The 72,089-nt window shown below is 36.0% G+C and overlaps 1 protein-coding gene across 20 annotated transcripts; it reads right to left on the reverse strand.

The window, feature by feature from the left end:
* Positions 1-19,185: 19,185 nt before the first annotated feature.
* Positions 19,186-50,984, reverse strand: LOC135156740 (uncharacterized). Of its 20 annotated transcripts, none has more exons than XM_064109868.1 (12): positions 50,743-50,909; positions 44,608-44,668; positions 42,226-42,264; positions 40,019-40,078; positions 33,152-33,256; positions 32,436-32,511; positions 30,861-31,071; positions 30,144-30,208; positions 22,437-22,747; positions 21,832-22,119; positions 21,229-21,517; positions 19,186-20,911 (listed from the first exon to the last, which is right to left on the reverse strand). In XM_064109868.1, exons 5-8 carry the CDS (start codon positions 33,208-33,210, stop codon positions 30,189-30,191), a joined length of 366 nt encoding a protein of 121 aa, XP_063965938.1. In that variant the 5' UTR covers positions 33,211-33,256; positions 40,019-40,078; positions 42,226-42,264; positions 44,608-44,668; positions 50,743-50,909; the 3' UTR covers positions 19,186-20,911; positions 21,229-21,517; positions 21,832-22,119; positions 22,437-22,747; positions 30,144-30,188. The 20 variants fall into 20 exon arrangements, 14 of the variants coding, with proteins under 14 accessions (XP_063965938.1, XP_063965939.1, XP_063965943.1 ...); XM_064109869.1 differs by having other exon boundaries at positions 30,122-30,208; XR_010295760.1 differs by lacking the exon at positions 30,861-31,071 and having other exon boundaries at positions 50,743-50,947.
* Positions 50,985-72,089: the final 21,105 nt, after the last annotated feature.

The following is a 72,089-nucleotide window of genomic DNA, read 5'->3' on the forward strand; positions in this document are numbered from 1 at the left end:
TTACAATGATAGTTCAATATACATATTTACAAAATATAACATTTAAATCATTTTTTTATAATACAATAATACCATGAAATCGAAAGGGAAGGAGACCAACTAAAAAGCAGAGCTTGTAGGGTGAAGGCCCCCTTTTATAAGTAAATTTTATGAATAAAAAATAAGATAAAATAAAGAAATAAACAATATATATATATATATATATATATATATATATATATATATATATATATATATAATGAATAAAAAATAAACAAATAAAAATAAAAATAAATAAATAATGATAAAAATAAAATGATTCAGTATACACTGTATACAGAAATCATAAAACGATTAAACATATATACAAAGAGAAATTAATAAACACATTTACATATTAAGTTCTGAATTACATTACTTTGGGAAAAAACGATAATCTAATATGAATTCAGAAGATATATTTTAAGTTTTCCTTTGAAACTGTGTATTGAATTACATTGTATAATATCCTTTGAAAAAGAATTCCATAATTTTGGACCAGTAAAAACAAATGTCTTCTGTGCAAACGATCTTCTATTCAGGGGTAAATGAAAGCAACTCGCCTGGCGAGTGAAGTGCTTATGAATTGTGTCATTTTTTACAAACATATTATTAAAAGGTAACGGTAATTGTTTATTGATAAACTTGAACATTAACTGTCCGAGTTGAAAAGAATATAAATCTTTAACCTTCAAGACTTTATTTCTCAAAAACAGAATATTTGTATGTGCCCTGAATTCTGCATGACTAATAATACGAATCACTCTTTTTTGTAAAATAAAAAGTCTATTAATTTGAGAATTCGCTGCATTACCCCACGCAACAACTCCGTAATTCAAGTAAGGTAAAATTAACGTTGAATACAATGATAACAAAATATAATGGGGTAAGAAGTAACTTAATTTTCTAATGACACCGATGTTGCGAGCAATGATTTTACAAATATTATCAATATGTGCTTTCCAAGAAAGTTTTTCGTCAATGATCAGTCCCCAAAATTTAGTAGATCGCACTCTTTGAATGACGATATCATTTAAAATTACATCTTTTGGTACACTCGTAATCTTGTTTCTAAATAGCATGTAGCTAGTTTTTTCTAGGTTAAGAGAGAGTTTGTTAGCTGTTATCCAATTAGACACATTTTTTAGTTCGTCATTGAATATTTGCGTCAATTGCTCTGGGTCGGGGTGCGACAGAAATATATTAGAGTCATCAGCGAAAAGTATAAATTGAAGCAATCTAGATGACATATCAATATCATTTATATAAGTAATGAACAAAAGTGGGCCAAGAATGCTGCCCTGTGGAACTCCACAAAGGACAGGTTTACGTTCAGAAATATTACAATCGAGTGAAACGAACTGTGAACGCCCGGTTAGATAATTCTTGAACCACTTTAGTGGTTCCCCTCTTATTCCATAATGAGAAAGTTTATACGCAAACATCTTCCAAAATGTGAAATGAAAATTTATTTAAAAAAAGATAAAATCTCTACTTAAGTCAGAGAGGATCCCGCCGATTTTTTTTAATAGACCAGGCCTATATGAATTTACATAATTTCTTTTCCTGTTTTTGACCTTCAACTAATATATAACGATTACCCTTTGAGAAAAGGGCTTTTAAATCTTCACAATATTCATATATATATATATACTTCGCTAGATTAATTCTGGTGAACTATAAGCAAGCTAAGGAATAATATCTTTAAATTTTCATAATATTAATTATGTAATACCCTAGATTAATTCCAGTATTCAAAGGAATAATGTCTTCCAATCTTCAAAATACTCATATTTGTAATAATTGATAAGCAAGATCAGTCCTCAAAATGTTTTACATATAACAAGAAAATAACTCCTTCTCAAAAAGCATTTCTTTTAGAAAATCCTTTCCAATTTCTGAGATTCAAAAGTTAATAAATCTGTGTCCTGGAACGACTCCACTCCTTCATATTAATCAACCATATCAAAAAGTAGTCTTGGACACATCATGGCATGACCTTGGTTGAATTAGTGATTTTAGGTAATTCTGTTCACTTTACTATAAAATGCAGTGGTCTGCTAGACTTCTGAGCAGAGAGTGAATTGAAGCCTAAGTGATTGGTAATACCTCGGTCACATTTGTTCTACGGCGGCCGTACGGCGAGTCGAAAACAGCCGTTTTATTCATTTTTATTCAAACCACCTATATGTAGCTGGTACAAAAAAGTGTTAAAAGGACTGTTTTCGACTCGCCGTAGAAAAAATGTGACCGAGGTATAAGGCAACCCACCCAATGCAAAAATGTTCTACTTGTTCAACCAGGGAGAGTGCAATGGTTTATTCAGTCCCAGGCCTTATTGTGCATAACAATAGAGGACAGCATAGGGGAAAATTGATTCCTTAACAGAATATAAGAAATTTAACAAGCTTTAATAAGTATAATTAAAAAGCATTCAAATATCACTAACAAACATTCTTTTGCTCGAATAGTAAAGACGAATATTAGCCTGCATCTATTCGCCGAAATATCACCTATTCTATTACTTTATCTTTTGAAATAAGGTGTAAGGTTTCACTTTCCCTAAATAATTATTTTGCACGTAAATCAATGGATGTTATACCTCTTTAGCAGCTCTGTCTCTATGCTGATCTTATATAGAAACCTCTTTGGTGATTTTCTCAAGATGTGAAATGATATACCTTTTCAATATTCGATTTGCAAGGTCTTATTTTGAAAGCTCGTATTTCCGCATGTTAATTTTTCTTTCCCGAAAGGTCTTAATTCTGATTCTGCTGTTAACAACAATAATTATAATTATACTTAATTAGAGCCTAACATTTACTTTATCAGAAGTATTCAAGGGCGGGAATCTCTCCCCAAAGGTGGGGGGTGGGACCAGCGTCTGGAAAATTTTACGAGCAGCAAAAAAAAAAAAAAAAAGGTTATCACCCCAGAAAGGAAGGTCATCTCGTCAAAAATGCATGTTTATTACGATTTTGAATGATGTATTTCTTTCCATCATAAAAGACCAAAAATAAAAAGGTAAGGGGACATTTGATATTGTGTCCCCCTACTATTTTGGGTAGGGGGGACGCATGCGACTCTATTAATTTAGCTTTTAACAGCTACTTTACTGACAATCTGTACATGACAATAGGCGAAGCTTTCAATTTCTACAAATTAATGTCTAAACCGATTCGCCCAAGTATCGTTAAATGATCCTAAATACTAATGTTTCCAAGAGCTGCTTTTTATGCAAACTTTTTTTTTTCACGTGACACAAAAGTGTATCAAAAATAACGAAATACTTCAAAAGAATAATTTCGATCATGAACATTCTTAGTACCGGATTCCTTGCAATATTTCGGACCAAAACAAGCTTAGAAAATAGAGGGAGAAAGAAGGCGAGATAAAAGAGAGTGATGAACCTTCAGGGCAAACCACTATCTTTAACTATAAACGAGATGTGTAATTTCATTAGTTCAAAGGGAAAAGGGTAGTCAACAGATAGACATTTGCGTGACAGTCCTCATTGTTGAGCCTAATGAACAAATATTCCTAAATGGGTAGATTTCACAATTCGTTGGCGAACCAATGAATGTTAAAATGCAGACTCGTGTCACTCTTCGTGCAAGAAGCAAATGAAGATATTCTCACTTTCAGTGACTGCTTTAGATACGCATGTACTTACCTTCTGAAATGGCCGTCAATGAAAGCGTGGACTTGGCAACAAATAAAACGGATTTTCATGATATTAGTATCATATATATTGTAATTTGTTTTCTCGCTGTGGTTATGAATTCTGTCGTTCTGTTTGTAATCAACAATCAAAAGGAACTTCAGGAAAGCATGAGATTTCTTTACCAAGTTCTGGCTACATCAGATTTGATTCTGGGTATAACCTGGGGCTTGTGGGACTATTTCTGGTTCTCACGAGATAGCTCTTATTGCTTTGTCATCAGCCTCATATTCCCGTATCCCTATCAGGTTTCTATATGGTGTATAATGATCTGTCTTTCTGGGATCAGTTTTAATCTTTATCTACTTGTCACAAGACCATTACGATATCACACGATTGTCAGCAGAACACGAATTTCAATCGCTCTTGTGACGGCCCTTTTGGTAACCATACTGGTATGTGGTATCTACATCCCGATTCCACGTTCACCATTTGTTCAACTTTTAACATATCGCTGTCAAGCTAGAGACCTAACAGCAGAAAAACAGTGGGCATCTATTGTTCATACCTTGTACCTAGTGTTTCCAATCTGTGCAACTCTGACTTTCACGACTACCATCTACATTCGACTTCTTGTCATTGCACGTAATAAAGTTAATGTTGTAGGAACTGTCGAGGTTCAGCCTGCAGTTGATGAACCTGATGCAAATTACGACAGTCTCGATAATCGTGGCCAACCCTCAACATATCCCCAAGTGATAGCTGAGCGCCATCCCGTTCGACTTCAAGTCCGACTGCAAAAAAGGCGATGTCAGACGTTTAAAGGCTTCTGGACCATCCTTCTCTTGACTGGCTCGTTCAGTATGGTCTGGATACCTTATGTCATCAACCTCGTGGCTCCTACAGATGTTTACACCTCAGCTATACTTGATATGGTGTCTATCTGCAGCACGTGGGTTCAACCTATAGTTTACTTGATCACAAATTCAGAAGCCAGGAGACACTCTTTGAAGTATATGTCCATTTTGTTCAGGCAAATCCGTGATTGCGTTGGTATGGTTACGATTCCAAGGATGCTGGGCCCAGCAAGTCATATATCCCATCCAAATTGATCACTACAGAATGAATCCTTTTTCAGTAAATGATATGTGGTCACAATGGAAACAAGACTCTGTTCATTTTACATGATTGTGCCTGTACACTTCGGTGTGAGACAGTTGAAAATTTTTGTCAGTTTTGAAAAGGAAAAATTATTATTGTGCCCTCCCAGTTTGGTACAAATCAACTGATTGTTTTAAAGAATAAAGCACTATCGTTTTCATGGTTTTGAGTGTAGATTATGACGCGAAAAAAAAGACATACGCTTATGCTTTTGTCATATTGATTTTTTTCAATATTCAGTGATATCGCGGTGACTGGTGTAAATCTGGTCTGATAGCAATATGTTGAGCAGAAAATTTAAAATTTTGGGGACACCCCCACATCATGGGCAACACTATGTATAGTGAGCTACTATTGAAAGGGTTGCCTCGGTCGTTTAAAATGATGCGTGACATGCATTATTCTAAACGACTGAAGCAACCGTTTTCAGGACGTGCATAATACTCTTCATGCATGTCATGTACCCATCACACATCTAAAAAGGATTTGGAGACCGTGCCTTTCATCTATTGCCTCACGCCTCTTGAACTAACTCTGTCATATGGACAACATTGAATTCTTACAATCGTCTCTCAAAACTCACTCATTTCAGCAGATGTGTATAATAATGAGCTTAATTGGATGAGTCTGCGCCTATGAATGTTTTTAACAGACATATGGCGCAAAATGCAGTGGATCATCATCATCATGTACATGTATATAAGGGTAAATTATCAATGATGCAAATTTCAAAAGAAAAGGGAAATGGAAATAATAAAGATGTTATACCAATTATGAGCAAATAAGGATTACTGAAAGCTTATTTGCTCACTGTTTAGAGTTGAATTGAGAATGAAAAAAAAATGGGATCGAGTACTATCAGGAATAAGGGTGCCTTATGAACTGATTATAAGCCATCACAGGTCATAATATAAACTTCTAAAAACGTGATGATTAGCACAATGATGCAAATGGAAAAGAAAAAAATACAGAAAGAAAAGAATTTGAGTAATCTTTATACTAATATTCGTAGATGATGCCACATTAAAAATGTTATAAATGTATATCCCCAATGCCATGGGATTTACGCCCTTTGGTGTGAGAATCGAATAGCTTGATAAAATTAATGGTTCAACATTTTATCTGTGGTAAAATATGTTTGAATTTTCTGCTTCTCCGCAGTTTTATCCCAAGTTTGATCAATAGCCGATCTAACAATACATTTTTATTCACAACATATATTTTGTTTTATTTATTTTATACTGCAGGGTAGGCCTGTTCAGTTCTTAAACTGCTTTACAAAGGCGCCCTGCAGTTTAAAATACATGTCAAGATAACTATGAACAACAACAACAACAACAAACAACATCAAAAATACAAAATACAAAATATCTAACATAAGAAACAATTAACACCAAAATATAGAGTGGGAAGTGACAATTCAAACATACATAGCATTGTAAATCAATGGAATATCATTTCGCTCTTTATCAATTGGTATGAAAGGCTTTACATAATTTTGTAAAAACTAACAAGGAGGTACAAACTTGTAAATTTGAAGGAAGTGCATTAAATAATTTGGGTCCGACATATGCGAAAGATTTTCTTTTATGTTCAATTCTAGCTTTGGGAAGCTGAAGGGGGCATCGTAAAGAATACCGTGTCCTGTATTTCACGGGCCGTTTACATACTAAAGGTTTTAAATAATTTGGAACTAAATCATTCATTATTTTATATACAAGAACACAATACTGATATTTTATACGCTGATCTACTGATTGCCACATCAGTGACTGCAACAAAGAAATTTGTGATGTATTATAATCTTTTTTCAAAAGCATTCTGGCATATTTATTTTGAAGTTTTTGTATCTTATCTAAATGTATTTTTGCACTGCTTCCCCAAGATGTAATACAGTAATCAATGTAAGGTAAAATCATAGAAAAGTACAGCTTCTTCATGATATCAAAGGACAGTAAGTGCTTAATCCGCCTTACACAACCTATTGCCCGAGATATTTTACAAACGATATTAGTAATATGTTCGCACCAAGTCAAGCCCGGATCGAGCATGACACCTAAGTATTTAATCTTTTTTACATTTTCTAATTGTATGTTCCTGAATTTCACTGACAAATGAGCACCCCTCAACTTTTTTCTTTTGACCAAATACCATGGCTTTTGTTTTTTGCGGGTGTAAATGCATATTATTTAAGTCTAGCCATTTACTTATTGAATCAAAATCATCTTGCAAATACTTTAACATGAAGCATGGGTAGCAATTTATTTAACAATGAGTATGTTTTGAAACACTCCAGGATAATTTATAAATGTTTTGAAAGTATTAATTATTTTTAAAAGGCTTCTCGAATCGACTCTTTTCTAACTGTAAGTCGTGGGAGTCTATATAATGTATCGTGTGTTCAATGCACAGACCTTCATTTTACCTTTTCCACATATTACATCCCACCTATGTTTAAGTCCGCGCTGACCTTCTTTATCAATTAACCCTTATTATTCTTAACGAAAACAGAAAGCAACTCTTCCAAAAAGGACATCATAGCTTGTAATTGAGCATAATCAAATATTTTTCCGCTACCCTAAATAGTTATTTATTTGTATTTTTATTTACACAGAGTAGCATTGTCAGATATAGAACTGAAAATGGCGGTGCCTATCAAAATAATCCTTCTCAATAATCATGTTTCACTTAAACCATAAATGTTTGCAGAAAGAGAGTATGCGTATGTGTATGACTTTTAAAGGCGTACTTCTGAGGACATTTGCCTATATTATCCCCATCAACCGGGGACGTCTTACAACCGGAAAAGTACCCGTCCAGAAAACCATGCCAATCAATTCCTCATCCCGTTGCAAACCGTTTCTTGTAAACGCATATGACTTGTAAAGTGCCCATTTTGTTGGCCAATAAAACTCAATTTCTGTGTTTACCACGGCCATTTTCACGTCTGCCTTTATTACCTCTGCTATTTTTACCTTTTCCACTTTTACATCTATATAGCTTTTTTTTTATAGCTCTGCCATTACTTCTGCCATTTTTACAGCGGTCCGATGTAAATCTTAAAATGTGAATATAGACCTATACTATTCATAAAGTACATCAAGAGTTGCATTGATAATTCGATGGTCGCTTTGACTCAGTTTAATATCTCTTTCCAAATCTCCCGCAATCTCCGTCAACCCTTTCTAACCCTCATCTCTTTTCATTTTCCCTCTCTCTCTCCTCCTTCCCCGTTATTTTCTCTCTCGCTCTTACTCTTGCTCTCTCTCCAACTCGGTTCTTCTTGGCCCACTCTAACTACACTCTTTAAATAGTTGGTCAAAAAATGTCCAACTTTTAATCAACCCTGGGCAACATACTGTCCAGACAAATATTGGTTATAATCTACCCAAATTTGGTAATAACTAATAATTGGGTAATGAATTCGCTTAATTTGATAATAATTTCCCAGAATATATGAATACATGTGTTCGGTAAAGAATTATTAAGTATCTCATTGATTTTTTCATTAGCATTTAATTGTCTATCAGTTTGAATTCAATTACTTATCAAATTAGACAGTTTAGCAATCAATATATCGTATCTTCAATATTAGAAGAGATATCAGGTAAAGTAATGATGATTACAAAGACAGATAATGTTGTCGTGTACGTTGTTCTATTTGATACCGATCCTTTTAATATTGGCACAATTGGGTGGCCCAATCTCAGAAGCATATTCCTTTCATGGGCATCCATTTTTCCTTTTATAATAATCGTGATATATTTAATTTGTATTATGGATCATTTGTATCCTTTGCTTTTTTGTTTGTATATCTTAAATATGTATATTCTACATGGAAATTGATAAATGAATTCAATTAAATTCAATTCAATAGAAAAATATCTTTACAATAAGGTCAGAAGAAATGTCAAAAGTCATTGTAGGTCACTATATGCGTCCCAGAAAAAAAAACTCCAACGAAACCGAGAAGTATCTCTACGAGTTTTAATAACTAAATTATAAAAGCAATAGACAAGTGGCATCTCATTGTAAAGTTTACAGTCTCCCTTTTCATCAAGTATAACTTAATGGATTCGTAATTCACGCATGAGTGAACAAAAACAAGTTCAAGAAATGATACCAATAAGTTACTTGGCGGGTGGTATCTGAGTTTCAAAAGGAAAATCACATATTTAAAAAGTTCAATATCTGCTCTTTACTTTGATACTTTAATCACAGAAAATGGTCGAGAAATATTTTTTTTTAAATAAGGCTTGAATTCCAATAATTTTTTAAAATGAAGAGATTTTAAAGGCTACGGCTGTCAGACTCCTGCTGTCGACGCTCTGTTTTATTGACGATTAGCAATGCATCAGATCTGTTGTTAACCGTTCGATTGCTAGGGTGTGAAACCGGTGAAAACACCTTTGTAATTATGGAAATACAAGGCTCGTGTTTCCGCATGTTAATTTTTCTTTCCCGAAAGATTTTAATTCATATAATGCTTTTAACAATACTTAGCGCATAACACTTACATTACAAGAAGTCTTTAAGCGCTCTTCATTAAATGCAACACAATTATTCTTGCTTTTAATTGCATTTCATGTTTTTTTTTGTACATGTAATAAAAATGAAACAGAATGAAAAAATTCAAAAGAATCATTTTAGAAAAGAATTCATAATATCGGATGCATTGCAATAATAACTCAAACCAAAATGCTTCGAAAAGAAAGAGAGAAAGAGAGAGACATGGAGCGCGAGAGGGGGGGGGCAGTACTTCGATAAGGCAACCCGGCAACCCACGTTAACTTATAAGCTAGATGTAAAGTGCTGTTAGTTCAACGAGGAAATGCAGTCAAAAGATAAAGGTATGAGTGACAGTTCGCTTTAATTTGTTGACTCGGTAACTATCATGACTAATGGACACTTTTTTTTTCATTTCTGATCCGTCGGCGCACTAATGAGTGCAGATATCAAATGAAAATATTCTCACTTTCTGTGACGGCTTTATATAGGATTAATAAATGGCGTACTAATAAATGTTTAAATGTTGCTTCCACTTACTGTTCGTACAGCTAGGAAATAAAAAGACTAACTTTTCTCCAACGGATTTGATACCTCCTCAAATGGCGGTCAATGAAAGTGTGGACTGGGCACCAAATAAAACAGAATCGCATGATGTCAATCTCAATATATGTATTATAATTTGTTTTCTCGCGGTGGTTATGAATTCTATCGTTCTGCTTGTAATCAACAATCAAAAGGAACTTCAAGACAACATGAGACTTCTCTACCAAGTTCTAGCTACATCAGATTTAATTCTGGGTATAACCTGGAGCTTGTGGGACTATTTCTGGTTCTCACGAGATAACTCTTATTGCTTTGTCATCAGCCTCGTATTTCCGTATCCCTTTCAGGTTTCTTTATGGTTTATGATGATCTGTCTTTCTGGGATCAGTTTAAATCTCTATCTTCTTGTGACAAGACCACTGCGTTATCACACAATTGCTAGCAGAAAACGATTTGTAATCGTTCTTGTGACTTCCCTTATGGTAACCACACTGGCATGTGGTATCTACATACCGATTCCAGGATCACCTATTGTACAACTTTTAAAACACCGCTGTCAAGCTAGAAACCTCACCGCAGAAGGACATTGGACATCTATCCTACATACCTTCTTCCTCGTAGGTCCCATTTGTGCAACTCTGATTTTCACGACTACCATCTACATTCGACTACTCGCGATTGCACGTAAGAAAGTTAATGTTGTAGGAACTGTCGATGTTCGGCCTGTAGCTGATCAACCTGATGCATATGACGACAGTCTTAAGAATCGCTATCACCCTTCAACGCATCCCCAAATTATGGATGAGCGCCATCAACATGATCAAGTCAGACTGCGCAAGAAGCGATGTCGGACGTTAAAGGGCTTCTGGACCATCCTTCTCTTGACTGGTTCGTTCAGTATGGTCTGGATACCTTATACCATCAACCTCGTAGCTCCTACAGATGTTTACACCTCAGCTGCTCTAGATATGATGTCTATCTGCAGCACGTGGGTACAACCTATAGTTTACTTGATCACAAATTCAGAAGCAAGGGGACACTCCTTGAAGTATATGTCCATTTTGTTCAGGCGAATCCGTAGATGCGTTGGTATGGTTACGATTCCAAGGATGTTAGGCCCAGCAAGTCATATATCCCATCCAAATTGATCATTGCAGAATGAATCATTATTCTGTAAGAGAAATGTGCTCAGAATGCAAGAAAGAACCTATTCCGTTTACATGCTTGTATAAAGTATGATGAAAGGCAGTTCACCCTTCTCGAGCTTCACTGGCTGCCAGTACAATGCAGAATGCAGTAAAAGATCCTGCTACTTTTTTTTAAAGCGTTCCATAAATTGTCCCAGAGCAATGTAACTTGTCTGATCACTGTACGTCAGCTGCGACCAGTACTTCGTTCTGGTCGACTACTTCTTCAAGTGCCCGGTACCCGTCTGGAAACTTACGGGAATAGAGCCTTTTTGTCATTTGCTTCTCGTCGTTGAAATTCTCTATCAATCCAACTTCTAAATTGTAACAACACTGAGACCTCCAAACTTATGTGAATTGAAGACCAATCTTTTCAGCAACTTTGTGAATAATAAGCATATTGGGGAGCCGGAGCCTGTGGATGATTATTTACAGTTAAATGGCGCCATAAAAATGCTGTTCATCATCATCAGTAAAAAAAAATCGTCAGTTTGGGATACAATAAATCTGAGTGCGCCTTACCCGTTTGGCAGGGGCGTCGATCCATTTTTCAGATTGTGGGGGTAAAATCATGAATCAACGTTCCAAATGCGCTCGCGGTCGCACAAAACAAACAAATTCACCCACACACACACATAAGCATATATATATATATATATATATATATATATATATATATATATATATATATATATATATATATATATATGAGATAGAGACATATATGACATATATCTCACCAATAAATTAATGCGAGCGCGAAGCGCGAGCTGATTTTTTTTAGTATACTTACCTGAAAATAGGAAAAAGGTACCTGTTTAGGACTGTTTGTAGTAACTCAAGAGGAGAATACATCTCACTACACAGATAATGCGAGTGCCGAGAGCGAGCTGAAATTTCTTTATATCCTGACCTGAAAGCTTGATATTCTAAGCATTTTTTGTACCCATGATTAAAATGGGTACATAAAAGAACATCGGATGCGAGCGCAAGCTGAAAATTTTGATATTTTGATCTGAAAAAATTGACAGCTAGTTTAATGGACGTTTTTGATAAAGAACAAGATATATGTCCAATAAAAGATTATTGCAAATCGAAGCGGGAGTTCTTTTGAGGTTTAGAACAGAAAACGGGACATTCTATTCACCTATTTAATCATGAAAAGTATGGGTGAAAACATGATGCGAGCGCGAAGCGCGAGCTGATAATTTTCATATTCCAATCTGAAAAGCGGACATTTTGAGCACGATTTTAAATAAAGAACGAGTTGTGGATATCAATCTCGCTTGCTGATTTCTATGTAACATTACAATCTTATTTTATTTTTGCACATCCGGAATTATTGGGGGGGGGGGCAAAACGATATGTTTGCCCCCCCCCCCAATCGCCCCCCCTGCCCCCCCCCCCCCCCAGGATCGACGCCTTTGCCGTTTGGTAAAACGCAACTGATTATTTTAAAGAATAAAACTCTATTGTTGGGAGTTTATATCATTGCGCACAACATTGTGTATAAATTGTCATTCCACTGTAAATTGGTAAAATGAAAATGTTAATTTGGCATATCATTCGTTTAATATTTAATCACTCCCGAATCATATTCAGTGATATAAGAATCAGGTACTTTTTATTCATGAAAAAAAATATGTATTTTGTGTTCTACGCAATTTTATTCCCGTTGTATGATCAATAGCCAAACCAGCTATACTCTCTTTATTCCTTGCATGAAGCATAGTTAGCTATTTTTTGAAAAACGACTATGTTTTGAAAAACTATAGCCTAAGTCATAGATGTTTCAAGAGTGTCCAATAGTTTTAAACATGCTAAAAGGCTCCTCGAACCGACTCTTTGTCTTATTTTTTTTCTAACTGAAATTGGTGGTGGGGTTCTATTATGTGTGCTATCAATGTACAAACCTCGTTTCTACTACTTACATTACAGCAGTGTTGTAGTCAAGGCTCAAACCTCCAAGGCCAAGGCCAAAGCTTTAATACCCAAGGCCAAGGCTTCAATACCCAAGGCCGAGGCCAAGGCATGGAAACCCAAGGCCAAGGCCAAGGTCTGAAAACCTCAAGGCCAAGGCCAAGGCATTTCAATCTTTCAATATATGGAACAATGAGACAACAATGCTTAGGCGGCAGACATGACACACCGGACAAAATGTATAAAAGGTGTGAGCGAGCAAAAAATTTGACCCTTGTACATGTAAAACAAAAAATATTTCATAATAGATATAATATTAAAATAATAACATAGTTACCTTTATACCTTTGTACCTTCGTACATTAAATACATTATTTTTCCAGGCGATGCACATTGCAATAATTATTATTACCAAGGTGATCTGATCTTGGCATGCCCATTCTCAACGTATGTCTTTCTCCACTCCCTGGGACAGGGGAGGCAGAATGTATTTTTGTGGGGGGGAGGGGGGTCAAAGCCAAAAATGCACTTATAAGTCAAAATGAGCATTTTGGTGCAAAATGAGATTATCAACTGCGTGAAGAAGTTGTGTGTTTTGTAGAAATTAAGTTCAGCAAAGCCTTTTTTAAGTGATTTCTAATTGATAAGACAGATATTTTGATTTAGGCTTTACTTTTCCGCTAGAAAGCTTAGGGAGCAAGCGGTTTTGAAAGAAAAAAATTAATTCTGAAGTTGTAAAACTCGATTTTTGGTCAATTATGGTGCTAATCACTGTTAAAAGGGCATCCTTGCGAGATATTGCCAGCACGAATCACGAGGTAAAACTTCTGGACATTTTGTGTAATAAGAAATGAAATTCAAATATTCCGGGCTGTTTTTGTACTCTTGAAAAAGATATCCATCTTACTAAAGAATTAACGCGAGCGGGAGCTGAAATTTTACTGACCAGAAAAAGAAGCAGTTCTGGGCCGCATTTCATAAAAAGTTGTCATGATAACAAGTCGAGCTGGAACGTCAACTACCATGACAACAGTGAAAATTCTGCTTCCTGATTGGTTCTTCCAATGAAAGGTGACATTCCAGCAAGATATCACTAAGCAACTTTTTTTAATGAAATAGGGCCCTGGACTGTATTTGGTGACTCATAAATAGGATACATAACTCACCAATCAAATGATGCGAGCGCAAAGCGCGAGCTCAAAAATTTGTGATATTCCAACCTGAAAACTGGACATTCTAAGCATTTTTTTGTGTAAATGGAATGAGAACCTTAACAATAGTTTATGCGAGTGTGATCCAAAATTTGGTGATTTTGGAACCTAAAATGTATTGTTTTTAATACTATCAAAAAGGTATTTCTTTTTGAAAAGGGCATATTTAATTTGGAAAAAAGGGCATTTTTCAAATTTTTGAAAACAGGCATTTTTTCCTACAGAGAATTGTTTGGGGGGGGGGGGGCAAGAGAGCACAAAGTGCAAGTTGAAATTTTCAAATGCTGACCTGAAAATAAGTCATTTTTAGGACTCTTGTCAGTTTTCATGGTTTTCATGGTTCAACCACTTTTAAATTTCAATTCTCATTTCTTGTATCTTCTCCATTTATATTACCTCAAAAAACGGAATAAAGAATACTAACAAAATAATTCAAGATTCAAGAAGTTTATTTCATTTCCATGACAAATATAAATCAAATACAGATACAAATCAAAGTACGAGTACAAAATCAATTTTACCTTAGCATAATTATATAACAAAAGCTTGTATAAACAGTAAAAAAACGTGTATGGAAATGAGGGATCCACTAAAAAGCATTGCTTGGAGAGCGTGGATCCCCTATAGCAAGTGGAATAAATAATTTATATTAAGCAATTGAGAAAAGGCACAGTATAGATATATGGACTGCTTTGAGAGGCATGGTTGTTTCTAGAGGCTCAAGGGGACCGCAACGCGACTATGCCCGAGGGCTTTGCCCGAGGGCATGGTCTGGCCGATGTGGTACCCGCGAGCCGAATTGAAACAACCATGTCTCGAATATAAAAGCAGTCCATATATATTTTATGAACCGAATTATTAGGTGGTCTGTCAACGACAGATCACCTATTGATTTCGCCAGAATTTTCTTTCTTTATTATTCTTTATTCTTTATTAGGTGGTCTGTCTATGACAGATCACCTCTTGATTTCGCCAGAATTTTCTTTCTTTATTCTTTATTTATTTATTCTTTATTTCTTTATTAGGTGGTCTGTCAACGACAGATCACCTATTGATTTCGCCAGAATTTTCTTTCTTTATTTATTTATTTATTAGGTGGTCTGTCTATGACAGATCACCTCTTGATTTCGTCAGAATTTTCTTTCTTTATTCTTTATTCTTTATTTCTTTATTTATTTTTATTTCTTCCGTACACTTTTTTGTACACACGTTCACTCGAAATCGACATGGTCAATTTCCTTCAAATTTCTGTCAGTCATCAAGCCCTATGATTTCAAGTTAAATCAACTTTTTCAAGGTCATCAGGTCATCGTGACGTCATCCAGGCGCCATTTTGTAAAAATCAGGTCATTATCATATCTCGATAACGAGTCATCAAAAATCAACTATATTTGGTATACATCAACTTCAGGTCAACGGTCAACTAAAAATGTCATCAAATTCCGCGCGCGCACCTCGACGCGCACGTACGCGCGCATCAAAATTTTAAAATGCTCAAATTCGTTCCAAATTAATTTTCCATACGTTTTAGGCCATTTCAAGCATTTTGCAAAAAAACGCGCGCACGCACATGCGCGCGCGTTTTCGCGCGTAATTGCATCTTCCAACATAGAATCGCCAAATTTTTTTATATCAATGCACCGATAATATAATTCTGAACAATTTGATACCTTGATCAACCTTCTACGACAAGTAATAACGAAATTATCACCCGTTAAACTTTGCAGCACGTGTGCGCGCGAGCTCTCACTACAGGCCATATATGGGCAAAAACATGTCTATTGAAAATTCACTGTAGCTCTTTAAATAGTCCGCTGACCCCAATTTTTTTTTTCATATCTCGATAGAGTATGAGTTGTAGATTTGATTTCATGTCACCATTGTCCCTCAATTTGATCATGACGTCATCAAAATTGCGCCTAAACTGAAAATTTCATTTTTTCAAAAATGACGTCATCAAATTTATGCAAATTGGATCATAACTCCATGAATATTGATCATTTTTCGCCCAAATTTCGATATATTGTAGTTTAGAATGTACTCTTTCTCGTCAGTTAGCATAAATTTTCATTTTGAAAACTGCATTATGGTGTAAAATTGCGATGAAAAGAGGCATGTCATTTTTCCTCATTTTACGTGTAATCTCTATGGGACATGACTTTTTCTCAAAACTAGATTCTACATTCCTCTATTTCGTGAGCTATATCTCCATTTTTTCTTGTTAGTTATCCCTGAGCTTTTGGTATGATGTAGCTGAGATTCTAAGCTTTCGGAAATGTGCCCTCCATTTTTCGATCAGATGCCAGGATCATGCCCGTTTTTCGATTGCAAAATTGGATTTGTAATTCTCAAATTTGCTTACGTGTAATCTCTATGGGAACGTGTAATCTCTATGGGGAATATCGTGGCTCAATGGATAACGCACTTCACTTGAGTTCTTGGGGGCGCAGGTTCGAGTCCTGCGGGTGAACAGGATGATTTTTTTTTCATTAGGTGGTCTGTCGATGACAGATCACCTATTGATTTCGTTAGAATTTTCTTTCTTTATTTATTTTTATTTCTTCCGTACACTTTTTTGTACATGCACATGCACGTTCACTCGAAATCGTCGTGGTCAATTTCCTTCAAATTTCTGTCAGTCATCAAGCCCTATGATTTCAAGTTAAATCAACTTTTTCAAGGTCATTAGGTCATCGTGACGTCATCCAGGCGCCATTTTGTAAAAATCAGGTCATTATCATATCTCGATAACGAGTCATCAAAAATCAACTATATTTGGTATACATCAACTTCAGGTCAACGGTCAACTAAAAATTTCATCAAATTCCGCGCGCGCACCTCGACGCGCACGTACGCGTGCATTAAAATTTTAAAATGCTCAAATTCGTTCCAAATTAATTTTCCATACGTTTAAGGCCATTTTAAGCATTTTGCAAAAAAACGCGCGCACGCACATGCGCGTGCGTTTTCGCGCGTAATTGCATCTTCCAACATAGAATCGCCAAATTTTTTCTGTCATCATATTTGGCACATTTTTTCAAGCATTTTGATACCTTGTTCAACTTTTTCTGCCCATTAATAACGGAATGAGCGTCCGTTTAAGATAATTACCGTGCGCGCGAGCTTTTGTAATACATAGCATACACGGGCAAAAACATGCCTGTACAAAATCCATTGTAGCGCTTTAGGATGCAAGGTGACCCCAATTTTTTTTTTCATATTTTGATAGAGTATGAATCGGAGATATGATTTCATGTTTCATTTGACCCTCAATTAGCTCATGACGTCATCATAATGGCCTCCGAACTCAAAATTTAAATTTTCATATTATGACGTCAGCAGATTTTTTGAAAATTGATTGTATCTCTGCAAATGTTGATCAATTTTCTTTCAAAATTTGATATGTTCTACCTTAGAATATTCTCTACAAATGTCGTCACCACGATATTTCATTTTGACAAAGGCATCATGGCGTATTTTTGCGATTAAAGGAGGCATGTCAATTTTTCACATTTTGCGTGTATTCTCTATGGGACATGACTTTTTCTCAAAACTGGATTCTACATTTTCGTCTTTCGCGAGCAATATCTCCGTCGTTTTATCTTTGTTTACGCTGAGCTTTGAGTATGTTGTAGCTGAGACAATAAGCTATCATAGGTGTGCCCTTTATTTTTCGATCAGATGCCGAGATCATGCTCATATTTCACTTGCAACGTGGGATTTGAGAATTTCATTTCTCGTTTACATTTAATCGCTATGGGAAATGTTTTGGTATATCGGTAACGCACTTGACTTCGGACCTCGAGACCCCTGGTTCGAGTCCGGGCGTCTCCAACAATTTTCTTCTTCACTTTTTTTGTCTATTCGACCTTTCACTGTACAGTACCGTCTCCTTTGAATATTGAATCACGTACAATCGCAAATAATGTAATAAACAACCCTATTTAATTTATTATTACCCTATTATCACTTGATCCATTACTTTTGGCGTGTAATCCCTTAGTCCAGAATCTGGCCTATTTAATTTTGATCTCCACCACACTGACGCTACCTCTCCCTACTTACTTGCTACCAGCCGATGATGGCGTGATCATTAAATTAGGACGCCCGGCGAAAAAGGCTGGGCGGGCTGCGTAGCATTATTATGAGTTTGTTGATAACGCCATCTTCGACGGCTTGAATCAAGTGTGTAGGGAAAATAAGGACCGTGCAGATTCTGGACTAGTAATCCCTATGCGAGATGACTTTTTCCCAAATCTGGATTCTACATTTCTGTCTTTTGCGAGCAATTTCGCCGTTATTTATGCTTGGATTTTGTTGATTTTCGAGTATGTTGTAGCTGAGACTATATGCTATCTAAACCACCCCTCATTTTTTCATTAAGATGTCAGGATCACGCTCATGATCATCATGATCATCATCATCGTGATGGTCTGATGATCATCAACATCATCATTATCATTAACATTATCATTATTATCATCATCTAACATTATCATTACCATCACCTTCATGTTCATCGTCATCATGATCATCATCGTCTATGTCTATATAACTTTTCCCTTTCTCTATATAGTAAATATTCAAATCTATTTATGCTAGTAGAGTGCCTCGATTGCATCTCTTTCTCCTCTCTCTTGCTATGTTCCCCTTCTCCTCTCTTGTTCTGCCCCTCTCTCTTGCTTTGTTTCTGCATCCCTCTCTCTCTCTCTCTACTCTTCACCCTCTCCCTTCACTCCTTCCTTGCCTCCCTCTTTCTCTCTTGCGATGTCTCGATCTATCTCTGCCCTTCTCTTTTGTTAAACTCTCTCACCCTCTCCCTTTTCCGCCTGTGACTCTCGTTCTCCCTCTATTATGTCTTCCAGTGTTCCCCAATCTTCTTTATTTTTTCCTTCTAACCTTTGTATTCTTATTTCACCCCTACCATGTACTATAGAGAGAAACATGAAATGAAGTACATTAGTAAACAGGTCTATTCATTGTTAAAATCATGTTCAAAGCACTAAACAAAGCTTATCAAACCAAAGTCAAAGCTAAATTGCATTGACCTATCTACATGCATGTAAATGACATTCTGCACAAACTTAACATCATGCTATTTCCTTGGCGATCTAAAAAAGAACCGCAATGCAATATGGTAATCACCTATCATCTTCAAACACATTTTAAAAGAAATAGATTTTAAAAACAGCATATCCAATTAAATTTGATATACTAAAATAAAAGCACATACTGAAAAGAGCAGCATTGTAGAAATCTCTGAAAAGGGCATTTTAACATGTATATATATTTAACAGAAATGGAATACATATATAAAACAGGTACATAAACAAGATACCTACTGATTATATGAAAGGCCCCCTACATAGCAATTGAGATATAAGTTCAGGTAAACACAATAACAATAAAACTAAAAAACAATGTACATTATGGATAATCCCTAACAGCCCTATATACCTCTTTGTTACAGAAAGCAAGACACTGCTATGTATAGTGAATGCAGTAGATATTGACAGTTGATCGTAAGGTAACACTATATATGGGGTAAATGTTGCAAACAAACTGACATTATAATCATAATCCAATATTGACTATTCACGAAACATACTGGATATGTGACCTCTAAAGACATAAAATTGTAGTGTACAAACATGTGCCATTGAAAATCATAATCGTGTAATATATGACAATATAACAAATTACAGTGAATTGTCTTTCGCTGTACTACTAAGATCTGTTATCCTGATGTAAAAAAGAAGACAAACAGTAACTGTTATCAATGATATCCATCAGATTCTGTTTCATATATCAGCAACATCAACCAATATAAGAATTATGGTAATGCCAAGATAAGATAAGTGACATGCATGTATAACTTCTTTTCCCCAAGGAGCATGCATAAGATCTATCTTTACAATATATCACTCAAAACACTGTGTGAATACAAGGATTTACAAACTTACAGAAAATAAACGTGTTAAATTCCCAAAATCTTGCAATGTATGTGCAAAGTTAAAACACAAATGTAATAAAATTCATCATGAATGGCGCTTTGTTTCTGCATCCCCCCCCCCCTCTCTCTCTCTCTCTACTATTCACCCTATCTCTTCCTCTGTCTCAAATAAGATACAACTATAAAGGAATGAGAGCGTAAAAGGAATTGAATAATCAGAAACAAAAACTATGGTATAAAAATACATGTAGTTACATGGAAGTGCACACAAAATCCCAAAATATCTTGTGTGGAACAAAAGTATATGTTTACATTGTCATACCAGTAAAAATAAGACTAAAATCACACAGAAACATGGTATCAGAAAATAAATGTAAGTCAGAGGTGGAAAAATGGACATGAACACACGTTAGTATGAATAAAAAAAAAAAGTATGCCGAGCCATACAGAGTGGCATTCAAAATGTCTTGGTCGAGATCGAGGCTACTTCTGCCACAATGCTGTTATGACAGAGCTGTAAACACTCCCCAAGGCCTAGTCTTCGCTGAACGAGGTATCACCGGAGGGCTGAAGTCCTGGGGTGATGTTACCGTTGTGTGTTGGACGATGAGGACAGCCTTCTGACTCGAGGGCGGTAGTTTGTTTGAACTGGTGAGCATAGGGATATGGTGGTGCACTGTCATTGGTGACTAGGGTTGTAGAAGTGAGCTTTGCAACGTTGCGCTTTGCAGTCATCTGAAGAAGTTATCTGAAGAAGTGAAATTTTAAAAAATCATTTGAAGATTAGGAATATGAACACTACTGAATTTTTCTTTCTTAAAAGTGTTAAACTTATTAATGAACGCATTTGACATAAAAAGTGTTCTGTCTATGCAACCCCAATGTAACATTTTCAAAGCAAAAAGATATGTCATAGAATTGCCAATTTACTCCAGGTGTGCCAATTTTGTGGGAATCTAACAGTGTAGTGGCCGAGGTCAACCATCTATCCGGAGGAGCCTGAAATAACTCAGTACAGTAGGGTTAGGCTTTTACAAACATTTTAGTTTGGCAATCTTTCCTTACCCTGTATATGGTGGTGTTCCATTCTTCTGCCACAATGCTGTTATGATGACAGAGCCGTAAAAACCCCCCAAAGGCCTAGTCTTTGCTGAACCAGGTATCACCGGAGGGCTGAAGTCCTTGGGTGATGTTACCGCTGTGTGTTGGATGATGAGGACAGCCTTCTGACTCGAGGGCGGTAGTTTGTTTCAACTGGTGAGCAAAGGGATATGGTGGTGCACTGTCAGTGGTGACTAGGGTTGTAGAAGTGAGCTTTGTAACGTTGCGCTTTGCAGTCATCTGAAGAAGTTAACTGAAGAAGTGAAATTAAAAAAAATCATTTGAAAATTAGGAATATGAACAGTACTGAATTTCTTTCTTAAAAGTGTTTACCTTATTAATGAACGCATTTGACATAAAAAGTGTTCTGTCTATGCAACCCCAATGTAACATTTTCAAAGCAAAAAGATGTGTCATAGAATTGCCAATTTACTCCAGGTGTGCCAATTTTGTGGGAATCAACAGTGTAGTGGCCGAGGTCAACCATCTATCCGGAGGAGCTTGAAATAACTCAGTACAGTAGGGTTAGGCTTTTTCAAACATTTTAGTTTGGCAATCTTTCCTTACCATGTATACGCTGGTGTTCCATACTTCTGCCACAATGCTGTTATGATGACAGAGCCGTAAACACTCCCCAAGGCCTAGTCTTTGCTGAACCAGGTATCACCGGAGGGCTGAAGTCCTGGGGTGATGTTACCGCTGTGTGTTGGACGATGAGGACAGCCTTCTGACTCGAGGGTGGTAGTTTGTTTGAACTGGTGAGCAAAGGGATATGGTGGTGCACTGTCATTGGTGACTAGGGTTCTAGAAGTGAGCTTTGCAACGTTGCGCTTTGCAGTCTATTGAAGAAGTTATCTGAAGAAGTGAAATAAAAAAAAAATCATTTGAAGATTAGGAATATAAACAGTACTAAATGTTTCTTTTTTAAAAGTGTTAACATTATTAATGAAAGCATTTGACCTAAAAAGTATTCTGTCTATGCAACCCCAATGTAACATTTTCAAAGCAAAAAGATATGTCATAGAATTGCCAATTTACTCCAGCTGTGCCAATTTTGTGGGAATCAACAGTGTAGTGGCCGAGGTCAGCCATCTATCAGGAGGAGCTTGAAATAACTCAGTACAGTAGGGTTAGGCTTTTTCAAACATTTTAGTTTGGCAATCTTTCCTTACCCTGTAAAGGTCCCGATACATTACATGTATATGCTGGTGTTCCATACTTCTGCCACAATGCTGTTTTGGTGACAGAGCCGTAAACACTCCCCAAGGCCTAGTCTTCGCTGAACCAGGTATCACCGGAGGGCTGAAGTCCTGGGGTGATGTTACCGCTGTGTGTTGGACGATGAGGACAGCCTTCTGACTCGAGGGCGGTAGTTTGTTTCAACTGGTGAGCAAAGGAATATGGTGGTGCACTGTCATTGGTGACTAGGGTTCTAGAAGTGAGCTTTGCAACGTTGTGCTTTGCAGTCTATTGAAGAAGTTAACTGAAGAAGTGAAATAAAAAAAATCATTTGAAGATTAGGAATATAAACAGTACTAAATGTTTCTTTTTTAAAAGTGTTAACATTATTAATGAACGCATTTGACATAAAAAGTATTCTGTCTATGCAACCCCAATGTAACATTTTCAAAGCAAAAAGATATGTCATAGAATTGCCAAATTACTCCAGGTGTAAAGGGCCTCCTTCCTTTTTTTCGAAAAAACAGGACGCTAAACATGTTTTATTTTTTTATTTGGCCTTTACAATAAATATCAAAAAGCAATCTTAACAGCTTCGTGGTAACTATAATATGTAGGGATGACCTCTGTTTCCAATAAATCTAGTCCTTTGCTGTACACATGATCTATCATTGTTCCCTTCTCAGTAGTAGCATTTACAACATGCTGTTTGTAACCTTTATTACACATCAGCTTGTTTACCTGTGAAGAACCTTTAAACAAATCCTCATTAAAATCTCCCATCACAATACACCTAATGCTTCTTTTGTGTAATGCATTTAGCAAATTGTCTAATGATTCACAGAATGATTTGATACTATATGATGGAGGTCGATAAACAACTGAAATCACAACAGAAACTGGTTTGGTGACAAGAATTGCGATAAACTCTAAGTTGTCGACAGATATGTCTAATCTACTTGAATATGTATTCTTAACATACATTCCAACACCTCCATGCGATTGTTCTTTGAGTACATTTCCAACTCCAGAATTACAGTATGAAAGATGTCGTGGCTGATGATAAAATCGAAAGTTATCTAAAACAACGTCACAGAGATCATTATCATTAATCCATGTTTCGGTCAAGCAAATAAAATCTACATTCACAAATTGGCACTGGGATTTGAAATCGATAAAATGCTGTTTTAATCCTTGTACATTTTGCATTACCAAAGAAAAGTTATAATCGTGAATATCTTCCGAAGTTTCATTCTTGATAAACGGCTTCATAATCTCAATGCGTTCTTTAATTTCTGGATTACAATATATACGTTTAGGATCGAAATGTTCTATCACAAGTCCAGATAACGAAGTAACGCGACTAAGCCCAACATATGCCTGTCCAGATTGAAATACACTTTTTAATGATACAACAGCTTTGTCTAATGTTGAACCTTGTACTTTATGAATTGTGCAAGCATAAGCAAGCTTAAGTGGAAATTGTTTTCTCACATATTTCTTACCAATGGATTCTTGAGACATTTCGATTGAATGAATACCCACATCGGCCTTCTCAAAATTAACTTTGATGCAAACTGGATTCAAATTTGTATGATCCATTATTATTTCTGTTACATTTCCAAAACATCCATTTGTCAGGCCTTTACTAACATCAATGTTCTTGAGCAACATCACTCTAGCATTAACTGCAATCCACAGATAAGAAGGCAACTGGGTTTTCATCTTTGTATAAGGTTTTTCCCGTATTTGATTTCCCTTTTTAACATCTTTGTCAATGTCTTGTGCTTTTACGCATATCACATCTCCACATTTTGTATGCAATAATTTCTTGTTCCAAGCATCTACTTCCTTGTTACATGCATAGATATGCAGAGCATTTTCACATTCTTCACCAGTCTCACAGGACTTGAGCATTGCTAGGTCTTCATCACAGAGAATCTCTTCCCCTCGTTTTACACGTAATCTATTTAAGAGAAGAGCGAATTGGGTATCGTCTTTTTGTCTCATAATGTCTTCAAGTTCTACTTTCTTGAAATTAGCATTCCACAATGCACCACTGAGTGTGTCTTTATATAAAGGAGTTCCTAAGACTGGAGGTAACTGATACATGTCTCCCACAGCAATAACTGAAACACCAGCAAAAGCAGTTTGATCGCGTGATTGTTTTATTTGTCGTAGGCGGCCGTGAATGTAAGACATTAACTTTTGATTTACCATTGATACTTCATCTATGATTAAAATTTGCAATTCAGCCAGCTTATTTCGAAGGACACTTATTTTCTCATCACTCAGCGGTTGATACAGTACTTGTGCATTGATTGGAATAGAAAGAATACTATGTATAGTATGGCCATTGATATTGTATGCAGCTACTCCGGTTGGAGCCATTTTCAATACTGAGACATCATCAGGATGTGGCAACATTCGGGCTAGTATACGTGTTGCTTCATAGTAAAGACATTTGATCAAATGACTCTTTCCAGTGCCAGCACCTCCAGTTAGAAACATATGAAACGGTTCGACCGATTTTCCATTTACTCTATCTAAACACCACTGTCGTATTTTGTAAAAAACACTCTGTTGCTTCTCATTCAAAGACCTCATCAAAAAATGTCCATCTTGTTTGGAAATTTTTACAGAACGTAGTTCGATGCTATAGTCATCTTTTTTCGCTTCATTCTTTAAATCAGGGATATCAAGATCTCCATCACAATCTTCGACATCTACATTTTCTTTGGGATGTTCAAGTCGCTCTACTTCCTTTTCCGGACATAAAAGACCCCATGCATCTTCGTATGGACCAAATTTGTCAAGATGCTCCTGTGCATGATCAATTGCATCGGCATTCATTTCAAACTTCTTTCGGTTAGTACAGACAATTGACGAGACTTTCACCAATTCACGTCCACATATTTTCACAGAACCTGTCTCGTAGAACTCTTGATGTGTTTCAAATGTTGGGGGCTTTAATTGTCCATCTTCAAAATATGGCAGAAAGAGTTGCAAAATGCTCAAATAATATTTTTCTGGTGAGATGATGGGTGAAAATCGGGGATACCTTACAACTGCATCTTCCGTACGAGTACGCTTCTGAATATACCCCAGATCGTTATCTAATTTAAAGACATTTTTACTTCTTGTACTTGGCGTTTGGGATGCAGTTAAGATTCTGTACTGAGAACAAAACTTTGCAAGACACATATCACTGAATTCTGTGTTTCTAGGTCGAGCTTTGTATCTGTCAAGCTTGCTAGGCATCCAAACATTCTCATCATCATCATTATCGTTATCTGGTCTGCTTTTTATAACGCTTAATGGTAAACTCATTCTGACAGGGTTGGGTCCAACAGGAATAAATTCCACTTTCCTAGAACATTCTTTCAATCTGAGACTGCAAACACGATAGACGCTTTCTTGAGCAGACACTTCACGATTTTGCATGTACACCTGGCCAAGTTTTTTCATGCTTTCCTTTGCGTTATCATTTCCCTCTTTCATTTCTGATAGTGTATGACTCAATAGCAATCCGATTTCTCGTTCAGCTTTTGACATGTAGGATACAATATAAGCCACGCATGCAAATACATTTGTTACGAACTGCAAATCCATGTTGGCATTCCAACTTCTTAGTAGACTTGGATTAAACTGATTTACCCATACATCTTGTATTTCTCTTTTGATGATTATACTTTGTTGTGATGCTAATTCATTATGTGCATTCTCAAATTGATTTTGTGTAATGCCAAGCTTTTCAAAGAGATGGTTTACACTGTTGTACTCGATTCCATTGGATAATGCATCTTTAACTGAATTCAACAATTTCTCTGCATCATCTTTAGTCTTTTCAGAAGCTTTAACTTGATCATTGTCATTTTCCTTATTTTGCACTTTCCCACAATCTTTAGCTGGAATCTCTTCAACGGGTGTTACAATGAATGTTTTTCCAGATGGTGGTCTCGGGAAATTAAATCTACACGCCTTCCCTGTTTTTGTGCAAGATTTAGAATGTTTCTTACTGTGTTGTTGGACCTTGCTTACTATTTCATGTAGTTCTTGATCTTCCTTTTCATCTGGTTTCTGGCAACAAATGTATTTATCTACGAATTGTACGACATCATCATCATTATCGATACCCAACTGTGGAGCATTTTGAACCCAGAACAAGGCATGAATATGAGGGGAACCACGAGCTTGATACTCTACTCTCCAAAATGAATCAACTACTTTACCAATCGGTGCAGCGGGAGATAAAATAACTTTCTTCATAAAAGTGTGAAATCTTTTATCAAACATTCTGGCAACTGTTACTGGATTTGATCTTAAAAGATTACATTTTTCTGTATAATCTAATTCACTCGATTCCCTGGTGTCTCCTTTTTGTCTAAGCAATGTATTCATTAATTCTGGCCATCTCATATCGGCAGATGAGAAAGAAGCAAACCATGTGGGCTTTCCAAGCTGTCTTACCATTGCGAGAACATCTTTTTGTGTCTTTTGCCAGAATGGAGGTGTCCCACGAATTTGCTTTAAAAATTTATAGCCCTTGTCTGATTTTAGTATTTTTTTAACTTTCTCTGCATCTTTCAAATCTGAGGCAGTTATTGAAGACGAATCATCTTTTTTGTTTTGACTTTGCCTTAATGCGATAGAAACTTGTGATATAACCTGTTGAATTTCATAAATATATTGTGCATAAAAGATGTAATCTGTATTCTGAGCAAATCTGTTGTCCACGTGCATCAATCGGTTGTGCAGATAACGTCCCAATGTAATTTTTTCATCTCTTCTATCATGGAATGTTGGTTGACCTTTAGGAAATAATACTGGGAAACATTTGGCCTCATTGCTTTCATCTTGTAGAATTGATACAGGGCTTCTTCCTTCACAAGGAGCACAACATATTATGTCTTCAAAATACTGATCTAATATTTCCTGTCCAATATCTACTGGCTGGAGACACGAGTCTAACTGAATACCGCATAATCGTTCTTCCATATCGTCTTCAGTGTCATTGTCATCTATTTTTTTTTGTACTTTACTGTTGTCTTGCATGTTTTCATTAGCATTTTTGTCTTTGGACAAAATGTAATCAATTTGTTCTTCCATTTCCTTCCAATATTTGGCTAAACGAGCTTTACCATCGATATCCACTGCTTCTTCCTTTTCATTATCTTTTTCATTTCGTTCAAGTGAGTTTTCCCATTTATCATTTACTGTAACATCAAAATACCACTTATTATTTGCTTTTAAATACTGCACAGCATTAAGCAAGTTAGATTTATCTACAAATCTGTACTCATAACAACCTTTGTAAGACAATTTTCTTTTCAGCTTAACACGGATCAATTGATCTTCAGTCTGTGGTCTTGGCAACATATCTACTGTTTCAAAAGTGTTTGAAGGGACACAAACAACTGGGCCATGAACACCATTTTGACCACCTTTGGGCAAAGCCATTAACTTCATAAAAGGGATATGTAGTGCAATCAAATGCTGTTCTAGAGTGTTTAAGTTGGCAAGTTCTTCTGGGACTTGATGTAATTGTAAATTATTTATGTTTGCTTCTCCAGGTACTTTTCCAGACCGCAACTTTCTGTGACAAGTGTAGCATATCCACAGTGATGATCTGGCTGACTGGCGTATTTGACATTCTGATCTGCATTCTGAATTGCAAACATGCAAATATTTTTCACTTATACATGTCTGAAGTTTATAATTGGTCTTCATACATTTTATTACTTGGTTCTCAAAGAGAAGTTTAAAGCAAACACAGCAAACAAATTCTGGACCATGAGAAATAATCTTCCTAAACTCCTGTAGTACATTATCATACTCGGACATTTTGAATTTATTAACTAGAGCTCTTTTAAGATTCTGTTTCATTACTTTTTGTCTATATTTTTCTATTTTTTTATATTTAATATTTAACCTCATCAGTATCTTTTCCCTTAGTTTCTTATTTGTGTATCTAGTTTGGGACAGGGATTTCATAGCTGTCTTGTGTTTTTGTTTAAAATGCATATCCTTCTGGTATCTCTTTCTCATGCTTATTTTCATAGCAGCCTTTTGCTTTTGTTTAAAATGCATATCCTTCTGGTATCTCTTTCTCATAGCAGCCTTTTTTTGTTGTTTAAAATGCATATCCTTCAAGTATCTCTTTTTCATGCTTATTTTCATAGCAGCCTTTTGCTTTTGTTTAAAATGCATATCCTTCTGGTATCTCTTTCTCATAGCAGCCTTTTTTTGTTGTTTAAAATGCATATCCTTCAAGTATCTCTTTCTCATGCTTATTTTCATAGCAGCCTTTTGCTTTTGTTTAAAATGCATATCCTTCTGGTATCTCTTTATCATGCTCATTTTCATAGAAGCCTTTTGCTTTTGTTTAAAATGCATATCCTTCAAGTATCTCTTTCTCATGCTTATTTTCATTGTAGATTTTTGCTTTTGTTTAAAATTCTTGTTGTTATGGTACATATGCTTTATTTTATTTCGCATGGTGGTTTTTAAATTTTCTTTGAACTGTTCATTTGTCCTATATTTCTGTTTATTCAAATTAAGAGTTTTTTGTTTATACTGTTTATCAGAGTGATATTTGTCTTTCATAGAAGTGACCTGTTTTTTCCTAAAACTTGGATCTTGTTTGTACTTTCTGTTCTGTCTTTGTTTGTTATAACTTGCCTTCTTTGAATTGCATGATGAATCATTGTCTTTCTCTTCCCAGTATTTTTGTTTTACTTGATTTTTTTTTGTCATTTTCCAGATTACATCATGATCATATTTATCCCTCTCCATAATTGATCTCTTCATTTTACGTATGTTTGCATTGAGAACTTGCTTTTTTTTCTTACTATTTCTGTCTATTGCCTTTGTCACAGCTCGTCTTTCTCTCTGTCGCTCTTTATTGTCATTCCTTTTTTGATTATAAGTTTTTCTTTTACGTTTCTTCCCGGAATTGTCAGCATTTGCAATTTTTTTTGTTTCAGTAGTCTTTCCTTGCTTGATACTATTTGCACATAAATTTCTACTTGTTTTTTTCACATCATCCTCTTTTCTTTTCCCCAATTTAGTTTTTCGAACTTCATTACCAAGGTGAACATCAACTTTTGCATCATTTTCAATGTTACTCAATTTTCGTTTTTTACTTAAAGTTGAGTTGGACTTCTGAACTTTGTCTGCTAGATTCAATTTATTCGAGTCATTTTCACACTTGGTACAATTTTTTGAGTCTCCATTTTGTTCGTTCACATATTCTGTCTTGATAGAGTCATTTCTTTTCAAAAGACAACTATTATTCAGCTGTGGTTCTTTTAGTTTCGTTAAGGTAATTGTCACACTCTTCAGTTTCAATTCCTGACCGTTATAATGTACATCATGAATGATTGCTTCGTTTGCTTTTTCAGAGTAGTGAAATAAATTTGGGCTATCAATCATGGTTTGTGGGGAAACACTCTCATCCGATCTTTGAACTTCATCAAAGCTTTCACAATGTATGGAACATCCAGAGCTTCCAGACTGACTTTCACTGTGCGTATTTGACGAAGGAATTGGATTACAAACAAAATCCTGTAACTGTGGATAGCCTTTCAAGGTTTCATTCTTACCGGAAGTTGCTTTAGCACATACACTAGTTACTTCATATTCGGTGTGAAGGGGGCATCCCATTGATTTTGCTAACCTCATGCAATGCTTGTACACACCTTGCCAGCTTTGAGTACGAAGTACAACACTGTGTCCATTACAAATCAGGAAACCTCGACTGCTTCTGGAATGTGAATCAAATATAAAGAAAACATCTTGACCAGATAATACAATGAAAGTACTTCTAGCAAATGTCACAAAACATGCATCAGAATCAGTACAGAGTTCTTTTTCAAGTGCTTGCTTCAATGTCATCGAAAGAGACTGGGCCAATATCAATTCATCTCCATCTAACAATCCAGTGACTGGTTCACGGCATACTATGTTAAACAATTCATTGTACGCATCCAAATATTCGTATAGATCAGATATCAATAAGTATTGGTTGTCGAGTGAAGTGGATCGCCGTATGTAACAGTATAATTCATTACCGTTATTCAAAATCCTGTCTAGATCTGTACTTTTCCAATCATTGGCATTTTTTACCTTGCTATACAACAGTGCAGATAGTGAATTGGTAACACACTGCTTTCCACTTAAGTCACCAAATCTTGTATCACCTTGATTGAATGTCCCTTGGGCAACAAGTGTTATTTGTGTATTGACACTCGTGCATTTGTCTTTGTGATCACTTTCAAGGGTTTCATCCTTGGTGTTACGTTCGTTGTGAACAACTGATTCAGACGGATGTTCGTTCCTAAATTTACTTGCACACTGTTCATATGTCATGTCAAAAAGATTTGCAGTACTTTTCTTCTTATCATGATTTAACGTACCAGTCTCCAGCGTAAGCCTACGTTTTTTTCCCTTTGGGTCAACATGATCTTGAAATGTTTCAGGAGACTTATCCACTACTTCATAAATTTCTTCTTCTAACTGCCATTTGGATCTACACTTCTTGAACACATGCTTCATTTTAACATCAGCCTGATTTGATGGACATGGCAAGGTTCTCTTTGACGTTTTATCTTCTTTAGTTGTTCTTGTCTGTTCCAATGAATTGAAATTGACAAAATCTACAGATTCAACAACATTAAAGTGAACATTTCCTGTGTATAGTATATAAATTCCCTTATCAGATGTTACAATATTTATTCTTCCAGGTTTCTTTGCAGAGTACAATTGCCAACATGGTACTTGGTCATTGTATGAATAAATATCAGTATCGATTAAATTTGCTAAAGCACTAATTTCAGTATCTGTAGCCCATGTTCTGTCTTCCATTATTCCACGTTTCAGAACATATTCTCTGACTGTTCTATACTCTTGCCTCAATGTATTACTAAACATGTCCTTGGTTTGCAATAAATGTTTCACAGTGGCATTTCTTAGAATTGGATAATTACGCTCAGTTCCAGAAATTACATAGGAAATTGCGCGAAAGAAACAATTGCCATCATCAGTAATTTGTTTACTATGTAAAGGAACTCCAATAAAGCTTTTTTTATCTAGCCTTGAATCACAGCTTTTGCCTATATATCTGATATTCAGTTTTGAACAAATGTTCTGTTTGTCATTATTCTGGAGGGGTACAAATTTGAAATCTTTATCCGGTCTATCACGTAATCCAAGATCTGCTACAAATTCAACTTCTGTTTCTGTTTCATCAGTACATGTGTACATTTTAGCATCTATTGCCTTTTCAATGTCTTCGTCTTTGATATATGTATCTGAAGAAGATTCTAAAGGATTTATTGAATGAGCATCACCAATAAATGACATATCAGTATCATTGTCTGTACCATGTTTTAATGTATCAAAGCTTCTATTCTTTAAGTCATTATCAAACACTGTATCTTCTTCTACACCATCTGAAACATATGAAAAATCATTTTTCATCATATCATCATTTTCCAATACTGATTCACAGACATTGTCTACTGGTTCATTTCTGGGCATATCTTTTGGTCTATCACAAACATTCAAAGGCATATTGCGTTCTGGTGAAACACTTCTATCGAATAAATCATATCCAGGACCTGCGTCTGTATCACTATCAGATTCTATACAATATCTTGCACACGAACGTTTCACTGGTATATGAACATCACTGCCACTATCATCGTCTATTTCAATTTCCCTATTTTCATCAAAATTCAGTTCTAGCAGATTATTCTTTGAATCAGCCTGCACAACTCCATCTGAACCTTTATCGTCTTTCATATTGCAAATATGCTTGTCTGAGTTTTCATCATTTTTACATGTATTTGGATCAAGTCCTTGGTCACCTGCATTCATAGATTTCTTTGAATACAGCTTCTCATTCTTCTTTTCATCTTTGTCAAATCTAATCTCCGATTTATCACAAGAGTGATTTCCATCAGTACCTTTCTTCCCTTTGATACACTGACCTTTCTTGTTCCTTGCTTTACCTTGTTCTTTTTTCTTGCCACCAGCATGAACTCTGTACATTCGCAAATCCTTGATCTGTTCAAAAAGATTACGAGTGCATGCATGAATATCAACACATGAATCTGTTCTTGATCGAGTACTTGGCAAATAACTTGCTACGTCAGCCCAGGATCGTGCTTGCACTGCTTCAATTTGCACACAGGTCTCACTGTACAATTTCATTGAATGTGGGGACTGCACACTGTATGCATATATAGCCAAAAGAGTTTCTGTATAAGATTGCAAACTGACATCTTCTTTTTTTACATTCTTGTTTACCTTACATACATTTTTCTTTTGGTTTCCATTTTTTTTCTTATGGCTTTCATAGAATGTCTTCATTACTTTGCCGATGTAAGTCACACCTGGTTCCAAGACTACACCATTCACTGATTTTCTTTTGATTTTTCCGTCTGTTCGATGATCACCTTTTGATTTGGAATACAATTTTCTCTCTTTAATTTTCTCCATCCATTTTGTCTTTCTTGATTTTACAGTAACCCAGTCATCAGCATCATCTTCAAATTCTTCATTTCTCAATTGTTCATAATCAGATTGGGATAGATTTTCTGTGTCTACACGATCAGGTTTACATCTGTCACACTCACTCATTTCCATGTCATCAATACATCGTTTTTCAGGCAACATACAGGATTTCTTCCCCCTCTTTGCATACCTCTTCTTTGATCTGGTACATTTTCTTCCGTCCCTTTTCTTGGTTGATTGGTTTGGCATGTCAGTAATGCACTCTTCATCACCTTGATCCACAAGAAGCTCGTATCTATTGAAATGAGAAGGGATGCATACTTTATCAAACATGCGATGAGCAATGTTGCTATTGCCACAAAATGAACAAATCCAGATCAATTTCAGGTTACTCAGTTTGTCTTCACAAGGGAATCCCATACATGTCACATGAAATTGCTTACTACAACACTCACATGTTGCATCACTTTCATTTTCTTTGATGTCATTGCTACAAACAAAACATTCATCAGAGTCTGCATTGATCGTTGACTCGCAGCTCGACAGTATGTCTATGATTTCATCAAGTACGCTCATGAATTCAATTGTATCCATCACGACAAAATTTTCTTCCAAAACAAAGTTAAACAAATTTCAAAGCTATATAATGGATAAACTTATTTTCAAACTATCTCTGTTATATGGTCACCCAATACTGTTACTAATACTCTGTATTTTGATGATTTACAGTTTGACTTATCTATATAAATCAAAAGAATTCACTATAATGTATATGCCTTGTGATGGCGCTTTATTAATTAAAATTTGTATCCTTTGTGAAACAAATCTGAAATTAAGCTACGTGTCTAAATGGTACAACTTTGTATAAGAGATATTAATTCTCTCAATTTAAGATTTTTCTGCTTTGAAAATTTGTTATGTTTGAGTACTTATTTCAATCAAAAATCAATACAAAAGTGGAATGTATTCTTCAAAACGTTGTCTCAGTAAAGACCAAAATAAATTTATACCTCAATGTAAGTGAACTTCCGTTTACGATGTATTTAAACGTATTGTTTTTGCCTCAAGATGGCGCTCTTTAAGATAAACTTCTGTGTTATGTTATTTTTTATTGTGTAATTTCTCTCTGCTAGTACGAAGTGTTCTCGTTTTGTCTAATTAGATGGTCTTAGTTATTTTTCTAAATTCAACCTTATATGCTAAAGGTAATATTCACAAATTTTAGTTTTATCAAATCACTCAATCAACTTCCAACAATTCAGTTATTCAATCAATTCACTTTTTTTCTCTCTGTACACCAACAACTTTATCCAATGTCTTAAACAAGCAATTAACCAGTCAGCTTTCTTTCACTCAAAATCAACTTAAAAATAAAGTTTTCTTCTAATTCTTGTTTCTAACACTCTTGTCAAATCTCTTATTTTCTACAATTTCCACACAATTTCACAGTTTCAGCAACAGAAGAAATTGAAGATTCAATTTCAGGAGAGATCAAGATTGAGTTTGAGTAATATATTTCTTTTCTGTTATATGGTCACCCGGTACTGTTACTAATACTCTGTATTTTGATGATTTACAGTTTGACTTATCTATATAAATCAAAAGAATTCACTATAATGTATATACCTTGTGATGGCGCTCTATTAATTAAAATTCGTATCCTTTGTGAAACAAATCTGAAATTAAGCTACGTGTCTAAATGGTACAACTTTGTATAAGAGATATTAATTCTCTCAATTTAAGATTTTTCTGCTTTGAAAATTTGTTATGTTTGAGTACTTATTTCAATCAAAAATCAATACAAAAGTGGAATGTATTCTTCAAAACGTTGTCTCAGTAAAGACCAAAATAAATTTATACCTCAATGTAAGTGAACTTCCGTTTACGATGTATTTAAACGTATTGTTTTTGCCTCAAGATGGCGCTCTTTAAGATAAACTTCTGTGTTATGTTATTTTTTATTGTGTAATTTCTCTCTGCTAGTACGAATTGTTCTCGTTTTGTCTAATTAGATGGTCTTAGTTATTTTTCTAAATTCAACCTTATATGCTAAAGGTAATATTCAATAATTTTAGTTTTATCAAATCACTCAATCAACTTCCAACAATTCAGTTATTCAATCAATTCACTTTTTTTCTCTCTGTACACCAACAACTTTATCCAATGTCTTAAACAAGCAATTAACCAGTCAGCTTTCTTTCACTCAAAATCAACTTAAAAATAAAGCTTTCTTCTAATTCTTGTTTCTAACACTCTTGTCAAATCTCTTATTTTCTACAATTTCCACACAATTTCACAGTTTCAGCAACAGAAGAAATTGAAGATTCAATTTCAGGAGAGATCAAGATTGAGTTTGAGTAATATATTTCTTTTCTGTTATATGGTCACCCGATATTGTTACTAATACTCTGTATTTTGATGATTTACAGTTTGACTTATCTATATAAATCAAAAGAATTCACTATAATGTATATGCCTTGTGATGGCGCTCTATTAATTAAAATTTGTATCCTTTGTGAAACAAATCTGAAATTAAGCTACGTGTCTAAATGGTACAACTTTGTATAAGAGATATTAATTCTCTCAATTTAAGATTTTTCTGCTTTGAAAATTTGTTATGTTTGAGTACTTATTTCAATCAAAAATCAATACATAAGTGGAATGTATTCTTCAAAACGTTGTCTCAGTAAAGACCAAAATAAATTTATACCTCAATGTAAGTGAACTTCCGTTTACGATGTATTTACACGTATTGTTTTTGCCTCAAGATGGCGCTCTTTAAGATAAACTTCTGTGTTATGTTATTTTTTATTGTGTAATTTCTCTCTGCTAGTACGAAGTGTTCTCGTTTTGTCTAATTAGATGGTCTTAGTTATTTTTCTAAATTCAACCTTATATGCTAAAGGTAATATTCACAAATTTTAGTTTTATCAAATCACTCAATCAACTTCCAACAATTCAGTTATTCAATCAATTCACTTTTTTTCTCTCTGTACACCAACAACTTTATCCAATGTCTTAAACAAGCAATTGACCAGTCAGCTTTCTTTCACTCAAAATCAACTTAAAAATTAAGTTTTCTTCTAATTCTTGTTTCTAACACTCTTGTCAAATCTCTTATTTTCTACAATTTCCACACAATTTCACAGTTTCAGCAACAGAAGAAATTGAAGATTCAATTTCAGGAGAGATCAAGATTGAGTTTGAGTAATATATTTCTTTTCTGTTATATGGTCACCCGGTACTGTTACTAATACTCTGTATTTTGATGATTTACAGTTTGACTTATCTATATAAATCAAAAGAATTCACTATAATGTATATGCCTTGTGATGGCGCTCTATTAATTAAAATTCGTATCCTTTGTGAAACAAATCTGAAATTAAGCTACGTGTCTAAATGGTACAACTTTGTATAAGAGATATTAATTCTCTCAATTTAAGATTTTTCTGCTTTGAAAATTTGTTGTTTGAGTACTTATTTCAATCAAAAATCAATACAAAAGTGGAATGTATTCTTCAAAACGTTGTCTCAGTAAAGACCAAAATAAATTTATACCTCAATGTAAGTGAACTTCCGTTTACGATGTATTTAAACGTATTGTTTTTGCCTCAAGATGGCGCTCTTTAAGATAAACTTCTGTGTTATGTTATTTTTTATTGTGTAATTTCTCTCTGCTAGTACGAAGTGTTCTCGTTTTGCCTAATTAGATGGTCTTAGTTATTTTTCTAAATACAACCTTATATGCTAAAGGTAATATTCACAAATTTTAGTTTTATCAAATCACTCAATCAACCAACCAAAACAATCTCTATTGGTCACAATCAACTTCCAACAATTCAGTTATTCAATCAATTCACTTTTTTTCTCTCTGTACACCAACAACTTTATCCAATGTCTTAAACAAGCAATTAACCAGTCAGCTTTCTTTCACTCAAAATCAACTTAAAAATAAAGTTTTCTTCTAATTCTTGTTTCTAACACTCTTGTCAAATCTCTTATTTTCTACAATTTCCACACAATTTCACAGTTTCAGCAACAGAAGAAATTGAAGATTCAATTTCAGGAGAGATCAAGATTGAGTTTGAGTAATATATTTCTTTGGTTTCTTTGGTTCTTTACAGAAGACAACTTGTGACTTCCAATATATAGATTCACAGAAGACAACTTGTGTCTTCCAATATATAGATTCACAGAAAACAACTTGTGTCTTCCAATATATAGATTGATGAAGGTGAAATGGAATAAATGGATAAAAGACACACCCTTTTGGGTGAGGTTCACTCTCTTCTGAGAGGAGGATCTCTTCGGAGATTAGGAAAGACGTGAAAGATGATATCAAGTTTTGCGTTAATGAATACAATGATAAAATGAAAACCCTTCTAGTGGGGTTCACTCTCTTCTTCGGAGAGCAGGATCTCTTCTGAGATTTGAAAAAAAGACACACCCTTCGGGGTGCGGTTCACTCTCTTCTTCGGAGAGCAGGATCTCTTCTGAGATTAGGAAAGATAAAGATAAACGAGTAAACAAAGACAGACAAATATACAATCACAAGACAAAACAAAGACTTCTCGTTGCAATTTGATCACAGGACCCAGACACCTGCAAGAAGAGATAATAACATATATGGTTTGTGGATTTCATACCCAGTATACACTACAGTGGAACCTCTTTATAATAAGGTCCTTAGCACCATGAAAATTACCTTGTGATATCAGGTTTCTCATTATATCAGGGTTAAAAAACAAAGAAATATAAAGAGTTGGGACCAGCAAAATTACCTTGTTATAAGAGGGTTTTGTTATATCTGACCTCTTTATAACGAGGTTTCACTGTAGTTACTATGGTAATGAAGAAAGCAGCCTCAAAACTAACCCATATTTCACGAAACACTAATCAACAAGTTTTAATCAAACTAAATGTTTATTATTAACGTTTTCTGTTTTTCCATTTGATACCAAATACATATCTCAATGCATGACTAAAAAGGAACAATTTAAACTGATGCATGTCAAAATCGACTAAAATATGCAGACCTCTGTTAGAGCACACACAAGAATGTGAACCAAAATATGACCTTTGACCCGATAAAAGACGGAACACTGGGAGCATCACTAAAAACTATAGATGTGTAGATTTTACTATGATGCACATCTTTTTAAAAAATATAAAAAATCCATCAATAAATGTAACCTGCAGAGCACACAACATATCCACCAAAATACAGTGTAACCTCGTTATAACAAGGACCTTGGGACCATGAAAATTACCTTGTTATAACAGGTTTCTCATTATATCAGGGTAAAAAAACCAGGAAATATTAAGAGCTGAGACCAGCAAAATTACCTTGTTATAAGAGGGTTTTGTTATATCCGACCTCTTTATAACGAGGTTCCACTGTATGACCTTTGACCTATTCCCTCCAAATTTATTTACATGTACCAAAATACATGTAACCCAAGATACAGTCAAGTTCACATTACACTAGCCTTTTGTCAAGGCCTTGTGCCTGTTACGTTTAAACCATCCACACTATCTATTCAATGATGGAATAGCACAATGATTGCACTCATTTGGGCAGTTCACATGTCGTGTTATTCCACCGTCAACAATACAGTATGGGATAAAACTCAGCCACGAGGACTTGACAAAATGCTAACATTATCCTGATTATACAGGGTGGCCCAGAAAGAATGCAACGATTTTGATCCGTTATTTCAACGAGATTCTTGATTGAATACCATTGATTTTTGCTGTATTGGATAGAATATTCTATTAAAAGTAATTTGACACCAAGTTCATCATGTATGGATAAGGCGTTTTGATTCTATTTTTTGAGGCAGTGTCATTTTCAAAATGTGCTACTTTTTCGCTCGAAAGCAGTGTTGAAGCAGCAGCAATTTTCTTTCTGACGGCGTCCCATGGCACCAGCTGTGTTGGCAAACGCATAATTGTCCTTGCTCTAAAAAGGAAGACAACATGGATGAAACCGAGACATTTATTACGCAACTTTGTGAGAGGCCCAGGCGATGTAATTTTCATCGTCGTGGTGAATCAAGATGTGCCAGTATGCATCATGGTGCGGGGTGGGGAAAAGACGTGATCGGCAGTTAATGCATGACAGGTCAGAGTGGGGCATGAAGAATAACGAAAGTACATATGCGGATCTGAAAAGATAACGGTGACGCTAATTATTTCATTCAAGAAATGTCTAGAATTTTAGAATCAAAGTTTCAAATCAACTTGACGTCATCGTGACAACTAAATGATGGTACTGGATTAAGATTTGGTAACAGATCACATATCTATCCCAGTGTCTCCAGTTACCCTTCCCAAGTTGTGATGTTACATACCTACCAAAATTTGGGGTGAGTACCCCCCCCCCCCACACACACGCCCTTGCAATGTTTTTTTTTTAAATAGGTGCATAGCCAGTCATGTGGAGAGGCCCCCCCCCCCCATCCCCTATCCATTCCCAAATCCTAACAGTCACATAAAGTTGGACACATTTTCCGCATTAAATGAATAACCAGACCAATCTCCATTCGGGCCAGCAAAGTCCCCCCCCCCCCTGCCATACGCACAATTGTTCATGACCTAATTTTCCCACCCCGCACCTTTCCAGCTTAACATCACAATGATCACGCAAACCACGTCTCGATTCACCACAACAATGGAAATCACATCACCCGGGCCTCCCACAAAGTTACATAATGAATGCCTCGGTTTCATTCATACTGTCTTCCTTTTCAGAGCGAGGAAAATTATGCTTTTGTCAACAGAGCTGGTGCCATGGGATGCCGTCAGACAGAAAATTCCTACTGCTTTGAGACTGCTTTTTGGTGAAAAAGTAGCACATTTTGCAAATGACACTGGCTCAAAGAAATAGCCCTACAATCAAAACCCCTTATCCATACATGATGAACTTGGTGTCAAATTACTTTTAATATAATATTATATCCAATACAGCAAAAAATCAATGGTATTCAATCAAGAATCTCGTTGTAATAAGAGATCAAAATCTTTGCATTCTTTTTGGGCCATGCTGTATACCTACACTCTCGACACTTTTCTTCCTCCAGATACAGCAACTGTTACACTGGAGATAGCGCCTGTCCTACAAAGAAAAATGACAAAATATAAGTAAATCATAGCTGAACTATATAACAAAAACCCATACAATCACGAATTTAAATTTTATCACAAATTAAAAATTTATAAATGCAGCACTTCGAACTAAGGAATCAACCCATTCAACTTTTTCACTAACTTCACAATCTTTGTACACCTGTGATTTCCACTGTGGCTTGCTGTACAAATCCAGTAAAAATGTTAATAAAATAAAAAAACAAAAAGAGAAAAATAAAAAGCTGAATAGCTATAGTAGTGTTCAAAAGTCTGCGCAGTGGAAAGGGAGCAGAGTCTGTGATTTTACAAAAAGGACTTGTGATTTGAAGGCATTTATCTAATTTTTGGCACTTTTGATTTCTTTGTTTTTTGACATAGGTAATGAGGACTGTAGCTAACATTAATCTAAAAATCATTCATTTCAATGTGGTAAATTTTAGTGCGCATTACTCTAAAAGGTTTTAAGTTTCTTTTGACGCTCAGTGTATGAATAAATGGCTGAAGGTCTCATCTATCATATGACACCAACAAATATCAAAATAATTCATGCTTGGGTGAACACTGGCCACTTTTGTAGAGAGTATGAAAATTAAGTTGCACAAGAATTGGTTGTCCATTTTGGCTGAGAAGTCCCTCAAAATAGAAATTGCTTGTCTGTGATGAATCAATGATTAATTATGATAGATATCGGTTGTGATATGTATGACGTGGTTTATGTAATCAAGAGTATATGAATAAGTAAACATGTATTACATTTTGTAATCAGGCGCAGCGTCTGGGGGTGGCAGGGGGGCAATTTGGGCAATTTTTCCCTCTCCCTATGGTTTTTGCCTTTTTGGCTTGTCAGCTCAGTCACGTACAGTGATGGTGATAATACCCCCGGGGGCTTACTCACCTAATATGGTTAACAGGGATGTGCCGCTGAAATGGGTGACTTTTTTGACAAAAAAATCCCTAAACATGGGGTATGGTTTTGCCGAAAAAAATCCCTAAACATGAGGTGTAGTTTTGTAATTTTACTATAGATACTAGATATTTTTGCCCATTCAGTCGCTAAAGTACACAAAAACATCATTTTCTTGAATAAAAACCCCTAATAATCGGTACCCTTGTCCGCCAAAATGACCCTTAAAGACGACTACAGGTTTCGCAACTTCAGCAGCACACCCCCGTTGCAACCAAATCTGAGTATCTGAGTATCTGAGCAGCGCCACGGGGACACGCAAATGCTGCGAATGATTTTTGTTTTTGTTTGTTTTTTGGGTTGTCAGCTAAGCAGTCGGTCATGGCCTAGTACCCCTACCTCATTATCAACATTTTGGGGACACCCCCCCCCCCTCCACCCTGCTGAGTGCCTTTTTCAGGGCTGGCGCAAATTTGTATGGCTCACACAGCAGTAGCGAGACATTTTGTCAAAATATTTCTAGATACTGCAGGGTTGTTACGTATGGCATGGACTATCAATGGGAATATCATTGGGAATAAAGAGTTTCATTGAATTTCAATACGCATGATCAGAACAAACACAATAGCAGATGACTAGCTGACAATTGTCTTTGAAATTCCCACTCTCCATACCCTACATCAGAACCCGGCGATGTGGAGAGAGATAGTGAGAAAATGGCGGCTTCCGGTTGAAGCAGACAACATAGTACGGGATCTTCGTTCGGCTCTGGCTTCGCTTGCAGTCGTCGTGCAAGCATGATTTCTGTACCACAATAAGAATTCTTTAACTCTTGATTAACACAATAAAACTAAAAATCAGGGTTTCATTCTCCTTTAAATGTACTTGGGTGGGGTTGGGGCAAGAGGTGGGACACATCATACACAGCACAAACCCATATCCATCATAATTAATCATAAATTCATCAGACCATTAACAATTGTTATGCTGGGGGACTTCTCGCTCAGCCAAATTAAACAACCAAATCTTGCGCAACCTAATTTTCATACCCTTTACAAAAGTGGCCAGTGCTCACCCAAGCATGAATTATTATCAGATTTTTTATTGTCATATGATAGACGAGAGTTTCAACCATCCATACATATGACAATTTCTCGAAAATGTTTCACATTTTTTATTTGGCAGAATATTCAAAAGTGTCAACTTTTGTTTCAGACACTCAATATACCTACACTCCAAAAACTTTCTTCAGTCCAAATGGCAGATAGCACCTGTCATCAAAACAAAAAAATAAAAGTACAGGTAAAGGTAAAACATGACCAAAATATATAATAAAAAATAAAACCAAGTTAAATTCCATCACAAATTCAACTTTGGTAACAACTAATTTGCATACTTTGATGTCACTTAAACATGTCATAATACAGTGCAACCTCATTATAACAATTCAGTATGTCATACTATCATATTTTTACAATTAATGCTATCTCTACAAACTATGATAAATACCAATGATTTCTTGATTTTGATTAGCTATCGAGCACCGTTACTATGGTAATTACCATAGTTTGCAGAGATACCATTAATTGTAAAGATACAATAGTTTTATGCAACGGGGCCCCGGACTTGACAAAACACTAATACTGTATGCATTTTTCATGCTAAATTAATATGCTAGAATGGATTTTTCCCAAAGGTCACCTACATTAATTATCCAACCTGATAGTTTTCTTTCAGATAGCATGAGGGCAGTATAAATGTGTATCAAGATTCCAGTCGTTCTTTGGAACCAACCTAGCTATTATCAAAATTGTATTTTAAATTTTTTTTTGTTGTTATAATATTCAAATTTAGAGATCTAATTCACGCCTACCTTTAAAGCAATAAATCTGTCCCACGTTCCTCCACAACAACAGTCCTCTAATGTCCTACAATAGTTACATTTAAACAGTACCTAATCATTGACAATTGCTTATCATCAATGATAAGAGCTTAGCCCATAAATAATAATGAGCGTCCACACGACAACTAATGTTTAAGATTAAGTTTTTAAGCAACCCTCCCAATCAATCATTGGCCGGAAATGCCAAGATAATCCCAACTACAGGGACGCACAGAGGGTTGACGGAGAGGTCACGCTAATCGTGGAGCTCATTGATTAAATTGCGTCCACACAGGATAATGATAGACTGCAGACCCCCCGCTGCTCGTGAATTGAGCATAAACCCTAAGAAATTTTCGAGTATGAATTTTCAACTAAACTTAGAAATTGCTAATTTTCTAGTGCATCCATATGGCACTAATGATTGATGATTAGCAACCTAATCGTAGATGATTAAGTTTTCAACCTAATTGTTAAGTTTAGCAAGTACTGTATCAACCCAACTAATGTTTCAACACGTTGCTCTTTGACCATGACGGAATGTACAACTGCCATAAATTGCTGTTTCAATTGTCAATGTGTAAATGGGGGTTTACGCATTGCTCGTTGACCATGGCAGAATGTACAACTGCCATAAATTGCCGTTTCAATTGTCCAAAGTGTAAATGGGTCTTTAGTCATTGCTTGTTGACCATGGCGGAATGTAAAACTGCCATAAATTGCCGTTTCAATTGTCAATGTGTAAATGGGGCTTTAGGCATTGCTCGTTGACCATGGCGGAATGTAAAACTGCCATAAATTGCTGTTTCAATTGTCAATGTGTAAATGGGGCTTTAGGCATTAACACCGTATTCAATCCCCAGTCATCCGTCACTCATCCGCAGTAAAGCTGTAGTCAAAAGGTTAACCAAACTGAAACTGACCGTCTAAAGTCAAAACCGGTTTTCAATTTGAAACCATTTTTAGGTTTTAGCTTAAGATGAAGCAGAAATAATGTTGAATACTTTAAAACATGGATAAAACTGATCAAAACCAACATCAAATTGATAAAAATCATTATTGTTCAATCACATTTTCAAACAAAATGAATGAAATTAGGCTTATAGTACTACAAAACCCTTGTACCACTAAACAAAAATAAACACTTTGGTGTTTAATCCTAGCAAATTGATACATATCAGATTAAAAATATGTCTCACAATTCGGTATAGGTTAACCGAAAACCAACCGGATTTCCAAGGAGAATAACTGTTTTTGGAATAACTGGAATACTACAGCCCTAATCCGGAGTGATCCGTCCATACTGCCGGGAACCGATTCAAAATTAAACATGTTAAATTTGTTGTGGCGGTCATGGCAATTTCAAATGGATCAGGTTCATAACCCTGTTGACCGTGTAAACAATATAGCAGTGTCTCTGATAACAATTTGATAACACTGTCTTACAACTGGCAGTGTAACACAGTGTTATCAGGTTATCACAAACACTGGCAATCTTCACATGGTAAACAGTGTTGTAAACTTCAATGAATTCGGTCCATTTCAAACCACCACAACTGCCACAAAAAATTAAAAATGTTTATTTTTTCTGGCAGTTCCCCGCGGTCTTCACAGATCACTGCAAATAATTGATGGATGACTGGAGATTGAATATGGTGTTAACATCTGCCTCCCGCAAACCCTCGCGATGTAAACAGAATAGCAACACAAAGAAGGCAGAAATGCAATTTACCCTGGATCAGAGATTTTGTATGAACACCGTCAGCCTTCCAGGTCCAAGTCACAGATTCCACCTGTCGTCAAAACAAAATAACACACTACACGTAAAACATGACCAAAAAATATACAAAAATGATAAAACCAATTTAGATTCCATCACAAATTTAAATTTGGTAACAACTAATTTGCATACTTTGATGTCACTCAACATTTCATAATACAGTGCAACCTCATAACAATTCAGTATGTCATACATATCAACCATCACAGGCCATTGCATAAAACTATGATATCTTTACAATTAATGATATCTCTGCAAACTATGGTAAATACCATTGATTTCTTGATTTTGATTAGCTATCGAGCAATGTTATTATGGTAATTAGTAATTACTAATGGTTCTTTCCCCATAAATAGCCAGAACCCGAGTCCCAAATTACACTAAAATATATCTAGAGACATCAAATTCCCTATTTTCAGCGTCGTCTGCTAGCACTGGCAAGCCCATATTCATGAGCTTCGCAATGACTTGTGGGTAATTGTGACGTTTCTAGGATTACTCCAAACTGTGAGAATTACACAATGGCGTGTATAACGCGTGCAAAGCATTGCAGCATTGGGTTTCATAGTAAACAAAATGGTGTATTGTCAGGCATAAACTTGGCTGCTCTAATCGAAGCAAATCGTGTTGTAAAAGAACAAAGAAAACAACTCTCTGTAAGGGAACGAATGGAGAGGAAAATCTACCTTTGTTCAACATTTTGATAAGTTGTTAAAGTTTGTGTGTTGTAATAATAAGGGAACATACTTGGCAAGTATTATCAATTTTCACTTTATTGTATATTAACTTACACGGATCAATTTTACACCAGCTGCAACTAGCCGTCAGATCGCCACAACACAAAAAATGCAGGGTCCCGTTTAGGACGCTCCCGCTTTGCGGGAGCGTTCCGGGGCTATCCCGGACCTTATGTGTGCTCATGAGCAGGATTCCCATACTGATTTGGATGCTAAAACCTAGTAATAGAAGTATTAAGACTTAACCTGTCTTAAGACTTAGTTTAGGGTGTCTGAAGGATTTTTCAATTTTCCCTTTTGGATTGTTTTTCCCCATCATGGTGGGATAATTGAAAAAAAATCAACTACTCAGAAAAACAGATTTCAAATTTCAAGGCTCACCGATGTTTCTATCAAAAGATACAGCCCCCCAAAATCTAGGCAATATATTCATCCAATTTTTGTCCAGAATGGACAAAAAAGTGGTAGAGTAACGACCCCGTCAAATCAACCGCACACTAAGAAAAACCTATTTTGCACTGTGACAGATTTTTCATTGATAATGCATACATTTATTACATTACTCACATGTAGACAGCCTAGTAGACCCACTACCACTTTGATCAAACATGCCAAAAACATTCCCCAAATTTGTCACTAAAATATCAAATTTTTCCAGAAAAAGTTGCTATGTTTGCGGAAAAATTGAAAAAGGGTGATCCTTATGGTTTTCCTAAGCAGAGAGGGTTTGGAAAAACTTGCATAAAAACCTCAAAATTTACGAAATCCGATCGGGCTTTTTGGTAATCGCAGCCCAAGACTTGCTCTTGCGATCGCTATCCAAATCGTAGGATAGGTAGGCCTGATGCTTTGGGAAAAAATAAGTTAGCGCCATCTCCGTTTTGCATCACGCAGCACCAAGAATCGACCGCTGTACAGCGCTGCTGAAACACACACCGCATCGGAGCAATGGCGAGCAAGGTGCCCGGAGCAGCCGGCGGCCGTTTTGCCGCTGGGCTGCCGGTGCGTTCCGCGGCTCCACAGACACATAGACTTTGCACGCGCGGTAATGGAGTAATGGAGCAACAGGTCGAATCATGGGGTTTACGGGTTATTTTTAAGTTTCTTTTGCGATATAAAAATGAACTATTATTACAAACAATGAATATGGAAAAGAAAAATCACAATTTTAATGATAATTGAATATGAAAAGTGTGATGAGACATAAACAAGAAGTGGTTGAATTATTACATGAATTGCTTAAGTAGTCGAATCATGGGGCCCTTACTCTACACGCCGAGTTATAATTTTTGCTCAAAAGCTGCACAGCACGATATGCAAAGCGTGGGGTAAGGGTATTTTCAAACTGTAACTGCTCGTGATCCCTTGGGACTAGAGAAAAAATAAGCACATGGATATAGACCCTAGAGCTGGCCCAACTTATCCGTCGGGGGCTCATTTCATGAAATTTGTAAATCTCAGAGTTACCATGGAAACAATGTTTAAATCGCTGTTTTGATCAAAATATTTTTAAAATTCCGGGGGTGAGCCCCTTTGGGGAATATGGAGAAAAACCTGCTCTTTCATATGACACCTTGGCGCTAATGCGCTTTCATAGCCATACTTTGACCCGTAACTCCGGCGTGGAGTTAGTAAGCTTGTAACCGATTTTGAAATCGGCAACCGATTCCATTCGATTTCACCACAATCGGCGATCACTTGCCGATCTTCGATCATGGCCCTTGAAAGAAAAAATCGAAAATAAAAAATCGGCGTAGATCTAGTAACAGTGCGTGGTCGTTCAGAACATATTTCAATATGGTTTTTGAGGTGCTAAGTTAGCTATTTAGAGGTCACATTATTCAGGGAGAAAGACGCGGTATTATCTATTCCGATGTAGGATAGACATCTTTGACATAGACATCTTTGAAAGGTCGAATTAACGACGGAGCTCACTGTGCTACTCTCTTACCCCCTTTATGATGATAGACATATTCTCTTTAACCTCGTGGTGATAGCGGACCCCGCCGTAAACCTTTAAAGATCGTGCTACTGACGGAGCTTATTGCGTTACTCTCTTACATGTACATCGTTCACGATGATATACATTTTATTTTCAACCTCGTGGTGATAGCGGACCCCGCCATGAACTTTTAAAGATCTTACTATTGAAGGGACTCATTGCGTTACTGTCTTACATCGTTTATGATGATATAAATTTTATTTTCAACCTCGTGGTGATAGCGGATGCCGCCGTGAACTTTGAAAGGTCGTATTAAAGACGGAGCTCACTGCGCTACTCTCTTACCCCCTTTATGATGATAGACATCTTTTGTGGTGATAGCGGACCCCGCCGTGAAATTTTAAAGATCGTGGTCCTGACAGAGCTCATTGCGTTACTCTCTTACATCGTTTATGATGATATACATTTTATTTTCAACCTCGTGGTGATAGCGGACCCCGCCGTGAACTTTTAAAGATGGTGCTACTGACGGAGCTTATTGCGTTATTCTCTTACATCGTTCACGATGATATACATTTTATTTTCAACCTCGTGGTGATAGCGGACCCCGCCATGAACTTTTAAAGATCTTACTATTGAAGGAACTCATTGCGTTACTGTCTTACATCGTTTATGATGATATACATTTTATTTTCAACCTCGTGGTGATAGCGGATGCCGCCATGAACTTTTAAAGATCATGCTACAAACGGAGCTCATTGCGTTACTCTGTTACATCGTTCATGATGATATACATTCTTTTTTCAACCTCGTGGTGATAGCGGATGCCGCCGTGAACTTTGAAAGGTCGTATTAACGACGGAGCTCACTGCGCTACTCTCTTACCCCTTTATGATGATAGACATCTTTTGTGGTGATAGCAGACCCCGCCGTGAACTTTTAAAGATCGTGCTACTGACGGAGCTCATTGCGTTACTCTCTTACATCGTTTATGATGATATAAATCTTCTCTTCAACCTCGTGGTGATAGCGGACCCCGCCATGAACTTTTAAAGATCGTGGTATAAATAAAATTTTGATGTATTCCTTTCTTTTTTTAACTTCGCTTTTCTATTCGATTTCAATTTTAGAAGCTTAACTGCCGATCCGATTTTCGATCTGATTTTTGATCCGATTTACAACATTCGGAGTTACCCTACTAAAATATACCCCAATTCAAGGAAATACGTATCAATTGTTTAAATAAGGGCCGTAATTTAAAAGTCCCCATGTTTCGTGTCAATTTTCTTTTTTTTTACTAATGTCAACGTTTTTCCAGAAAATACTTAAAAAGATATTAGAAAATTGACACGAAACAGGTAAGAAACATGGGGACTTTTACATTACGGCCTTATTTAAACAATTGATACGTAGGCCTATTTCCTTGAATTGGGGTAGGCCTAGGGCCTGGGGTAGGCCTAGGGCCTAAGTTAGGCCCTATATTTTAGTAGGGTAACTCCACGCCCACTCATTCTATGAACAAGGTTATGATATAACCTTGTTCTCTGTTACTCCTCCTTGTGTGGTGAAATAAGGTTGGCAATGTTTGGTTTATTTTCTCTTTTCCTTTGGGACAAATCCTTGATTTTTTTACACTGTCAGGTTCCAGTACAGCTATTCATCATATAACTTGGCTATTAAGTAAATTTGAATCTTTAAATTATTTTTTCTTAATTAAAAATAGAGATTGAAAAACCAAAATTGTAGTGCCATATTACTTTCCACCAATAGAGGGCGTATACAAAAATATGCCCAAAATTCAACTTTTCGAGCGCTCTGGTGAATAAAAAAATTACTCCCAAGTTACTTGCGATAAATAAATTGCAACTGTATGGAAACTAGTATGTTTGGTCACAAAAGTGATATTTTAATGATATTTTAAAGTGTGTGCTGTGTACAGCATTGGCATACCATAGTCCTACCTGTAGATTCCCCACAGGCAGAATAGAAATGAACCCTTGAGTGCTCCACGCCGGAGTTACGGGTCAAAGTATGGCTATGAGTATGAAAGCGCATTAGCGCCGACACCTCATTTATTGAGTTTCACCTTCATTCAGGATCACGAGCAGTATTGGTTTCAATCTCAATTTGCTAATTACAAACATTGACCAATTTTGCATGAGCGCGCAATGCACATGGACTGTATATAGGGATGTGTGCAATCTCTGGGAAGGATTTTAGCACACAAAACCCGATCCCGAGTGCGCGATCAGACACCCTGTATTTACTAACTTAGTTAGGCTAAGATTATAGTTTTAAATTCAAACATTAACAAATATTACTTTATTTTATATATGGCAGTGTATCCTATTGCCGGACACCTTTATTTCAGTGCTTTAAAAATGACAACTAGAGGAAATACCATCAAGAAAAATTCACAGTTGCTATTCCAAATATTATGAAAATTATGAATATGATAAAATTATTTTATATTTACCAACCATTTTCTTTGCATCGCACTTGCCGCATACCCCTCCACGAAAAACAATTATTTTCGTGCGCGACAAATTACATCATGATTCCGGACGCGCGCCGGACGGGTAAAGATATCCTTGATTATAATGATGTAAGAACAATTTTTTGTGATTTTTTTCTTCTTATATCATATCATGAGTAAATTCTAAGTATTATTTGCTTTTTTATATCGAATCTGAGCAGATGTTGGTAATAAATTCGTGTTTGATAACTTATTTTATTTTGTCTTGTTAGCTGCATTTGATGTTCCATGGCACTTTCCAATAATAATATGCTCGCGTTCGTAACGTGACGCTCATCAAGTTCTATCGATGCGCTCCCGATCGACGGCTCTACTCACGGTAAACCTCGCGCACGGGTACCTTGAGAACTAGCCATCGACGATCACCCACAATACACCACACCTCATCATTCGATCGAAGGAGTGGACGAGATTGAAATTCGGCAAATCAGGCCCATATTTCCGTTAGAAAATATATCAATTGTTAATACAAAACTATGTTATATGATATTTTAAGCATTTTCTGTCATTTTTAGAGATAATTAGGTAAAAGTTGGATTTTTCGCCTTGTTTTTGCAATCTTGTTCTATGTATTGCTCTGTGAAATTGAATTGCGGAAGTCTTACGGTACGAATTTGTTTTAGAACGCAGTAATATGCGCGTCCGGAATCATAATAGTGTCCGGTAATACAATACGTGACTATACCCCTAAGGGCATTATCGTGATATTGGGAACCACCGTTCACTTCATACAGCAGCGCTTTATTCAGTCACACGCACGGTTCCTCATTTCCACCTCCATTCACTTTGTACACAAGTGCGCGTATACAAATCGACGAGTGGTTCCCGAAACCACGATTTGGCCGGCCTAAGTATGATCCTATAATACTTACACCTTCAAACACAGTCAAATTATTCAAAGCACCTCCCTGTTCAAACTTCAAAGTAACAACTCCGAGTTGTCCCTGATTCGATGCATGCACACGTAGTACGTACGAACGTACAGTACATGTACAAATCTAAAGTACCGTAAATCGTCCAGAATGCATACCAAATCTGCATGGTTCAACTCGCCCGTGGACAATTCGCCTATAATGTACTGGACATGCATTGCATATCGCCTTAATTTGTCAGCGTGACAAATTACCTCTATGCCCTTTGTATTCTTATTTCACCCCTACCATGTTTCATTACACTATCCTCATGATTCCTCTTTCATCCTTCGGTCCAGCTCATGTATTTTTACATGACTATAACCCGTCTCTCTCTCTTCTCTATATCTATATTTTCATTAGATTTCATTATGATCATGATTTTGATCATAATCATTTCTCACTTCTCAGTATTTTGTTCATCAGTAAAGTTATCACTTCAGTTCAGGTCACAGTTCAATCTATCAGTTCATTCATCAGTTTAGCTCATCAATTCAGTTCATTTCACATCAGTTCAATCTATCAGTTCATCAGTACTTCATTCATCAATTCATATCTTAATACATCATTTTACATTAACATTATATTAGATCATTGAATTGAAAATGAGCATGATCATAAATATTGAAGACAGACCACCTAATTCGTCCTCATGACGAATTAAATTTCTAGTTTATTTTTATTTCTTCCGTACACTTTTTTGTACACACGTTCACTCGAAATCGACATGGTCAATTTCCTTCAAATTTCTGTCAGTCATCAAGCCGTATGATTTCAAGTAAAATCAACTTTTTCAAGGTCATCAGGTCATGATGACGTCATCCAGGCGCCATTTTGTAAAATCACATTGTCGATCATATCTCCATTATCAATTATCAAAAATCAATCAAATTAACATCACATCAACTTCAGGTCAAGGGTCAACAGGTCATGTCATCAAAGGTCACCTGGAGGTCACGACGCGCGCGTACGCGCTCGTCAAATTTAAAAAATGCTCAAAATCACTTTTTGACCAAAGTAAAGTACGTTTCAGGTCATTTTAAGCATTTCAAAAATTTGCGCACGCACAGGTATGCGCGCGCGTTTCCGCGCGTAACGCCTTCAAAGCAACGCAGAAACGCCGTTTTTTTTATATCGTTGCATTGATAATATAATTCTGAGCAATTTGATACCTTGATCAACCTTCTACGACCATTAATAACGAAATTAACACCCGTTAAACTTTGCAGCACGTGTGCGCGCGAGCTCTTACTATAGGCCATATATGGGCAAAAACATGCCTATTAAAAATTCACTGTAGTTCTTTAAATTGTAAGTTGACCCCCATTTTTTTTTCATATATCGATAGAGTATGAGTTGTAGATTTGATTTCATGTCACCATTGTCCCTCAATTTGATCATGACGTCATCAAAATTGCGCCTAAACTGAAAATTTCATTTTTTCAAAAATGACGTCATCAAATTTATGCAAATTTGATCATAACTCCGTGAATATTGATCATTTGTCGCCCAGATTTCGATATGTTGTAGTTTAGAATGTACTCTTTCTCGTCAATTAACATGAATTTTCATTTTGAAAAGCGCATCATGGTGTAAAATTGCGATGAAAAGAGGCATGTCATTTTTCCTCATTTTACGTGTAATCTCTATGGGACATGACTTTTTCTCAAAACTAGATTCTACATTCCTCTATTTCGTGAGCTATATCTCCATTTTTTCTTGTTAGTTATCCCTGAGCTTTTGGTATGATGTAGCTGAGATTCTCAGCTTTCGGAAGTGTGCCCTCCATTTTTCGATCAGATGTCAGGATCATGCCCGTTTTTCGCTTGCAAAATTGGATTTGTAATTCTCAAATTTGCTTACGTGTAATCTCTATGGGAACGTGTGATCTCTATGGGGAATATCGTGGCTCAATGGATAACGCACTTGACTTGAGTTCTCGGGGGCGCAGGTTCGAGTCCTGGGGTAGAACAAGACGATTTTTTTTTTCATTTTTTTTTTCTTTTTACCACCTCGTACATGATCCTTTATGATAATTAAAAGGTATGAAAGTTAAAATTTAGCAAGATTAAACAGATTATAATAACTTTTTTCATATCACATGTATTTTCATGTATCAAAGAGACCCTTTTCACAGTGCTTTATCATCTCCCGTCTTTCACAAGTATTCCATCCATAATGAACATTCCGTTGTCATCATGAAGATCATATTGATCTGCTTGAACATGGTAATAGTGATCATGATGGCGAGAATAAGGACAGACCACCTAATTCGTCCGCATGACGAATTAAAATCTAGTTTATTTTTATTTCTTCCGTACACTTTTTTGTACACACGTTCACTCGAAATCGACAAGGTCAATTTCCTTCAAATTTCTGTCAGTCATCAAGCCCTATGATTTCAAGTTAAATCAACTTTTTCAAGGTCATTAGGTCATCGTAACGTCATCCAGCCGCCATTTTGTAAAAATCAGGTCATTATCATATCTCGATAACGAGTCATCAAAAATCAACTATATTTGGTATACATCAACTTCAGGTCAACGTTCAACTAAAAATTTCATCAAATTCCGCGCGCGCACCTCGACGCGCACGTACGCGCGCATTAAAATTTGAAAATGCTCAAATTCGTTCCAAATTAATTTTCCATACGTTTTAGGCCATTTTAAGCATTTTGCAAAAAAACGCGCGCACGCACATGCGCGCGCGTTTTCGCGCGTAATTGCATCTTCCAACATAGAATCGCCAAATTTTTTTATATCAATGCACCGATAATATAATTTTGAACAATTTGATACCTTGATCAACCTTCTACGACAAGTAATAACGAAATTATCACCCGTTAAACTTTGCAGCACGTGTGCGCGCGAGCTCTCACTACAGGCCATATATGGGCAAAAACATGTCTATTGAAAATTCACTGTAGCTCTTTAAATAGTCCGTTGACCCCAATTTTTTTTTTTCATATATCGATAGAGTATGAGTTGTAGATTTGATTTCATGTCAGCATTGTCCCTCAATTTGATCATGACGTCATCAAAATTGCGCCTAAACTGAAAATTTCATTTTTTCAAAAATGACGTCATCAAATTTATGTAAATTTGATCATAACTCCGTGAATATTGATCATTTTTCGCCCAGATTTCGATATGTTGTAGTTTAGAATGTAGTCTTTCTCGTCAGTTGTCATGAATTTTCATTTTGAAAAACGCATCATGGTGTAAAATTGCGATGAAAAGAGGCATGTCATTTTTCCTCATTTTACGTGTAATCTCTATGGGACATGACTTTTTCTCAAAACTGGATTCTACATTTTCGTCTTTCGCGAGCAATATCTCCGTCGTTTTATCTTTGTTTACGCTGAGCTTTGAGTATGTTGTAGCTGAGACAATAAGCTATCACAAGTGTGCCCTTTATTTTTCGATCAGATGCCGAAATCATGCTCATATTTCACTTGCAACGTGGGATTTGAGAATTCCATTTCTCGTTTACGTTTAATCGCTATAGGAAATGTTTTGGTATATCGGTAACGCACTTGACTTCGGACCTCGAGACCCCTGGTTCGAGTCCGGGCGTCTCCAACAATTTTCTCCTTCACTTTTTTTGTCTATTCGACCTTTCACTGTACAGTACCGTCTCCTTTGAATATTGAATCACGTAGAATCGCAAATAATGTAATAAACAACCCTATTTACTTTATTATTACCCTATTATCACTTGATCCATTACTTTTGGCGTGTAATCCCTTAGTCCAGAATCTGGCCTATTTAATTTTGATCTCCACCACACTGACGCTACCTCTCCCTACTTACTTGCTACCAGCCGATGATGGCGTGATCATTAAATTAGGACGCCCGGCGAAAAAGGCTGGGCGGGCTGCGTAGCATTATTATGAGTTTGTTGATAACGCCATCTTCGACGGCTTGAATCAAGTGTGTAGGGAAAATAAGGACCGTGCAGATTCTGGACTAGTAATCTCTATGCGAGATGACTTTTTCTCAAATCTGGATTCTACATTCCTGTCTTTTGCGAGCAATTTCGCCGTTATTTATGCTTGGATTTTGTTGATTTTCGAGTATGTTGTAGCTGAGACTATATGCTATCTAAACCACCCCTCATTTTTTCATTAAGATGTCAGGATCACGCTCATGATCATCATCATCAATATCATCATGATCATCATCATCGTGATGGTCTGATGATCATCAACATCATCATTAACATTATCATTATTATCATCATCTAACATTATCATTACCATCACCTTCATGTTCATCATCATCATGATCATCATCGTCTATGTCTATATAACTTTTCCCTTTCTCTATATAGTAAATATTCAAATCTATTTATGCTAGTAGAGTGCCTCGATTGCATCTCTTTCTCCTCTCTCTTGCTATGTTCCCCTTCTCCTCTCTTGTTCTGCCCCTCTCTCTTGCTTTGTTTCTGCATCCCTCTCTCTCTCTCTCTACTCTTCACCCTCTCCCTTCACTCCTTCCTTGCCTCCCTCTTTCTCTCTTGCGATGTCTCGATCTATCTCTGCCCTTCTCTTTTGTTAGACTCTCTCACCCTCTCCCTTTTCCGCCTGTGACTCTCGTTCTCCCTCTATTATGTCTTCCAGTGTTCCCCAATCTTCTTTATTTTTTCCTTCTAACCTTTGTATTCTTATTTCACCCCTACCATGTACTATAGAGAGAAACATGAAATGAAGTACATTAGTAAACAGGTCTATTCATTGTTAAAATCATGTTCAAAGCACTAAACAAAGCTTATTAAACCAAAGTCAAAGCTAAATTGCATAGACCTATCTACATGCATGTAAATGACATTCTGCACAAACTTAACATCATGCTATTTCCTTGGCGATCTAAAAAAGAACCGCAATGCAATATTACAAATGGTAATCACCTATCATCTTCAAACACATTTTAAAAGAAATAGATTTAAAAAACAGCATATCCAATTAAATTTGATATACTAAAATAAAAGCACATACTGAAAAGAGCAGCATTGTAGAAATCTCTGAAAAGGGCATTTTAACATGTATATATATTTGGCAAAAAGAAGCTGCTGAAAACTGCTTATCTAATAAAAGAGAGCCAATGGAGTAAATTAGAAAGTCAAAAAGGGGCCTAAGCTTTCGATCCTAGCAGAATCTTCGTCGGAGGCAAAATGACAAACATATAAAGTGGAACAACCATAATATAGACCACAAACAAGCTACAGCAACACTAGAAACAAGGAGACAAAAGGGGCATTAGTGAGTAGAGAAGACCAATCAGGTTAGTGAAGGGGATGAAAGAAAAGGAGTAGGCAGACACAAAGGGAAGTTAGGCCAGTAAAAGACCTCAAGCCAAGAGGGATTAAAATAATGAGGCAGGCAACATCAAACAGGATCTGGAACAAAACAGTGATAATGGGATGAAAAACAAGAGAATTAGTGAGAGGTGGGTCAAACAGGTTACAAAGAAAGGCTTAATAAACTGGTGCATAAGAGTGGGGGAAAAAAGAAAAAGAATGGGGAACAACTGATAATGTGCAAAAGACATATAAGTATATATGATAAAGCATTAAACAAACTAAGAGAAGAAGGTAAGTGTAAATATGTATCTATAAGTGATATGTATATATTTAACAGAAATGGAATACATCTATAAAACAGGTACATAAACAAGATACCTACTGATTATATGAAAGGCCCCCTACATAGCAATTGAGATATAAGTTCAGGTAAACACAATAAAAAAACTAAAAAACAATGTACATTATGGATAATCCCTAACAGCCCTATATACCTCTTTGTTACAGCAAGCAATACACTGCTATGTATAGTGAATGCAGTAGATATTGACAGTTGATCGTAAGGTACCACTATATATGGGGTAAATGTTGCAAACAAACTGACATTATAATCATAATCCAATATTGACTATTCACGAAACAAACTGGATATGTGACCTCTAAAGACATAAAATTGTAGTGTACAAACATGTGCCATTGAAAATCATAATCGTGTAATATATGACAATATAACAAATTACAGTGAATTGTCTTTCGCTGTACTACTAAGATCTGTTATCCTGATGTAAAAAAGAAGACAAACAGTAACTGTTATCAATGATATCCATCAGATTCTGTTTCATATATCAGCAACATCAACCACTATAAGAATTATGGTAATGCCAAGATAAGATAAGATGGCCATGGGATTTTCGACCTGGCAGGGCTAGGACTAGGTCTAGACTACATGTAAATCTTACCTTCGACTTGGGCGTAGACTTGAAGGAGCTCGGAAAACGCATTACATTCGTCAGTATTGCCTTCTTCCCGACCTCTAATTCCAATATCTTGGCTTTTAAAGGGATTGTTTAACTTTGTGAGCAGCTGATTAAAAAAATTCTCAAACTGAGTTGAAACGTGCGTATGAGTGCCTGTATTTGTCCTAAAAAACCCTGAAACAGACCACAATATAGGATGAAAAACTCTAATTTAGATACAAGTAGCAATTTATTAGCCTGATTTTGAGAACCGTCTAGTAGACGGGTTCAGCTTATGACCAGTTTTCTCCAATTCAAAAAGTCCGTTGGCTATTTTGACTGCCTTGTGTTGTGTGTATCTCCTATACACACACTATTAACTGCACTGTACATTCAGTGAATACCTTGTACACACTGTATGTAGGTCATGCTGTGTTCATCTAGAGTTAATGTGTTGTGGTGCACAGATTCCCTGTATACACATAGTCATTGAAACCAACTCCCAATAATTTTCAAACTTTGGTTTACATCTCTAAGGTTTTAAAACTGATCCTGTAAATATAATACTCTGAAACTTTTGGGATGGTATTTTTACACTATAAGCCTAATGTTTAGCCCATTTTCAGGAACCAAAAGGAGAATTTTCTAAATCGGAACAAAGTGAAATGATCACTTTAAGCTATCTTCGCAATCGTTGACATAACAAGGCATAACGGGGTTGCCTTTAGCTTTACTGCTTGCGGTTGTTGCGGTTCCGGCATCACCGTGCTCCACCTCTCGATCTCCTCCTCCAGCGGCATTAGGCCTATATTTATCACCTTCAAGTACCATTCCTATCATATAACTACTCCCATCAGATCTCCGCCTTACTTCAAATTTCTCAACAACAATGAACTTGATTGCTGAAACTACCATTATGACAAAAGGCAGTATTTAAACAGAAAACAAAAATCGTTCAACTTTTAATTAGAGCAAAGGTGGATCAAAACCTGTCAATCATCTAGACTAGACGTCGACGACACATGTGCTAATTATAGCGCGCTTTCGGGCACAGCACACACGAATATAATTATAATTCATCCGCTGCATGCCTAACTGATCTAAAATATTCATATAATATTTAATATTTCTTAGCTGTAAATCCGTTCAAAAAAAAATTATGTTTGCAATTCACATTTTGTTTCATATTTCACCCTCATATGGAAGCTTATATAGACACCTTGGTGTATTTTAGAGGAATTATATTATCTCCAGTGCATTTCCACTAGTTCCCAGCAGTGAGAAGTGAGCCTGTGATTAGATTTTTACAGACGTGTAGCCTTTCAATCAGATAAAAAGAAGTGGTTGTTATTGTTGTTGTTTTTATTTGGCAATTAATAAAAACCGACTATATTTCCCAAAAAAATTATTTTTAATATTTTTAATCTATTTTTTTCTTTGAGAATGTACAATGTATTTTTTTTAAACTGTAGTTACGTAAAATAAAAAAAGGAAATCATATTGCTCATCGTAAATTCTGCCAACCGGACACTTGTGCACTTTTTCCACCTTTTCAAGGCCCTTAATTGATGCCGTCTCAGTCTCACCAATCCTCGAATTACGTCTCTTGGATAAAGGGTGAGCTAGGCATGCATGGTTGAAACTTCAAAGAAATGCCAATCCATTTTACTTCCAATTTGAAAATTCTTCAAATTCTTGCATTTTTTCCTTCCATTGACAGATGAAAAAAAAAATATCTCAAACTAATTAACCGAAAACCACTTATTTCTGCTTGGTTTTTGTTGATTTTTGAGTATGTTGTAGCTGAGACTATCTCAATGTCCCCTGATTTTTTTCAATCAGATGTCAGGATCACGCTCATGATCATGATCATCACCATCATCATTAATATCATGATGATCATGATCATGCATGATCGACCATGATGATGATCATCAACATCATGATCATTCATCATCATGATCATCAACATCATCATGATCATGATCATCATTGTCATGATCATCATTAACATTTATTTATCGTTATCATCATGTAACATCATTATCATCATCACCATTACTATCATGATCATCATGTTCATCATGATCATGATCATCATTGTTTACATGTCTTTATAACTTCTCCATTTCTCTATATAGTAAATATTCAAATCTATAAGACAGACCACCTAATTCGTCCTCATGACGAATTAAATTTCTAGTTTATTAGGTGGTCTGTCAACGACAGATCACCTATTGATTTCGCCAGAATTTTTATTTCTTCCGTACACTTTTTTGTACACACGTTCACTCGAAATCGACATGGTCAATTTCCTTCAAATTTCTGTCAGTCATCAAGCCCTATGATTTCAAGTAAAATCAACTTTTTCAAGGTCATCAGGTCATGATGACGTCATCCAGGCGCCATTTTGTAAAATCACATTGTCGATCATATCTCCATTATCAATTATCAAAAATCAATCAAATTAACATCACATCAACTTCAGGTCAAGAGTCAACAGGTCATGTCATCAAAGGTCACCTGGCGGTCACGACGCGCGCGTACGCGCTCGTCAAAATTTTAAAATGCTCAAAATTACTTTTTGACCAAAGTAAAGTACGTTTCAGGTCATTTTAAGCATTTCAAAAATTTGCGCACGCACAGGTATGCGCGCGCGTTTCCGCGCGTAACGCCTTCAACGCAACGCAGAAACGCCGTTTTTTTTATATCATTGCATTGATAATATAATTCTGAGCAATTTGATACCTTGATCAACCTTCTACGACCATTAATAACGAAATTAACACCCGTTAAAGTTTGCAGCACGTGTGCGCGCGAGCTCTTACTATAGGCCATATATGGGCAAAAACATGCCTATTAAAAATTCACTGTAGTTCTTTAAATAGTCCGTTGACCCCCAATTTTTTTTCATATATCGATAGAATATGAGTTGTAGATTTGATTTCATGTCACCATTGTCCCTCAATTTGATCATGACATCATCAAAATGGCGTCGGAAGTTAAAATGTCCATTTTCCTTGTTATGACGTCATAACAATTATGCAAATTAGGCTCTAACTCCGTGAATATTGATCAATTTTCGCCCATTTTTCGATATGTTGTAGCTTAAGTCTTACTCTTTCTGAATAATTGCCTTTAATTTTCATTTTAATAAACGGATCATCCTCAAAAATTGCAAATAATAAAGACATGTCATTTTTCCTCATTTTGCGTGCAATCTCTATGGGACATGACTTTTTCTCAAAACTAGATTCGACATTCCTCTATTTCGTGAGCCATATCTGCATTTTTTCTTGTCAGTTTTTCCTGAGCTTTTAGTATGTTGTAGCTGAGATTCTAAGCTTTCGAAAATGTCACCTATCTTTTCGATCGGATGCCGGCATCATGCCCGTATTTCACTTGCAAAATTGGATTGGATATTCTCGTATTTTCCTTACGTGTAAAGTCTATGGGAAATACTCTAGCTCAATTCTTTCTTCTTTATTAGGTGGTCTGTCAACGACAGATCACCTATTGATTTCGCCAGAATTTTTATTTCTTCCGTACACTTTTTTGTACACACGTTCACTCGAAATCGACATGGTCAATTTCCTTCAAATTTCTGTCAGTCATCAAGCCCTATGATTTCAAGTAAAATCAACTTTTTCAAGGTCATCAGGTCATGATGACGTCATCCAGGCGCCATTTTGTAAAATCACATTGTCGATCATATCTCCATTATCAATTATCAAAAATCAATCAAATTAACATCACATCAACTTCAGGTCAAGGGTCAACAGGTCATGTCATCAAAGGTCACCTGGAGGTCACGACGCGCGCGTACGCGCTCGTCAAAATTTTAAAATGCTCAAAATCACTTTTTGACCAAAGTAAAGTACGTTTCAGGTCATTTTAAGCATTTCAAAAATTTGCGCACGCACAGGTATGCGCGCGCGTTTCCGCGCGTAACGCCTTCAACGCAACGCAGAAACGCCGTTTTTTTATATCATTGCATTGATAATATAATTCTGAGCAATTTGATACCTTGATCAACCTTCTACGACCATTAATAACGAAATTAACACCCGTTAAAGTTTGCAGCACGTGTGCGCGCGAGCTCTTACTATAGGCCATATATGGGCAAAAACATGCCTATTAAAAATTCACTGTAGCTCTTCAGAACGAACGGGAACCCCCAATTTTTCCTCACTCTTGGATATAGTCAATATCTCCTTTGGAGATTTTGTGATGACATCAAAATTCCATTCGAAGTAAAAAAACATTTTTTCGGCAATTCATCAATTTTTTATTTATTTAGTATTTATTTATATTTGGCTGTATCTTCGTTATTAGTGGTCGATTTTCTCCCAAATTTTGATATAATGTATTGAAGACAATTCTCTACAAATAACGTGTGACTAATTTTCACTTTTGACCACAGCATTAGTGTGTTATGACTTGTTTAAGTTTTTGCTATTTTTTTCTGGACCTAATTTTTGAGAATTTTTAAAGAAAATGCTTCATTAATCAATTGTATGGTCTTCCTGACAATTTTAAGCCAACCTGCTTTGCGGTTACTTATGTAGGAGATATTTTGTAATTTTGCCGGAACTTTTTAAGGGGCAATTTTAACATTGTAAAACATCATTTATGTATTTTTGTAGTAAACGCTGCAATATTTAAACGCTATTGGGTTGAAAATTTTTATTCAAGACATTTTGCGGAAATTCCTGGGTTTTTTTTCTGTTTGTTCATTTTTACTAAATATAATGTATAACGAATTTCCAGGTACCTTCTGTGAAATGAAAAAAATTGTGCAATTTAGTTAATTACACATGTTCCCGAAATTTTGCGGGAAAATCGTCAGTATTTGAATCTTTTACCTGAGTTTTTTCAGTAAAAATCATCAAGAAAGAATTTTCAAGTAAATGTCAAAGTCATACACAATGAATGAAAAGATATTGAAAATTCTTGACGGAAAATATTATTTGAAATGTTTAGAAACTTGCAGAAATTTGGCAAACATTTACAAAAAAAATTCTACTTGGTTCTTTTATCAAATACATCACTGATGAGTTTTGATGTGAATGCTGTGAAATTATAGCATTGTGAAACTTCTCATTAAAATCTATTGAAATGTAGCAGAACATTTGAACAAAAATATTTAAGATATTTTAGTTTTTAAAAAGTATCACCTATGAATTTTCAAGTATTCTGTGAAATTAATACCCACTGACATTGTGAAATGTCAATGGGTGAAATCTTTAAAAAAAAGCTCAAAGTACAAAGAATTTTTAACAAGATTTTGCATATGAAACATCAAACTATCGATTAAAAATTAGCTGCTGTGAAAATTAAGGCGCCTTTTATTGCGCAATTTTGGAAAGCCAATTTTGGTAAAATCGTCTGAGATTTTTGGAGAGTTTTTAAGGCATTTTACGTGCTCCTAACTTTATTTCCTATTTAACATATTGCATTATCACCACCATCATTATAATCATCACGATTGTCATCACTACATTTATAATCACATTTAGCAATGGTCAAAATGTATTCCTTTGATGTCTATGATCAAGATTATCAATCATATCTGAATGATTCATTCCCGGGATTCATTTTATACAACATTAGCCGACAATGAATGAAAAATCATGACAGACCACCTAATTCGTCCGCATGACGAATTAAAATCTAGTTTTTATTTCTTCCGTACACTTTTTTGTACACACGTTCATTCGAAATTGACATGATCAATTTCCTTCAAATTTCTGTCAGTCATCAAGCCATATGATTTCTAGTAAAATTAACTTTTTCAAGGTCATTAGGTCATCGTGACGTCATCCAGGCGCCATTTTGTAAAAATCAGGTCATTATCATATCTCGATAACGAGTGATCAAAAATCAACTATATTTGGTATACATCAACTTCAGGTCAACGGTCAACTAAAAATTTCATCAAATTCCGCGCGCGCACCTCGACGCGCACGTACGCGCGCATTAAAATTTTAAAATGCTCAAATTCGTTCCAAATTAATTTTCCATACGTTTCAGGCCATTTTAAGCATTTTGCAAAAAAACGCGCGCACGCACATGCGCGCGCGTTTTTGCGCGTAATTGCATCTTTCAACATAGAATCGCCAATTTTTTTATATCAATGCACCGATAATGTAATTCTGAACAATTTGATACCTTGATCAACCTTCTACGACAAGTAATAACGAAATTATCACCCGTTATACTTTGCAGCACGTGTGCGCGCGAGCTCTCACTACAGGCCATATATGGGCAAAAACATGTCTATTGAAAATTCACTGTAGCTCTTTAAATAGTCCGTTGACCCCCAATTTTTTTTCATATATCAATAGAGTATGAGTTGTAGATTTAATTTCATGTCACCATTGTCCCTCAATTTGATCATGACGTCATCAAAATTGCGCCTAAATTGAAAATTTCATTTTTTCAAAAATGACGTCATCAAATTTATGCAAATTTGATCATAACTCCGTGAATATTTATCATTTTCCGCCCAGATTTCGATATGTTGTAGTTTAGAATGTACTCTTTCTCGTCAGTGAACATAAATTTTCATTTTGAAAAACGCATCATGGTTTAAAATTGCGATGAAAAGAGGCATGTCATTTTTCCTCATTTTACGTGTAATCTCTATGGGACATGACTTTTTCTCAAAACTAGATTCTACATTCCTCTATTTCGTGAGCTATATCTCCATTTTTTCTTGTTAGTTATCCCTGAGCTTTTGGTATGATGTAGCTGAGATTCTAAGCTTTCGGAAGTGTGCCCTCCATTTTTCGATCAGATGCCAGGATCGTGCCCGTTTTTCGCTTGCAAAATTGGATTTGTAATTCTCAAATTTGCTTACGTGTAATCTCTATGGGAACGTGTAATCTCTATGGGGAATATCGTGGCTCAACGGATAACGCACTTGACTTGAGTTCTCGGGGGCGCAGGTTCGAGTCCTGGGGGTGAACAAGATTATTTTTTTTAATTTTTTTTTTCTTTTTACCACCTCGTACATGATCCTTTATGATAATTAAAAGGTATGAAAGTTAAAATTTAGCAAGATTAAACAGATTATAATTACTTTTTTCATATCACATGTATTTTCATATATCAAAGAGACCCTTTTCACAGTGCTTTATCATCTCCCGTCTTTCACAAGTATTCCATCCATAATGAACATTCCGTTGTCATCATGAAGATCATATTGATCTGCTTGAACATGGTAATAGTGATCATGATGGCGAGAATAAGGACAGACCACCTAATTCGTCCGCATGACGAATTAAAATCTAGTTAAACATTAGATCTAACGTTAGGGCCTAGTCTAGGTCTAGATCTAAAAGCCCTGGCCTTGGCCCCAAGCTAACGTTAGGACTTAGGTCTAGGCCCTTACTTAGCCCTGACCCTGAAGTTAGGTCTCAAAGTCGAATATCAAAGCAGTTCCCGAGCAGTTCATACCGATATGTCCTAGTAATAGTAGGCCTAGATCTAGATATTTTTAGGATCCAAATTACTAATTAGGGTCTGATTCTGAATAGGGTCTAGGCTAGATCTAACGTTCAGAAATAAATCCCCATTAGAGTGTAATCTAACGTTAGATCTAGATCTAATAACTATAAGCTAACTAACGACAATTAACATTAAATCTACCCGTCATAACGTTGTCGTTTGTCATACCTAAGCGGCTACGGCTAACGAGTAACGTTATGTTAACCTTAGAAAGTGCAGTGACCGTCTAATCTTTTCACCCGACTCACCTTTTGCGACTACGAGCATGCATTTGAGCGGTCTGCGACAAGACTTGATGATTGATACATCCATTATATCCTTAATAAACTAGTTTTCTTTTCAATAAATGCCATATATTTTAACAGGAATCAACAAGCAAAAGTCAAAGATCGGCATTGTTCCATCGATATGTCATATCCGTTGCGCGCACTTGCGCAATCAGCGCGAATTGTCTAAAACTTTCGATCAAATCGCGCGGATATTTATGGTATCAGCAATCACCGCAGATAACAACATTTTGCATGCAATCAAATGGGGATCTCAGCCAAATTTTGCCATGCCCGTCGTTAAGGGGCGGGTCAGGGGGCAACGGGCAGAAATCTTGTTAACTATGCCCGTTGCCCTTGGTTACCAACTTAGTTTGTTGTTTTGAAGGCATGGTCGTTTACATGACCTCAGTTTTGACCAATCAGAGGAACGGATTATTCGATATTCTTAAAGAGAGGTTTATAATAATGAATATTAACTAAATGTGGAAATTCATTCGATTGTACAAATATACAATATTATAAAATGGGAAAGTAAAATGTGATAAATATAATAGGAAAACTATTTCAGAGAAAAAAAAAGGAAATGATAGCAAAAAAATTGAAATAAGGTGACAGAAGTACTGGACGACATGCATTATCAAAGACACACACACAGACACACGAAACAAGGAAAAAAATACAGTGACATATTAGAGGATGGAGGAGAGAGAGAAGAATTAGGCTGACCGATAGAGAGGGAGAGAGGGGAGAGAGATAACAAAGTTCGTACTAACATGGATCGACGAGAGCGCTACATACATGGTCATGATAAGGAAAATTTAGTGTGAGATACAAGATATTCAGGACCTACAAACAAATCAACTTCGTTTGTAAGATAGTAACAAAAATACTTTTAATTTTCGCTTGAAGGAGTTGATGGAGGGGGCCTGTTCCCCTGTTGAATATCTTTGTGGAGAAATTTGGGGGCTGTAATAATGAAAGTACTTTGAGCAAAAATAGTACTTAGCATTGGCAAATGAAAGTGATCGCCATGTCTGGTAGGATATGTATGATAACTATTATTTTGAAGAAACATATCATGGAATACGGAGGGAACCATGTCGTTTTTATAGTTGTACATAAACTGTCCAAGTTGAAATAAGTACAAGTCTTGGATTTTAAACAAATTATATTCGAGGAATAGCGGATCAGTGTGAGAACGGGGATGTGAAAATGAAATAATACGAAGAGCTTTCTTTTGTAGTAGTAATATTCTGTTTAGTAAATTTTGGTGTGTATTACCCCAAACCAGGATTCCATAGTTGAGATATGGTAATATAAGAGAAGAATATAGAGTTAGTAGAGAGGTAACAGGAATAAATGTTTTTAACCTATTTATGATGCCTATATTACGAGAGATGGTTTTGCAAATATTGTCAATGTGACATTTCCAGGAGAGTTTGTTATCTACATGGACACCCAAGAATTTGATTGACGGGACACTTTCCAGCTGAATATCTTCAATACAAATATCAAGAGGCAACGAATCTATAGTATTACTGAATAACTTGTATTTGGTTTTTTGAAGATTGATTGATAATTTGTTTGATCTAATCCATCTCAAAACTTTAGTTAATTCACAGTTTATTATTTCAGCAAGGGTAAGCGGATTCTTGTGAGAAAAAATAAATTTGTGTCATCAGCAAAAATAATGAAAGATAGAATATTGGATGCTCTGCTAAAGTCATTTATATACAAAATAAAGAGGAGCGATCCCAGGATACTTCCTTGCGGCACACCACAGCTAATATTGCACATATTTGAGGGGTGATCATTAAAAGAAACAAATTGTTTTCTGTTGGAAAGGTAGTTCCTGAACCAATCCAAGGCCTTCCCACGTATACCATAATGCGAAAGTTCATGAAGTAGAATGTCGTGGTTTATTGTGTCGAAGGCCTTGGAGAAGTCCAGGAAAATACCAACCATATGTGAAGACTGATCAACTGCATGAGTAACTTTTTCAACAAAAGATAATAATGCATGAACTGTACTATGCTTTTCTCTAAAACCAAATTGGAAATTAGAGAAAATGTTATTATCACAACAAAATTTGATTGTTCTGCTATATATTATTTTTTCCAAAATTTTACCAAAACACGGTAAGAGGGATATTGGCCGATAATTGTTAATGTTTGATTTATCGCCTTTCTTAAAAATTGGAATGACTTTAGCAATTTTCAGGGAATTGGGGACTTGTCCGTGAATTAAAGACATATTGAAGATGTAAGCAAGTGGATCTGCAATATATGGAATGATAGTTTTAAGTATTAGATTATTGATGTCATCATAGCCAGAACTTCCTTTATTATCGAGGTTTGAGACAATATCAGTAATTTCATGAAGGGAGGTAGGGGATAAAAATATTGAGTTCGGATTGGGTGGGGCAAGAAATTCGGCAAAATGTTTGTTTGAGGGCGCTATATTCTTAGCGAGGTTATTTCCGATCGATGAAAAATGGTAATTAAATATATTAGCAATGGTAACAGGCTGTTGAATGATCTCATCGTTAGATCTAATTTCCGTTATAATATCTTTATTTTCTGAGACATTCATAGCTTGCTTGAGAATTTTCCAAGTGTTTCGCATATCATGTTTATGTAATTGAAGCTTATTTTCAAAGTATTTTTTCTTTTCAATACGAATAATTTTAGTGTTTTTATAGGATGTGTATTTTGCTTTGGTTTTTGAGTTCCTTTTGATTTATATTTATAATACAGATTATTTTTCCGATTTATTGACCGAAGTATGGATTTTGATATCCAAGGTAATCTTGGGGACTTTTTGTAGTTCATCTTATTGTTTCTCTGTTTTGGAAGATAAATGTCAAGTTGGCCTGAAAGCAAATCACAAAATTTATCGTAACAAGAGTTAATGTCTGCTATATCATAAACACAGGACCAGTCGATATTTTCAAGACTAGCACTTAAACGGGTTAGATTATTTGTATCAATACTACGCCTTAAGGAACAGACACCTTGCCAAATGTTTGATTGTGATATTTTGTAAGATGTCATAATTGGATAATGATCAGTTATATCGGACAAGATTATAAATGAATCAGGATGGGGGATGGTATTAGAGAAAATGTTGTCAATGAGTGTAGCAGATAAATTTGCGACACGAGTTGGTTTGGTGACAAGTGGTAGGAATGAGGCCGCTAAAAAAGTTTCAACAAGTTCGTGCGCAATATTATTGTTTGTAGTTTTTATTATATTTACATTGAAATCTCCCATGATAAAACAGTCTTTATTGGTAAAGATAGGGCCTCGCAACAAGTCCGACAAATGTAAAACAAATTCATTTGCATTAGAATTGGGAGGTCGATAAACGACACCTGCAATTATATTCCTGGCGCCGGTGATTTCAATTTCTATAAAAAGAGATTCAATAAAGTCATTGACAATTGAAATATTTTCGTGGACAGAGTAGCGAAAACTGCTATGAATGTATAAAGCAACGCCTCCACCTGTCCTGCCCTGTCTGTTTTTGTTAATGAAGTTATAGTTATTTAAAGAAAATGGATGGTTGGTGTCCTGGGATAGCCACGTCTCTGTAAGACCTATAATAGACAAAGGTTTTGGTGATGGGTTATTCAATATCAATTGCAAGCCATCGAAGTGCTTGCTCATGCTTCTTATATTCAAATGAAGTAGGGAGAATGTATTGGAATAAAAATTCTTAACAATATCATTAAATTGGGAAACAGTTACGTATTTACAAAGGGAAGTATGTGCCGGGTCATTGTGATCAAAGTCAAATTGCAGCTCTTCAGCCGATGAACTGATGGCATCAGCAATGAAATTATCATATGTACCTGAAGAACTTGTGAGGGTTACATTAGTGGGAGCCTGGGAGGAGATCTAAACAATTCAAATAGTTCGTCTTCTGTTAGAGGGTTAAAAGCGAAATTGTTATCCACATTGGCCATTGAGAGCTAGGAATTAAAACCTGTAGAAAAGAATAATTGCCAGTATTGAAATCAAATGAGCCATTGTTCGTACTCTCGTTGATAGAGGAGTAGTGCAAGGTGAAGACGACAGGGGAAAGAAATATGCAGCGGAAACAGAAACAACGGTGGTGAATGACGGGCACACAAGAAATTGACAGACAAGATGATGATCGCAACACTTAACAAGTCACAGCCAAGGAGTGAGAGAGAGGGGGGGGGGGGGGGGGGAAGGGGGAAAGGAGGAGCAAGGGGAGCGGTCTTAGAATGTAAAAGAATGAGATAAAAGAATGATGGTGTAGAAAAACTAATACGAAGCAAAAACACTAAATAAAAAAAAAAAAAAAAAAAAAAAAAAAGATGTGTAAACAAAGAATGCAATGAATGCAACAGAGAACGAGCACGTGTAAAACTGAAATAATATAAACTGCGGATACCCCATGGGGAGAGAGAGCAAGTTGCTTTTAAAACATAGCTAAAACAAATGTATGGACCTACTTGGCCCGGCAAATCTTTATAAGCAATTCAAACTGAAATTTTACGGAATGTGATTAGAATTACAATGACATGTACAATCAACTTCCATTAGGTTTCTTTTCTTTTCTTTTCCGGGGGGGGGGGGGGTATTTACAAAAAAGCATCTGCCTTATAGCAATGAACTCAGGTTGAAAGAATTAACATATGATTATTGAGTTGATGGGGAAAATATAACAATAATTTGTTAATTTATAAAGAGTAGAGCTGAGGATTCCTTTCGATATTTTAATACATTACACATGGTGAATTCATGAATTACTTTAGGTTCAATTAATCATGAAAATTCTTACAAGCGAATAAACATGATAAAGGGTTTGCTATGGTTTCGATGCAATTTCAATCTATAGTTAGTACTATAACTCAAGGCTAGCGTACTTATGTCACAAAGCACTATCGAGGAAAAATGATCACGCCATATAATCATTTGGAACAGAGATTAATTTGAAACAGTTCTTTGCATTATTACAACATTGATAGTTGATTTTCCATGGATTTGGGCTGTGTTAAAGCATGTCTATCGTCCCCTATATATGAATGTGTTGAGAATGATAACTTAATGAAATTCATTTGTCGTATTGGTAAAGGGAAGTTGTCGCCGATTAATATGTTAGCTTTAGCTTTGCTTTCTGATTCATCTCAATACGAATTGTTTTGGCAATATCTGGTTTGTGATTAAATAAAAATATATTTAGGTTAGAATTTAATCAATTTACAAAGCATGTCAATACAGTCTTAGTTTTGACAAAGAAATGTTCCTCGATTGCAATTGATGGCACTGCTAAGTACACTTACTACTGCTGCTGATAGTGCTTACTGGTAGTATTTAGTGTCATTAGATATCCAGAACAATTGAAACATTTATAATTACTTATATAAAAACAAATGAAATTACAAAATACAAAATTCCTTGAAAAAGCCTTGAAAATGCCTTGAAATTGCAAGGTTCAAAATCCTCAAGGCCAAGGCTAAGGCTTGAATGTTCAAGGCCAAGGCTTTGAAAAGGCCCTACAACACTGCATTACAGTCCCGCCTATGTTAAAGCACGCTGACCTTGCATTATCGGATATGTGGTCGATTCCGAAAACCGCTTTTCCAAAAATGACATCACAGTCTGAAATTGAGCATAATCTATGGCCCTATCAGGAATTCTTGTAGGGGGGGGGGGTTCTGAATTAGAAAAAGTGACGATTTTTTTTCGATACACATCACACTTACACACACCACATCGCACATGTACAAACCACTTTTGCCTCGCCGTATTTTAGTTGGACTCGACTCATTGTGCAGTTTGCCCGGGTTAGGGCGGGGGGGGGGGGTCATTAGAAACCCTTGATTTTTCTTCCAACAAGCTAAAATCACGGACCTATTGTAAGAGGTCCATGCTAAAATGAACGACTTTCCTCCTTTTTTTTTCTTCTCTACTTTTTTTTTGCTGTTGGCGAGCGGCGGGGTTCTGCGGAACTAAGGGACCCCCCCCCTTGGCAACGGCCCTCTAATCAAATATTTTGCCGCATATGAGATATATGGTGGTCCTGCACAATTTCGAATCCTTCTCGATACTCATCTTTTATTCATATCATGAATCTTGATTTTTCCCCGATTAGAAAGATGAAAAGAGACGTAGAAAGAAAAGGTGCGTGTACATGTGTGTGTCTGTGTGAATTGCAATAACCTACGTCTGGCGACATTTTCCTACATCTTCCCCATCAACAGTGGACGTCCTACAGCCGGAGACGTCCCGGTACAGAAAAGAATGCCATTCAATTTTTCATCTCATTTTCATCCGTTTCTAGAAAACACATGGTTATAAAAAAAAGTCGTTCGGTCAATTCAATTCATGTTTTACGTGTAGAGGGGGGAGACGTCCCCAGTTACTCCGAGCTGTATTTATTTTGTGTCCGAAAATGAACTTAGGACATTAACATCATTTTGTAAGTGTATGATATAAACGTCCCCACTTTAGCGATTAGTGATAACTGAGTCTCTGTTAGTCAAATAAAGAGCTTTTAAGTATATATGAGGGGGTTTGGGTGTGTGTGTGTGTGGCTGCATGAGGCGGGGAATAATTAAGGGTGGGTTTTTATATTATTAATTGAAGTATAAGGCTGATAAGAGCTGCAGAAAAAAGAAAAATGTGTGGGTGTGTTAGTGAGTATGGGTGCATGAGGAGCGGGATTGATTTTAAGGACAAGTACACCCCAATAAACAGTTAATTAGAATAAAATGGGAAAATCGAACATGCATAACACTGAAAAATGTATCAAAATCGGATGTAGAAAAAGATAGTAATGACAGTTTTAAGTTTCGCTTAATTTCACAAAATAGTTATATGCACATCCCGATCGGCAGTCGGTATGCAAATGATGAAACTGATGACATCACTCACTCACTATTTCTTATGTATTGTATTGTATTATATGAAATATGCTAATTTTCTCCTCATTGTCCTGTGAAACAAAGTTTTATTTCTCCCTGAACATGTGGAATTACCTTTGCTTAACATTTTATGGTCCAGTGAAGTTGGTCGTAATTGTCACATCTGTACGAAATGAAATATTGTATAAGTCAAACATCACTGATTATCTCATTAGCATGTGACTAAATTGTGCATATTACTAGTTTATGAAAAATAAGCGAAATTTTGAAATAGTTTATTATACATCCGAATTTATGAAATGTTCTGCAATATGCTCGTCTGATTTTTCTCTATTGATTCAAATCAACATTTTTCCTGAGGTGGACTTGACC

The sequence above is a fragment of the Lytechinus pictus genome, chromosome 14 (genome assembly GCF_037042905.1).
Source record: "Lytechinus pictus isolate F3 Inbred chromosome 14, Lp3.0, whole genome shotgun sequence".
In the NCBI taxonomy this organism is placed as follows: Eukaryota; Metazoa; Echinodermata; class Echinoidea; order Temnopleuroida; family Toxopneustidae; genus Lytechinus; species Lytechinus pictus.

Bases quoted from the DNA above. Each gene is read 5' to 3' on its own strand.
- LOC135156740 (XM_064109866.1), bottom strand. From the start codon at position 33,210: ATGCCAAACCAATCAACCAAGAAAAGGGACGGAAGAAAATGTACCAGA. The intron at 30,209-32,456 runs GTAAAGCAAGGA...TTCACATTCCAG, and splicing joins TGGCAAGAAAAAAGAACAAG to AAGCAGTCGAGGTTTCCTGA. The intron at 22,748-30,047 runs GTAAGAATGAAA...TCACTTCTTCAG, and splicing joins ATGTGCTAAAGCAACTTCCG to TTAACTTCTTCAATAGACTG.